The following is a 72,089-nucleotide window of genomic DNA, read 5'->3' on the forward strand; positions in this document are numbered from 1 at the left end:
TAGATTTTCTACGACTTTTAGAGGCTATTTCTTTCTTATTTATGTGTGTGTGTTGGGGGGGGGGGGGGATAATAGTTCTCTTGTTGCACGTCATCAAAATTACTAATTAAATAAAAATACATAATCCTTGGTCCGTTCAGACAGATGTTCATGATTGCATATAGATATAAAATACAGTAGACACATCTCCTGCAAATGTTCATAGAATGGATAATTAATTGACATTAAAGTTTTGTCTTTTTGTCAGCATAAATGAAAAAAAAGTACACTACTACATGTAGAATATGCAATTCTTATGCACAATTTGGCCATTCGGAGAGTTTTCTAAGTTAATTTAGCGTCCATCCTAAAATTAAAAACCTAATAATCTTTTTACCCTGGAAAAACGCTCGAACCAACAAAGAAAAAAAAAACGATAAGAACTGAAAGCATTTCCATAATTTTTGATTTGTAACAGTGAGATACCCGGTACATGTATCTGGGAAAAAAGAAAAACAGATGGCGGACCTTTTATTATACTGTGTTTTAAGGTCCGCCCTGCCATTTTAACGAGTTTTAATGAAAGATCTGTTCAAAATATTCGCCCTGTAATAGAAAGATATCTGAAAAACAGAGGGCGGACCTTTTATTATACTGCGTTCTAAGGTTCGCCCTGCCTTTTTCTCTATTTTAATGTTACGGAAATAAACCCTGTCCAAAATGTTTGCTTTCTAATAGTAAGATTTATGAAATATAGAGGGCGGACCTTTCATTATACTGCGCTTTAAGTTCCGCCCTGCCTCTTTCTCTAGTTTTTATGCTTCGAAAATAAACTTTCGTCCTGTTATAGTAAGATATCTGAAATACAGAGGGCGGATCTTTTATTATACTGCGTTTTAAGGTCCGCTCTGTCTCTTTCTCTAGTTTGTATGCTACGAAAATAAATCCTGTTCAAAATTTTCGCCTCGTAATAGTAAGATATCTGAAATATAGAGGGCGGACCTTTTATTTACTGTGTTTTAAGGTCCGCCCTGCCTCTTTCTCTAGTTTTTTATGCTACGAAAATAAACCCTGTTCAAAATTTTTGCCTTGTTATAGTAAGATATCTGAAATATAGAGGGTGGACCTTTTATTATACTGCGTTTTAAGGTCCGCCCTGCCTCTTTCTCTAGTTTTGATGCTTCGAAAATAAAACCCTGTTCAAAATTTTCGCCTCGTACGTTATAGTACGATATCTGAAATACAATGAGCGGACCTTTTATTATACTGCGTTTTAAGGTCCGCCCCGCCTCTTTCTCTAGTTTTTATGCTACGAAAATAAATCCTGTTCAAAATTTTCGCCTCGTAATAGTAAGATATCTGAAATATAGAGGGCGGACCTTTTATTATACTGCGTTTTAAGGTCCGCCTCGCCTCTTTCTCTAGTTTTTATGCTACGAAAATAAATTCTGTTCAAAATTTTCGCCTTGTAATAGTACGATATCTGAAATATAGAGGGCGGATATTTTATTAAACTGCGTTTTAAGGTCCGCCCTGCCTCTTTATCTAGTTTTTATGCTACGAAAATAAACTTTCGCCCTGTAATAGTAAGATATCTGAAATACAATGGGCGGACCTTTTATTATACTTCGTTTTAAGTTCCGCCCTGCCTCTTTCTCTAGTTTTTATGCTACGAAAATAAATCCTGTTCAAATTTTCGCCTTGTAATAGAAAGATATCTGAAATATAGAGGGCGGACCTTTTATTATACTGCGTTTTAAGGTCCGCCCTGCCATTTTTACTTGTTTTTATGTTACGGAAATAAACCCTGCCCAAAATGTTTGCTTTCTAACAGTAAGATATCTGAAATATAGAGGGCGCACCTTTCATTATTTGCGTTTTAAGGTCCGCCCTGCCCCTTTCTCTAGTTTTTATGCTACAGAAAAGAACCCTGTTTATAATATTCGCTTTGTAATAGATAGATCAAAACGGATCAAAACGGGCGAATAAGGTTTTACATAGGAATATTTAGGAAAAAGTCTTCAAAAATCTTCTTCTTAAGAACAGTAATGTCATGATTAGTCATATTAATATGGAAGCATCATCAGGTGGTGTAGATGTACGTTTGTTCAAATCATGACCCCCAGGGTAGGGTGGGGTCACAATGGGGGATCAAAGTTTTGCATAGGATATATATATCGAAAAATCTTCAAAAATCTTCTTCACAAGAACAGCAAAGCCATCTTTAGTCAGATTGATATGGAAACATCTTCAGGTATTGTAGATTCAAATTTATTCAAACCATAATAACCGGTCATATATAAATTTAATTTTCCGCCAAAATATGACTGAAATATTGCCGACTCGGCGTTAAACCCTAATCAATCAATCAAACCATGACCCCTAGGGGTAGATTGGGCCACAATGCACTAATCAGAGTTTAGCATGCGAATGTATAAGAAAAAAATTCTAAAACCTTTTTTTCATTAACAACAAAACCATGTTTAGTCACATTGATATAGAAGTATCTTGAGGTAGTGTAAATTCAAGTTTGTTTAAATCATGACCCCGAGGGGTAGGGTGGGACTAGCGCTACATCTATAAAAATCACGACACCTGGGGTAGGGTGGAGTCACAATAGGGATTAATGTTTTACATAGGAAGATACGTTAGAATAAATCTGCTGATGAAAAACAGCAGGGTTATATTGACTAATGTGAGCGTTGTGGCCTATGGGCCTCTTATTTTATATCAAGGTCTTGGAAAATCGTAGGACGATTCTTTTATAAAAGGCAGTGACGAATCTGAATGTATAATGGAAGTACGATGTATATTTATCTAGAATATATTTGCCACATACAATCAAAAGATATGAGGTCAGATTTATTATCCATATATGTCACAAAAATGTTATGTTATTAGAATGATCATTAGTTGTACTGTATCCGTAGACTTTGTTTCATATACCGGTACATGAAAAAGAGGGGTATTTGTTTCTGTATTCATACAATGTATTGGGAAAATAATCTTAAAAATAAGAAAGGGTGTCATCAACACTACGTACAAACTGTACATGTATGTGGTAAATACCTTGTGTGACAAGTAAAAAGAAATCTGTAAGACACGAAATTAGATTTATTGAAGTCGGTGTTTATTTACTATGTACTTGATACGCAAGGAGCAGATGGAAATATAAAGAAAGTGTTATTGCCACCTCCGCACCCTCTTCCTCACCTGAGATGCATTTTATTACCGGAAATTTCTCCAGCCAATACCGAAAATATTCATATAACATGCGCGGATCTAGAGGGGGGTGGGTGGGGGTCCAGACCCCCTGGAAATTGCAGAGTTATTAAAAGCATATACTGAAATAAATAATAAATGACTTTGGAACCCCTTAGAAAACGTGGACCCCACCATCACCACTCCACGTAATAGGTGTTTTTCACGTTTTGGAAATGAATTTTACGGGGGGGGGGTTGTTTTTGTTTGTTTTTTTTTTTTTTTTTTGTATTGTTTTTTTTGTTTTTTTTTTTTTTGCCTGTCAAGAAATTTTTGGGTTAGAAATTTTTTTGACTGGATGGAACCCCCCCCCCCCCCAAATAAAATTCTGGATCCGCGCCTGTATAATCATTATTCAAAATTGTATTAGCCTATTAGGTAATATCCGAAACAATGTATAGCATGTATGAAAATCGAACTTCAAAAATTCTGTCATGACTTCATAAGACAGATTGTATTATTTCTTCCATGGTTACCACGAAAAATGACTGAGAACTTCGAAAAGGATAATTTAAGGACATTGGCAAAGTTCCTGGCTTTCGTTAAGAATTTTTCAAGAACTCTTGAGCAGGTGTAGTGGTACTAAACAATACACTTTATTGATTTTCACCGCGTAGAAAATTCTACACGGGAGATCACCCTCAATCAAGCTCCAGACAGCTCAGTATTACTCCATATCATTATTCGTAGGGAAAGTAGTCCCGGAGAGTATGGAGTATGACTCTCAGTCATACTCCATACAGTGTCAATTCTCCGGGACTACTTGATATGGAGTTGTAGTGTAACGTAATACTGAGCTGTCTGGAGCTTGGACTCTCATGATCAGTCAGTTTTATAAGTGGAAAAAAACATGAATTACCTTTTTTCTCCGGATAACCGTGAGTTGCCACTTTCCATAAATGAATAAAATAAATAATCAGCGCTTTTTAAAAGAAATATATTTTTGATTTGAAATTAGACTGAAACGCTTCTAGTTGACAACACAAAAATGTACATATCATGTAGCTTGAAATGGGAAATATGACGCACGCTTGATAACGTCCCCAGAAACATTCAGTCAGTATATTTCTGGGTGCAGTTGCAGAAGGGGGGGGGGGGGTTATTGCACAAATTAATGTAGGAAATAGAAATTCCTTGATATGCCAAAAAAAGAAGAGGATCAACTGATGTTTTTGGAAAAGAAAAGTACAAACTCTATTTCATATGTAGTTCATTATGACGAGGAAGTGATATTTTTATAAGAAAGGATTAAATCCAAACCATGATTATACTTTAAATCTGATGTATATGTTTTCAACTTTGAGTTACCTGTTTTAAGCTTTAACACTACATGTATTTTGTTTCTGCAGTAAATATAGATCGAATGCAACATTAGGCTATATATTACCCTATCCACAAATAAAGGGCCAAAATATGATTATAAACTAAAAACAAATTAATTGTTGAAACTGAAGTGAAGCATATACATACTTTTATTTTTATCAGTCTTAGTATTAAACTACATGTATACACTTGGAATAAGAAATATCTTTAAATATTGTAATAAAAATAGACTATATATTATTATATAAATCACAATTTTGATGTGTACACATGCATATCATAATAGTATTATACAATTATGGACTCTTTCGGTGGTGAATATGGTTTGTTATTCACCAGAAAAATGTCAATATTGACCGAGGCGAAGCCGAGGTCAATATTGATATTTTTCTGGTGAATAACAAACCATATTCACCACCGAAAGAGTCCACAATTGTTTTATTATATAGTCAGGATTTGAATGAATAAGACATTGAAGGCTGCATGACGACTCCATTTTCATTAAGAATTTTTGTCGTAGAAAAATTAAAAAAAAAATGTCCAGATTATAACTTCTGTGTTTTCCTTTTGCTGTGTGTAAGACATCGAAATGTTTGGAAAATAATCCTACGAGAAATTTGACTACAAGTTTTCCTGCTCAGATATACAGCTGGCTGCGGCCGTTGCAACCATTGTTTTCAACGTTGTTTTAGGTATTGATTGTGACGTCACAATGCCGCTGCACGCGCACTGACCCTCCGGTGAATATGGCTTCAAATCCAGTGAATATGTAGTATTATGATCTGTTTGCGTTTGTATAGATTATATAGGGACTATTTATAGACTATATAATAATATAATTTGTTCTTTAGCATAATTTATTAAAATAGAGAATTCATATCAAATATTGATTTAAAGCAAACACATGACCATTACATTGTCATTGCTATCTGCCGCGGGCTCTACCTGCGGGTACCTGTCAGGTATACGAATACTTCACACACCCCATTGTTTTATTGCCTATACACACCGGCAGATTTCACACCTTTAATCGTCCTAATTTACACAAAGCAAATGCTGGGGGAAAACAAACACACGCCCAATAAATGGGACTTTTTTTTAAAATGATTGCTCTAAACGGCATTGCTAAAAGCACATTAAACAAGGAGAGAAATCCCTGCCCTAAGAGATATATTGTACAAAAAATAATCAAAACAGCTAGGGTAAATCCTTCTTTCTTCATATGATGTAAACAACTCTCTTTAATTTTATAATTATGTGTTTAAGTCAAAATTAAAACATTTTGCACCACCCGGACCTTTAAACTTCGGCGGACCTTATCTTATACGGGCCGGACCTTTCCTTATAAAAGGCGGACCTTAAATGTTATCGTATTAGGTCCCCCCGGACCTTTAAACGAGGCGGACCAAATATTATACGACACCGGTCGGTAGGGGATGCTTACTTATCCATGGCACCTGATCCTATCTCTGATGTTTTAGAGGTTCGTGTTTGCTCCGCTCCCGATTTATATTGTGTTAATTGTCTGAACTTGATTAATGTTCATTTTCTCCATATTTAATTCCTATCTTAACGACAGAGACAAACAAAAAACAGAGTATAAGGTCTTATTTATCATGAAGATGTAAGTTTGAAGTGAAATGTTGAAATGTCTGAGTTCTTGTTATAATAAATTAAATATTCAGCTGTTCAAATACCATGTAAATACTTTATTTCATGCCGTGAATTATCTCGAAATAAATAAATTTCATTTAATTCATTTTTCTTATTTATTTTGAGAAGGTAGCCCGATTAGTACGAGACACTTTTCTTCCCCGGATCCTTCTAAATTTCAATTAACATACCCAAAATGGTACAATTAAAGATAAAACATGTAATGATAAGTTCATTAATTAATGCATAATTAAATGTAAAATTAAATGAAATATAGGGTAAATAAAGAAGTCATTATACATAGTTCAGAAGACATAGTTTCAAATAATATGAATTAAATATACATTTCTACTAAAAATATGTAAAGACGGTGACAATTTTACATTTAAAGGTAGGTCATTCCATGAATGTACAGCTGGATATAGAATAGAGTTTGTTGATAGAATTGCTCGATGCTTTGGTGAACGAAGATTATAATTTGATTCTAAACGCAGGGAATAGTAATCATGCATGGCTATGAAAAACAAAAAGATCCTAGAGACATTCAGGGCTCATACCATAATACGTTTTGTACAGTAAACACATTTATGTAATGTAACTACGTACATGTTATTTAAACACATTCAACCATCCTTGTTTTTCAAGCAATGGTTTTGATGGTTCGTTGCGCGCTGCACCAAGAATAATTCTAACAGCCTGTTTCTGAAGTTTAAGGATTCGTTCAGTGTTAGTTTTAGATGCATTACTCAAATCCGTAAGATAATAGTTTATTGAATACAAAAGAGTTTTCTGGTACTTCATGGAAAAAATTTCTTAATTTTACAAAGCGCAAATAACTTGTATGTTAATGATTTACAAACTGTATCAACATGACAAATATACTGAAGAGTTTGATCTATCTGAACACCTGAGAGTTTTCAACTTCCACGTTTGCCAGTTTTTCGCTATAAATTTCTGTATGAAGTTCTGGAATATCTAAATTTGACCTCTTTTGTTGTCTACACATAAGCATACATTTTGATTTGTTCGTATTCAGAATCATTTTGTTCTGTAAACACCAATTATCATTTTCACATAAATTGTAATTTAAATATGTTTCAATATTATGTACATTGCTGTCAGATAAATGCAAAGAAAGTTGCATCATCAGCAAAGATTTCAAGGAAAATCATTAATGTACAATAAAATAGGACTGGACCTAGATAGATCGCTGGAACACCCCTGCTGTGATAGGTAAAATATCGGAAAAAACATGCGCCAATTTTTACACTTTGGGTCCGTCCATTTAAATAAGACTGAAACCACATATATACTTGTCAGTGAATCAAAAGTTATGGTGTCTTAATTCCTCAATTAGGATACCGTGACTGACTAAATCAAATGTTTTACCGAAATCTATGTTATGGCAATTTGATTTCCTTGGTCCATCGCATGCAACCAGCTATCAGTAAGTTTGGTTAGTGCCATTTGGCAAGAATGGAACTCCTTAAAACCAGACTGTGAACTCATAAAGAGATTAAAAGCTCTGGCGAATTCATTACTTGATGAGCAAAGTGCTTTACAAAATTTTTGGATAAAGTTGGTATGATAGATATTGGTCTGTAGTTACTTAGATCACTTTTATCGCCCTTCTTATATATAGGGGTGACGTTAGCTTGTTTCAGATGTAAAGGAGAGATGCCTTTAGTAATGCTGTTGTTACCTAGATGACCTATAGACTTAGATATTATATTTGCAGAAAGTTTTAAGAGACGGGGACCAAAGAAATTTACACTTGCTGATTTATTAGTGTCAAGTGTGCTTAGCATAGTTAGGACCTGGTCCTGGCTTATAGAAAGTAAGCTAAATACGTTTTCATCCCTAAGTTTTGATTTTGTGAATTTTTTTTTACTTCTTGATCATTTAAAGCTATTGTTTGGTAATTTAGCTAATGAAATGCCAGAAATTTTTGTGAAATGCCCATTAAAACATTCACAATGCCTTGTATATCATCAACTTCTGATCCATTGTCCTTAATAAGAGTGTGAGAAAAATATTCGGCTAAGAAGCTAAATGGAGATAGTTCCACATTTTTTTTTAGGACAAGAGCTCTTCTCAATTTCTGATTTGTAATAAGTACATTTAGCATTATTAATCAAAAGTGAAACTTTATTCCTCCGATGTCAAAAGTTTTTAAAGTCTTTGTGTTGATGACAGTAATATAGTAATTGTCTAGCATTATTAATTTCCTGTGTTAACCATTTTGGACGAAAATCAGCTTTTACTCGTTTAGTATTTTGCCTTTGTATGCACATTTAGAATAGCATTAAACAGATTGTAATGAAAAAGATGAAGATAACGAACAGTGATCGATTAAAAAAAAATCTATAACCGATACAAATCTGTAAAGAGGGCATAAAACACGGACTCCTGCAAATTTCAGAGGTGGGATCAAGTGCCTAGGAGGAGTAAGCATCCTCTGTTGACCGGTCAAGGCACCATGAGCCCTATGTATTGATCAGCTAGACGGAACATTTCGTAGTCAAATTTTGTATATTTCGTAAAAGCAAAGGCCTAAATATTTGTTTGAAACACGTCAGCCAAAATACAACCCAAAGAAAGGTTATATTTACTAATAAGGTCATTAGAGCGACCATAGAATTCACGAAATACAGAGTTTGTTGAAATCCCTGTACCATCATTTTATCTGTCAGTAGCCTGCCTCGGTTTAAAAAATTGATTGTTCTCAGAGCATACTTTTGAGTATCGAATAAGTTGGGAGATGTAAACACCATATGCAGGTGAATGCGGGATATTACTTCATAAACAAGGAAAGTTGACGATTGAAAAGTTGAAGTCATCTCGTTTGTCATACAATTTCATTGTTAGTTTGCCCTTATCGTCTAGTCAGTAAAACATCCAAATATTAAGAAGATGTAACAGACTCTGTTGTGTCTTTTATTTCAAGTTCACTTGGATATATCGTATCGACAAATGAATGAAAGTAACTATTGTTATCTGATAATACATATTCTATATATCTAAATGTCCAGTTGAAGGTCACAGCAAGTGTTTTCTTCTTCTCATGTAAAGCTTTTGAATAAAATTTAGACGTGTACTCGGCACTTTGAGCAGTGAAGGATCTTTTTTCGTGCCAGCACCTACTGCCACCTCGGTTTATACGGTCTCGTCGGTCTTGAATTTAAATACAACTTGGAATGAAATTAGAATAAAAACGCCTTTCTTTTTCCAGATACCAATCAATAGTTTTACTTTATTTTGATATCCGTGTTTTGTCAATTGCCAACACTTATATTATATCAAATGCTTTACTCTCGGGATAAATATTCTTTTAATTTACAATAAAGAGATCAGGATTCAGATTTCATCCGTTCATGACACACTAATTACATAAATATTAGTAAATATATCATATACTTTCCTGATCCAGTCACCACATCAGTATTAACATAACTAATTCTGTTACAATATTCTCTTTTTTAAGTTTGTTAAAATTTGTACTTTGCACAAAGTTTGCTTTGTGAGGATTGAAGATACCGAAATGAGATTATCATCCAGCAAACAATACTAATCATGAACAAGGCAAAACACGAACTTCTGAAAGCATCGGGTTGAATTGGGTGCCTAGGAGGAGTAAGCATCCCCTTTCGACCGTGAAGATAACCTGATATTTGAAATTTGGCTATTGGGAAAATTTTTCACAACATTGGACGCTTAACCCGACAGTACTATACACCCACCGTGAATTATATGTATTGATCATAGATAAATAAGAGGATATAAAGAATCAAGCTTTTTTATGAGTGCATTGCTGACATTTTTAACGGTCATTCTTGTTAGTACAATACATAAACAGTTACCTCCTCTATCAGAGGTTACCGAAAAGATAGAAGCTCTAGAGGTTTTATGTTTAACACTCTTTTTGTAGGAGTATTGAATTTTTTCAGTTACATTTCCGGGAAAGAAAAAATTGTTAGAAGTATTTTGTTGCTTAGAACTATCTAGTACTGTCGGGTTAAGCGTCCAATGTTGTGAAAAATTTTCCCAATAGCCAAATTTCAAGTATCAGGTTATCTTCTCAGCTAAAAACATCAATTTATCTATTACTCATTAAGTACATGGATAAAAGTAATTATATGCCGGATAAGGTTTTCATTTTGGACAAAGAGTACACTGTTTATTTGAGAGCAAGTCAAGTATCAAGTCATCAGTGCTTCATGAGTTTACTGGATTACGAACACCCATTGTTGGCCATCATATAACAACCCCCTTAAACATAAGAAGTTACTTTACGGCAAAGATGGGCCTTCTACAAGTACAGTGTTTTTTTTTTCTCTGTGTTCATGTTTGGAACATTTGGTGATTTATCTTTAATTGAAAACAAAGCTTCTGATTAAAGTGGTCAGTTACCTAGTACCGTATCGGGTAAAGCGTCTAACGTCTTACGTGACATTCTGAATCAGGAAAGCCTGGTCCGCTTCTCTATGGTACAAAAGATACAAAGTCTAGTGATGGATGCTATAGACAACAAAAAAGATGGACAAGTTATAAGGGAAAAGCTTAGTGAAGTGACAAAGGAATTACAGGATTTGGAGACTAAAAACCAAATTATGGAGGAAGAAAATATCAAACTTAAAGAGGAATTAAAGGTGATGTACGGGACACTGAATAACAATAGAAACTTTACAAAGGAAGAAATTAAATATCTTGACCAGATGATTGAAAACAAAACTTTAGCTCTTCAAAATCAGAATCATAAATTAGCCTTGAAAAATGCAGATTTTGAAAAACAGCTTGATATGTTAAATAAGACAACAAAGAAGATGGAAAGTGACTTGAGAAAAGATATACAGACATTAAAGATGAAGGACCAGAGAACAATGGAGAAAATAAAAGCACTAAATGAATCGCAAATAGTTTCCGATCCCCAAATTAAGGTTTTCAAATATCAAATGAATGAAATGAATGTAACATTACAGAAATGCAGTGTAAACAGTCTTTTTGAACGTGTTAAAAAGACAGAGTACGAGTTAGAAAACTTCCCCGTCTCTGTAAATGATACTCTACACACTGTTTGTAGGGATCTCAATGAATCCGACTGGATCTTGTCAAAAGGTATAATATGACATTCTATTTCAGTTTAAACTATTAAACAGAATTTTAAAGAGAAAGATTGGAACAAGCCTTTAAGCAGAGAGTTATTTACTTTAAAGTTAAAAATTAACGCCATTTTTTGAGACTGAACATTTAAAGATATATTGTATATAACTTTTTTTTTCCGCGAGAACTATTTTGGTGTAATTACTTGCAAATATTTACTCGGGAAAATAAAAGATTATGTTCAACAAAAAGTAAAATTAATGACAAGTGCTTTCAACGTGACAGCAAACCTGGTTTTCTTTGTGTGAACAGAACTGGTATTTCTCACATCAATAGACAATTTCTTTTCATTTGCAAGAATTATTTCCTTTTGTCGTGAAATACACATTTTTTTCACAATATCCTTTGTAATTTATCTGTAAAAATTTAAATATTCAAATGTCTTTTGACAATTTCATACCATACATTTATTCGCAAAGTATGGGACAACAGAAAAACATAATGAACATACACATAAAGATTTTTTTTATCAGATACAGCCCAATAAAGTTGGTAATGTTATAGAGAGAAAACAGTACCTTATGCAGATTGACCTTAGATTGACCCAAAAGGGAAATAACTTTTGTAAATGTGAACATCGTCTATATAAATACTTTCTATTCTGAACAAATGTAGGAGTTGACATGCAAACAAAATCAATGTACCCTATTAGGATAGTTTGTATAGATATGACTATGTTCAAAAAATGGAATTTTCCCCATAAATGATCAAAATTCAAAATCTAAGTATTAAGCACACTCTGATATATGTACAATTGATCTGAAAAATAAAGACAAATCTTGAAAACTGTAGAAGAAGTTATCTTGACAAATGATGTACTCTATATGCATTATTTTGCAAAAAAAAAACAAAAAAAAAAAAAACAATGATTAAGTTCAACAGCTGGTATTTTTCTCATAAATTATCAAATTCAAGTAATTTGCACATCTCTGATATAATTACAATTTATCCGCAAATGCAAATGGTAGGAATAGTAATCGGGACAAATCATGTGCCCTTTTGGCAGCCGCCCGCCCGCAATTTTCACCGTTTCAATAACCGGATTTTTCTCTTATTGAAAACTACGCGAAACTAACCCATCAAAAAATGTCGGATATATAGATTGCATATGTGTCGGATTAGATAATTGGTTAATTTTATGATCCTCTATTTTTATGCTTCTAAATTCTTTGTTTTGTTGAGATTTTATTACGATATAAAACCAAGTACGAACAATTTCTTAAACGAGGCAAGCTATTGACAAACAAATTGATGAAACAAGGATATCAACAGTCTTGATTAATTTTGTAAGGTCAATGGTCGATACAATGACTTTGTTTGCAAATACGATCTATCATTAAGTCGAATGCTGACTGACGTTTTCTCATAGTAATTGTTATGCCATTATTTACACATGGAACTGTTTACGGATTTTTCCTTTGCCCGACAATGACAAGGAGCACACGGTGAGTGTGACCGGTGGAAAGGGAATGCTTACTCTTCCTTGGCATCTGATCCCACCTCTGATGTTTTTTAGAGGTCCATGTTTGCTCTGCTCCTGATTTGTGTCGTTACAATGGACTTTTGAACTTGATTACCGTTCGGTATCTCCATATTTCATTGAAAAGGTCATTTTATCGACCATAGAATTTACAAAATGTAGACTTTAAACGAGACTGTTGATATCTTTGTTTCATTATCTTATTTGTCAATAGCTTTCCTTGATTCAGAAATTCTTCATACATAGAGCATGCTCTTTAGTATCCAATCAAATGGGAAGCATTTACTCCATATGCAGGTGATAATATTTTTGAGCAACTATATTGCAATATGAACATTTTCGGATCAATCGGGAGAGAACTTTTCTTTTTTATAGATATTATGGACATTTTACAGGATGAGTTTTCCATGTGAATCATTTTTTTCAGTACGTAATATATCGAAACAATTCAAGCGAAATTAAATTCATTCTCAATGTTCGATGTACAATCCCATTTGGAGGCGAGCTAAAAGTAAGCCATATGACGTAAATTGGAATTAGTTTTATAAGAATCGATTTTGGTTCCATAAATTAAGATAAAAAAGCAATATTTTCATTTCCAACTGTTTTCTCTGTAATAACTCTGAGAAAGTAGAGTTTGTTTTTTTTTTTCTCGATAATTACCACTGATTGTAAATTTCGCCATGTGAAAAGTGGAGTGCTTAAAATACATGACAATCAGTGAGAATCCATCCTTCTTCCATAATGTAAACATGGACGCAGAAATCGAAATCGTCCAAAGCACACCGCCTTCATCATCTAATAAACGTGGAAATACGACCGATGTTGTAAACAAAAAATACATCAAACGGTTTTCTCAAAAATTCTCGCCCCATAATCACTTTACAGTTCGAAATACCGAATAATTAGATACTTTGAAAACTGCATTAAAAATGCACAGTTTGCCCAAATAATGGTAGATACTATTAATGCTTATATGAGGCTGCATTCATCATAAATTATGTAAAGCATACCATACACTGTATCTCATTTTCGAACCATATACGATTATATTCGGTTTTCATTATGTCTGTCGTTAGAGGGAGGACACTACGGAAATTAACATGGAATGCCTTGTGTGTTTTATTTCTATCAGAAAGCATTTGCTTTATATTTGCATTTTTATTTCATGAATAGATGTAAAGTTAGCAAAACCTATAGTTTGTAGAAAAAAAATATTGATAATCATGAAGATGGCTTGTGTTAATGTTGAATGCTTAAAATATTTGCTCTGATTAAGCGTGTTTGAGTTAGCTTGCGGTGTTCCGTTGCTAGCAACCCTACGAAATGAATATACGCCGTTAGTTTCTATTTGAATATTTTCGATGATGATGCTGAACAGTTCTGTAATATCATATGAGTTTTATTAATTATAAAATATGGCGAAATAAAACAGTAGCCCAAGCAGTCACACGCAAAAGAAAAGGCGAGTAAAATTTTCTATGTTGAAAAGGAGGTCTCAGCATTAAATTGCCTATCCATTTCTTCAACGTGAAAATTACACTTGAAATTCTTTTTTTTAATTATTTATTTTTTTTTAACTATAAAAATTACATCAATAAACCAATGTATAAAGGTTTTTTTTCTTTGCCTTCACAATTGATACCAGTATGTTTATATGTACATGCTTTGAGAAGGTATTTTGAGAAGTGAATCACTTATCCGGACGATTTATTCATCCGGACGATTTCATTCCGGACGAAGATGTCTGGATTGAAAAGGCGCTACTGTATATGCATTACATGCGAAGCAAATTTTCCCACGTGTCCAACTGTCGTTAATGACCCGGCATACCCAACAAGCTACACTGTAATTCCTTAAGTAATATTAACCAGATCAAAAAAATTCCATTTTGTCAATTCTTGTTCAATCGTATCCAGTTGCGTACAGTGGCTTAAGTGGACAGAATGTGGACTCTATGAGAGTTTGGTTTTCACAATACTTATTTCCGAAACGGAAAGGGATAGGATAGCAGACGAAAATTCCTATTTACGTCTTCTCCCTATAATGACAGTCAAACCATAATTACTTGAGTATATTCTGATGAACACTGAAGTGTACAAGTGTCCTAAACATTTATGTGTCAATTTATTGATCTTTTATACAGTGCTTTCGAAGGACTGTTGGGACATTTTACAGAAATACCCAAGTTTAATGGGAAGGAACGGAGTATATAGAATATCCATAGCCTCTGAGGTCAAGGCTGTTTACTGCGACATGAGTACTGATGGCGGAGGCTGGACGGTGAGTATAAAGTGAAGAAAATAATCTACTCCGTGTTTTTTAAGAAATTAAAAGAAAACATTGATCTTAAAAGAATTTTTCTTTTACAAAATACAGAATCTGTATGTGTTTGTCAAGATCTTTTGAATGAGCACTGAACAAGTCTTGAATTACTCGTTTTTTATTAATTTAAAACGAATTAAAAATCAATTGATGTGTTAAAGGCAATACAAAGACGGAAGGACAATTCTACAGATTTTTACCGAACTTGGCGAGATTACAAACAAGGATTTGGTGATCCATCTAAGAACTACTGGATTGGTAACATTGACTTCTTTCTGTGTAACAAATAACCTAATTTTCTACATGTTAACTGAGTATATTATTTACTTTAGCATCATTTTCTTTATATCCAGAGGCTTTTCTGGGTATTAAAATATCATCTATCTTAGAAAGCAAACAAAAAAGATGCTCAATATGCACCCATTTTTTATTTCTTGTTACTTCCTATTATACACAGGTCAGAATAAAGCAATCTCGCTTGAATTTTAGATAAACTATCACTTCGTTCTTGAAAAGTGTACAAGACAAAACCATTTGAAAGAAATATTTAAAACATTTTTGCTTCTAAATAACTGAATAGGTTGCATAAATACTCAACTAATTTGGTGTCCACTTGCAAACATTCGCTTCATAAGATACATGTAATCTTGAAGTTTGCACGAGATTTTAGATCAATCATTTCGTAGATCCAGTTTTTGCTTACTTCGACCGAGGGCTCATGTAAATATTTCTGGTACATTTTCTTGTGTTATACAATTTTAATCTCAGGAAAATAAATAAAATAATATTATTTACAACAGATATAAAAAAAAAAATAAAGAAATACAGGAAACAGAAAACAATCGAACCTAGAACTCTTTTCAGAATTTCTTAAATGGCATTTATATTTTTTTTTACCAACCTTGGCAAAAAATCTTTAAAATGTTTATCAATAACAAATAGCAGAATAGATCAAACAATAGTATAATCCATGGATAATAATCATAAAAATAATTTTATTTTTTAGTAAACTATAGTTAACTATCGTATTTTTGTTAGGGTTAGTTCACAGTAGTTGCACAAAGAAATAGTTTTAAAACCTCTTTAAAAATGTCCAAACAGCTCTATTTTTCGGGAATCGTGTCCTATAAAAATTGCAATATGAGAAAATGTCACACATGAATATATTTTCTTTGAAATACTTCTCCTTAAAAAACAAGATATGTTTTTGAAACACCGATACCTCTGTATGGCAGTTCATGGCAAAGGTGAAAGATTTTCAAAAGTAAGTTAATCGGTAAGGTCATCTTGTTATGCACATGTAATGTATGAAAGTCCTAGCACTGACTGTTCAATGTTATAACCAAAGTTAATGTTAAAGTTTTTTAAGTAGTTAAAACACAAAGGTCAGGGCCATAAAGGTAAAAAGCATATGCATATCAATAGAAAGGTCTAGTCAAAAGGAATATACATGTGAAAGATGAAAACTTTTGCTCCAACCGAAGTTATGACCAAGGTTAAAGTTAAAGTTATTTCGGACTAACAGACAGACGAACAAGCAACAAACTGTTTACCCCCAAATCTCCCATTACATCAATAATTACACAACAAAGCTATTTTCTTAAAAGCTTTAACATTCTTTTTTTTTCTGATCGTATGTTGATTTATTAAAGCTCAATGCTTCTGCAAGAAACATATTTGTTAATAATGCTGCATTGAAAGACAGTTTAATTTTCAGCATAATGGTTTTAATATTTGAATTCTTTATATTTCTGACTCTTTTGTACTTACATGAATTCTAAATGTGTTTTCGAAATAATCAAAACAAAAATTCTCGATGGCGATTTTTTGATCAAATAAATATTTATCTATTAAAATACGAATTTTATTGATAGCTTTCTAATTGTAATGTCAGCAATGCTAATCATTTGCTAATAATGCTAGTTATGCTTGTATCAGTAAAAGGTCCCTTTCCTGTAGTGATCTTTCATGAATCTTGAACTTCACTCGTATTTCTTAATTGTGCATCATGTGAGGAATCTTGTATTATTCAACTGTTCTTGTTAACACCCGACAACTCCATTTTAATCACATTTTGGCCAACAAAGTGTGTTATGTATTACATTGATAAAATAAGTATTCGAAAGATTATTTACCATCAAGTAAAATGCTTGTTTTACCTTTTTCAAGGAAATGACGCCATCTATGAGTTGACAAAGAACAAGGACCAGGAACTCCGGGTTGAGCTACAAAGTTTTGATGGCGCTGAAGCATACGCTCATTATTCCACATTTTATGTCGGAGATAAGTACAATAAATACGTACTCACTGTATCGGGGTATTCAGGAACCGCAGGTAGGTCGACTCATAACACTGATACATAGTGTTCAGTCATCACAACGGATTTGAATATCTGTTATTTAATTTTGCTTATAAAACCCATTGACTGGATAGAAAAAAAAAGTTTATTTAGTGCAACGTGTGTTGCTTACGTCACAATTTGACTTACATCAAAACGTTTGTATGATGTCACATTTTTTTTTTAATTTAGATTGTCCATTGTATATATACATAGATATAAATGTTGTCACATTTTAATTTTGCATTTTATGAAGACATTTTTAAAAAGATATTGACTTAAAATGTACACTTTCAAATGATAGAAAAATTATACTCTAAGGAATAAATAAAATAGCTACGCAAGTTATGTTAGGTCTTGTAAAATCTGGATTGCAACTTTTTTTTTTTTTTTTTTTTTTTTTTTTTTTTTTTTTTGGCTTTTTGAAAAAAATGTCTTTAAAGCGTAAACTGTCCCAACCAAGGTTATACAGTATAACTTCAATAGATATTTAATTCATCCCTAAAATTTTCGTGTTGCAAAACTTATAACCCAATCATCATCATGGACTTATTATCATTAATTTTAGAAACATAAAGCAAAAAGACAATTTAAAAGGAAATAAGGATGTGGGATGTGTGATAATGTCCAGAATTAACTTATATACATAGAAATTTATGCCATTTAGGCACAGGTACTTGTGGACAGGACCCCCCCCCCCCCTGAAAATACCCCCCGGGTCAAAAAATATTTTTATGTCTTTTTTTCATAAATTATTCTTCTAGTACATATTTACAATGTATTCCATAAGAAAAATCCAAAAAATAACGCAGAATTAACGTTTTACTAAAAAATCATACCCTTGGATTTTTCTTATGGAATACATTGTAAATATGTACTAGAAGAATAATTTATGAAAAAAAGACATAAAAATATTTTTTGACCCGGGGGGGGGGGGGGTCCTGTCCACAAGTACCTGTGCATTTAGGTACATAGACAGTGCATATTATATTTCAAATTGCTTTGATACAAGCTTTGTCTTAGGATGCATTTTGAAAATGTATGTTGTAAAAATAATCTATTACACATTTATTTGTTATTAATACATTAATCATATACACCGTTTTCTTAAGTCACGGTGGCGGTTACGATGTAATGATTATTGTTTCATTGAATTATAGATTATAATATTATCAATTCTCTGTCCTAGGGGATAGTTTGGCTTATCACAGTGGATATAAATTCAGCACCACGGATCAGGACAATGACGGGAGTAGTCGTCACTGTGCTGCATCATATCACGGAGCCTGGTGGTACAAATCCTGTCACGACTCAAACCTTAACGGACAGTACACACAGTCTGCTCTGACTGGTGGCAAATACCCGGTATGGCAAGGCTGGAAAGGACGTGAAGCGCTACAAACGACTTTGCTGATGATCAGACACCAAAACTAAAGAGTTTTAAAATACATATTCAGTCCTGACAAGAATGATGATTAATAAATTAAATACTGTTCTCTTATCAAATAAATAGTATAAACAACTTTATGCCGTATACTCATTACAGTACTGTCAGTACTCAAATCTTAATGGACAGCATACACAGTCTGCTTTAATTTGTCTGTTGAACAATACCCGGTATGATATCACTGGAACGAAAGCAAGAAGCGTAACAAAAGACACTAAAACTAGAGATCATTTATTATCAGACCTGACATGTTATTAAAAATTTGATATTTAATTTTTGTCAAATAGCAACTTTATGTTGTTTAGTTATTTCAGTTGTCTCCCGTAAATCACATACAATATACGGCATTTGCTTCTTAACCACAGTTATCTGGTGCCGTCTTCAAACTCTCTCTCTCTCTCTCTCTCTCTCTCTCGATGCAGTTGTGACTTCATTGTTCAAAGTATTAAAACTCTCTGAGAAAAATCATAAATAACACTGTTATTAAAAAAAGAGAACGGTTTTATATTGATTTTAACTAAAGACTGTTTTTATTACGTTCCATAAATTCTTAAATTTCATTTCAAGAGCTGAAATCGTTCTTGACATAAATACACTTTACAGAAATTTTGCTTTGTCTGAAGATAAAACACTCTTGCTTGAGGTGTTATCGTTCTTTGTAACTATATGCATAAAAATGACCAGGTAAAATAAAAATAAAGCAGTTCTATTTAATTTGTAGAAAATTAAATTATACAATTAGATACATTGACCGAAATCGATTTAAAAACAAATAAATAAATACACTTAATCAGCAATTTCAATCATAAGGAAACTCTTTTTTTCCCCGGATGAATTCATTAAAAACTTCAATTTATTCTTTTTGCACTACATTTCATAAATATATACTTCTGAACGCAAATAAATATGGAGAAGCTTGTTCTGTGCGAGTGTGAAAAACGAACTGCACTAATAGCAGATCCTGTTGCGTTTATTGCGATATGAACGCAGCTGGTGAGTGCAGGTTCATAATGGGAGAAAACAGAGAATATTATATCATGACATGGTGTATAAGTCAAAGGTCATTTGGTTACAATAATTATTAATAGTGGTCATTGAACTTAAGACTGCTCCAATCAAATGGAAACTTCATTTCATCATGTTCAAACCTCCAAAGTTATGCAAGTAATATAGAAGGAATGATATTTTTTGTTTCATAAAATCACAGCTAGGTTTTATTTATTTATATTCTTTTTTTTTTGTTTTTTTTTTTTTTTTTGTTTTTTGTTTTTTTTTTTTGTTTTTTGTTTTTTGTTAATTTATCCAACTTTTTTATATACAACGTCATATATGACACAGCTAATTGTGCCACGTACGTGTAACGTATGGTAGCACATACCATATGTTACACATATGTGAAACATACGTAACACATACGTGTATTCCAACCGCACGTTACACGTACGTGGTACAACGTATGGATAACATGCGTTTGACAACATATGTTTCACATAACATACGTGAAACGTGCGGTTGGAATACACGTATTTGTTACGTACATGTAACATATGGTATGTGCTACCACACGTTACACGTACGTTTATAAACGCACGGTTTACATGTGTATTGTAAACCACACGTTAAACATACGTTGATGAACGCGTGGTTTACATATGTATTGTCAACCATACGTTCCACATACGTTAATAAACGCATGCTTTATATGTGTATTATAAACCATACATTACACATATTTCACACACATGGTTTACATTTATTATCAACCACACATTACACATACTTTAATATATGCATGGTTTACATGTATATAAACCACACATTACATGTATGTTAATGACAAGTATGCGTATTATCAGCTACCTTACAGGTATGTTAATAAAAATTGTTTTACATGTGAGTGAAAAGCTAGCCATTTTTGAGAAGGCTGTATATTTTCTATATTAATGGTACTTTTACATACATGTATAATAAATGTAAGTCAACTATAATTAAATTTAATCCTTTTCATTTTTTTAATTTCAATTTCGTTTAATTAATTAGTAGAACAATTATTTCATTTTAGTCAATAAGTGAAAAAAATCCCTAAAAGTTTTATTGTAGCAGGGACTATAAATAGTTTTCATATGACATATTTTCTCTCCAAGTTATTTCCCTTGGCCCCCATTTTGGTGGTCAACCTGGTAATTTTTCCTCTTTGTCTTACCAAATTCAAGAGGTTGTACCAGAAATATTTGGGGGGAAATCTTTATGGAATAAAAATTATGAAATGAAAGAGGCTTTAAGAAATGTATATTTTTCAGAAAACCAATGTTTCCTACGCCACAATGGCCAGTATAAAAAATTAAAATAATGAAGGAATATGAGCATGTTGACCCCAATATGGTGGCCAACGGGATATAACTCTTAATAATTTGGGCCTACTGAAAACTATCTATAATATATTCTTAAATTGGTGACATTTTCAAATACAGGAACTTTTAGTACAAAAGTACTCAGACCAAATACTTTTTTTTACTTAAAAGTTCAAAGTGAATTTGGAGAACTAATCAAGATAATGTTTAACAATCAATAACCTGTAAATGTGTAATTCATGAAACAGAATATTCCGACCAACTTGGTCTAAGTATAAAATCCCTCTTAAAAACGGGACTCTAGATCGTAAGTTGCATGGGTTTTAATCATTATACTGTAATATGTTTTAAAGATTCAACTTTTTTTTTCAAAAATAATATCATATCATGATCTATGATTAAAACCCAATCACCTCTGAAAGTTCACAGGTGTGTGCGTTGTTGACTTGTTGAGCGTGTTTTGCGTCTTTAATGTTCCAATTTATTTCACGTTGTTTACCTTACGTCCACTTGCATGTCTGACATGGAGTAATCAGTTCGCATTGGTGTATAGTTTACTCTCAGAGCAGTAAAACATAGTCTACAGTACACCAATCTCGTAATGTGTATATCGGATATCGGTAGAGGAACATAAAATTCAACTTGATCATAATCAGGATAGATATAATCATTCCGAATTCAGGAGCAAAAGGTGAATTAAAAAAAAAAGAAAAGAAAATCACGATAATTTCACAACAAAATTCAAATGGAATTCACCTAAATAGATATTAGATAATTATAAAGTAGGTAGTGTCCGTATAACACTAAAATATGTAAAATATACGTTCCGGAATTTTTACCTCCAATTATTATTTACGTTACGGGTGAAGTCACTGTGCGAATTTTTACATGAATGTTTTGAATTGCGTTCTAAAAATAGAGCACAATAATATATATTTAATGCATTAATTAGTTTATCTCTGTCCATATTATACTGTTTATACTATTTGCATAATGATTATGTATAACTTCAAGTTGTAAAAGTAGTTGACTTCACTGATTTGTACACTTGCATGTATGTATGTACTTTAGTATATGTTTTAGTAATCTGAAAACACACTGTATTTTTCATTTTGTTTGTAACATGGTTGTATGCCAACATGTTTGGTGAATCAATAAATTGAATTGAATTGAATTGAATTGGTAAGAAGTCTGACGTCTGCAAGACAGTGTCTGGAGTTAGGCTAGGATGACGGTGAGGAATACATAACATCAACAGTTATTTAATTACTTTATATTTCAGACTGTGTTGCATGTAAACTAACGGGTGTGTTTCTTTATTTTAGTGTATAACGTAATGTAAACTAAGTAAGAAAATATTGACGCAGTCAGCTGTCTTGGTCAGCACCCCAGCCCAGGTGTGAATCAACACTGGCACATTATATCAAAATTCAGGTGAGGTTTAAAACATACTGTTATAAAAAATATTTATTGTAATTGATTTTTTTTTTTTAGCCTACCAATAAGATGCAAATAAAACCCTTGATGGAAAAAGTTCCACCCACCCAATGACCCAATGTATTTCTCTACAAAACATGTAGAGGAAATATAAATTACCTTTTAGGGCAATTAGGGTGTAACACTTATTTTTCAGATGTCTTTTTCATACAGTCCTTACGAATATAATTAATGTATTTTAATGAGATTGTGATTTTTTTTTTTTTTTTGTGATTTTAAATGTACACTCCAGGATGATAGCTGAAGCTCTGACATCTCCTATGTAAACACCTAAATGCCAAGTCTGGACTTCAAAAACAGATTCTGAAAGTTTAATCAGCAATATGGTAATACTCTTTAAAAAAAATCAGATTTTCTGATCCCATTGCTTTTAGACTTGCAATTACATATATCATGTAATGATGTGCATTACATTTCAATCACAAAAGGAGAAAATGTTAAATGTTATCAGTAAAATAATTAATTTTTTATCTTGTTTGTTTTGCTTTACAAGTCTGAAATGCAATTTTTTTTACCTCAAGGACAAAAAGTATAGACTTTGAACAGACACAAAAACATATAGGTCCATGGCAAGCTATGAAAGATTTATGCTGAGGGTAAGTTCTGTTATTAGATCTATTATATAGAATTTAATTGTCAGACATATGGTTATGTCTAAAATTTTACTGTTGTATTTATATCTGTGATAAGCAATATTTGCTCAAGTGAGCTTTTCTGATCACATTTTGTCTGTAGTCTGTCTGTCTAGCTGTCCGTCTGTCTGTAAACTTTTCACATTTTTGACCTCTTCTCCAGAACCAGTGGCCTTATTTCAACCAAACTTGCCACAAACCATCTTTGGGTAAAAGGGATTAAAGTTTGTTCAATTAAAGGGCCACACCCTCATTAAAGGGGAGATAATTAAGAAATAGTGAAAATTTATTGGGATGTTTTAAAAATCTTCTTCTCAAGAACCACTTGGCCAAGAAAAGTTGAAATTTATAGGAAACTTTGTATGTCAAAGTGTAAATTCAAATTTGTTTAAATCACGGGGGGGGGGGGGGGGTAGGTTGGGGCCACATTAGGGGATCAAAGTTTTACATAGGAATATATAAGAAAAAATCTTTAAAAATCTTCTTCTCAAGAACAGCAAAGCCTTGACCCCCAGGGGTAGGGAGGGGCCACAATGGGGTATCAATATTTTACATATGAATACATAGGGAAAAACTTTAAAAATTCTTCTTCTCAAGAATAGCAAAGCCATGAATAATCATTTTGAAATGGAAGCATCCTCAGGTTTTGTAGATTCAAGTTTGTTGAAATCATGATCCCCTTGGGATAGGGTTGGACAATAATGGGGGATCAAAGATTTACATAATATATAGGAAAAAATCTTCTCAAGAACAGAAAAGTCCTGGTTAGTCATGTTTATATGAAAGCATCATCAGGTAGTGTAGATTCAATTTTGTTCAAATCATGAACACCGGGGTAGGGAGGGGCCACAATTGGGGATCGAGTTTTTATCGCATAAATTAATAAAGCATCTGTGGTTGAATGGAACCAAAAATAGTGAATTTTATGGTCCCTGCTCCCCCTGGGGCCTAAGGAATGGAGCTAAAACTATCAAAATTCATGCAAAATTAAAGCAATTTCTTTAAACCTGGACATCAAGCAAACTGTTAGCATGATTGTAATGAGCATTGAGTCTTCTATTAAAATTATGAAATTCATTGCCCCAGGGTAGTTTAAGTGATTCAGGTGTTAGGACGGGGCTTCATTGATCATATAGTATTATTATGTATCGAATCATTGAAAATCTATATAATGCTCCTCCTGAGCTTAAAGCAAACAAACAAAGTTCATAACTATGATGAACAAGTTTTATTTTCTGAGTTCACTCACAATACTTCAATTTTAAATTTGTCAAGTAGAGATCGAATTATAAGGTAGATACTTGAGGATTGTGAAAAGTCTAGTTTAAACGACCAAGGTTATTAATACTAAAAAAAACGGTAGTTATTCAATTCTATATTTTAGTTCTATAGGGAATCAAACAGGAGTTATGTGTGGAAAATAATATTGATCAAAAAATAGTGTTTTTCCTTATGCAAATTCATTTAATATTTTCTTTTTCTTTACAGATAAAAGAATTGCAGAAGAATAGATTAATGTTTAAAAAATTCAACATTAAATTTGGCTTAGATTTGAATATGTCTTTTGTTGTGATTGCCTTAAGAGCAATAAGGATCAGGAAATTTGAGGTGAAGGATATCCAGATATGTACCTTCAAAATGTGGATCATTCAACAGATGAAAAGAAAATAAGCCTTTGAAGAAAATTATGTTAAATGCATGAATTGAATCATTTTTGTTTCACCTTTGTTAACAGTATGTGACAAAAAATGTTCAATGCATGGTACTTATACATTTATCATATGAGCAGTTCATTTAACAAACGTGTTAAACGCATGTTTCTCAAAACATGCATTACACACATGTTGCACGTACGTTATTCATACGTGAACCGTATGAATAACGTACGTGTGCAACGTGTGTGTAACGTATGGTAGTCAATACGTATGTTTAACGTACGTGTCACGCATGATATTCATACCTGTGAAAACGGACGTTTAACGTACGTGGTGCTTTTTTCATGTAATACGTACGTGAAGTCACGTACGTATCACATACGTTTAACGTACGTGATACGTACGTGGCACATTTTGCTGTGTAATATCGTCTGGCTTTAGAAAGAGGAGGCGAAAAGTTAAATTTTTAAACAACACATGCATAAAAATACAGTAGAAGAATCTTTTTTTCACAACAAGCTTATAGGTCTCTATTCTTGTTGTGCTATAACTAGTACATTGTCCTAATGGTTAATTTTCGGCGTCTTTTCATTATATAAAGTGCTAAAATTCCTTATTTTTATACTTTTTTGCATTGTATCCAGGAGTTTGTGCATAATTTAAAACGCCTTCTTTTACTTAATTGATTTGCTATAAATTACATCATATGAAGCAGAATTTGTCCAAAATCTTGTACGTGAAAAGAAGAAAAAACACTTGCTTTGGCGTTCAACTCGACATTTAGATATATCGACGGCGTATTGTCAATTAACAATGGCTATTTTCATTCTTATGTCGATACGATATATCCTGGTGAACTTGAGATAAAAGATACCACAGAGTCTGACACATCTGTTTCATATTTGGATATTTTACTTGAAAAAGACGTTAATGGTAATCTAACAACCAAGCTTTATGATAAACGTGATGACTTTAACTTTTCAATCGTCAACTTCCCTTACTTATGCAGCAATATACCTTCATCACCTGCATACGGGGTATATATCTCTCAGTTGATTCGATACGCAAGAGCATGCTCTACGTATGTACAATTTCTAAAACGAGGTAAATTATTGACAAACAAGTTGATGAAACAAGAATATCAGCTGTCTCGTTTAAAGTCATCATTTCTTAAGTTCTATGGTCGATATAATGACCTTGTCAGCAAATACAATTTATCATTGAGTCAAATGCTGACTGACGTTTTTCATACTAATTGTTAGGCCATTATTTACACACTGAATTGTCGACGGATTTTTTCCGTTATTTCCCGGTCATGACAAGGAGCACACGGCGGGTGTGACCGGTCGGCAGGGGATGCTCACTCCTCCATGGCACCTGATCCCACCTCTGATGTTTGGAGGTCCGTGTTTGCTCTGCTCCTGTTTTGTATTGTATAATGGACTTTTGAGCTTGAATACTGTTCGTTATCTCCATATATTTCATCGATTTAAAAAAATATTGATTTGAAAAAAAAATTGATCTTAGCATGAAATTTAAATGTATAGATGCAGCCATCTTGACCTTCAACAATAAAAATGCATGCATAGTACTTATATTGATATAAATATCCGAGTTGTTCTGGTGAAAAGGTGGGAAAACATTGGTCTCGAACTAACTGGCTATGTAAACTCTGGTAAATGTTGAATGTTTTGTCACCATGTGATAAACATATGATCCGCCAAATAGTGGTAGTGAGGACAGGTACCCCCTATGATTACGCCTATAATCTAACTACTGATGTTTCCCCATCCTCCGTCTTCAAAACATTTCTAATCTAGTGGTGGTGGGGACAAGTACCCCCTATGACTATACCTATGATCTAACTACTGATGTCTCCCCATCCTCCTTCTTCAAAACATTTCTAATCTAGTGGTGGTGGGGACAAGTACCCCCTATGACTATATCTATGATCTAACTACTGATGTCTCCCCATCCTCCTACTTCAAAACATTTCTGAATCTAGGGGTGGTGGGGACAAGTACCCCCTATGACTATACCTATTATCTGACTGCTGATGTCTCCTCATCCTCCACTTCAAAACATTTCTGAATCTCAAAAATAATATACGCAACACATATAATTACACGTGCTATCTCTGAATCCCGAAAAAAATGACGTTTAATTAGAATTCCCGTTCTCATTTAATTCAGTAACAATGTTTGCTTAATTTTTCCGGATATATAGAAATAACTATATATTTATTGTTACATATCGAATTTACTATATCGATAAAATGTATTGAGATAACGAACAGTATAAAAGCTCAAGAATCCATTAAACGATACAAATTTTGGAGCATGGCAAACACGGACCTCTATAAACAGCAGAGGTGGGATCATGTGCCATGGGGGAGTGATATGATTAAATCTCTTGCTTTGATAAATATTACAAATCATTATTTTTTTTTTTTAAAAGTCTATATAATTTATAGCAATAAAATCAATCAAATGAAAGAAAGTGCTTTAAATTATGTTCAAACTAGAAACAATCTAAATTACGTCTACAAATATCGAGTTATAACACTTTTAATATTGATAAGTCAATAACAAATTACAAAATGTACAAGTTATAACACAACAAGTGACCTATAAGCTTCCGTAGTCCTGTACCAATCATTATTTGTCATGAAATTTTTAAAGTCCAATTAAAAATCCTGATTTTAAATCAACTCAGCGATTTTTTGATATTGTCTTTATTTACCTGAATATACTATAAAGCAATATACCTGTTTTACACTTTCTAAGGAAATACTGTAGACCAACTTTTATTCGCATGCGAGAAAAATCGGCGAGTTTCGCGACCTACTTTAACTCGTAAATATTAATCGCCAGGAATTATTTATTTTGCTTTGTATTTGTAGAGAATGTTTCCTCAAACGCGAAAATTAATCGTCTCGGATTGATTTTAAACGGATCAATCGCGAATAAAGGATGACGCCAATAATAGTTGGTTTACAGTAAAGTAATTTTTTAGCTGATAAAGAACAAGGATAAAGAGCTCTGGGTTGAGCTACAAAGTTCTGATGGTGCTGAAGCATACGCTCAGTATTCCACATTTTATGTCGGAGATAAATATAATAAATACGTACTCACTGTATCGGGGTATTCAGGAACCGCAGGTAGGTCTACCCAGTAATCATGGTACATAATGTTCAGTAATCACAAGGGATTGGAAAATCAGATTGTAATTTAAATCTGAGTTGCCTGTAGCTACACCACAATTTGACTTTCTTAAAAAATGTTTCAATTTTCTTGAAGTCAAGTTTTTAATTTGCATATTTTGAAGGGATGTTGCCTTAATTTTTAAACTTAATGGGGGGATAAATCAAATGTTAAGGAAATTAATAGCTAAGCAAGTTATACTTTTAAAAATTGGATTGGTACATTTAAAAAATTGAAAAACATTTTCTAAAAAAATCGCTTTTAAAGCGTAAACTGGCCCAACCAAGGTTATACGCTACATGTATAACTTGGGAAACTATCAACTTCATTCCTCCAAATATTCAATATTACAATGCTAATAAACCAATTATCTACACGGACTAATTTTTGTATGATTACTTTTATTAGCATATATTTTACAATCAAAAAAAGCAGAATGTCAAAATAAAAAAAAAATATAACTACTTGTGATATCATCAATACTCAATTTATATACAGAGAAATACATGCATTCACAGACATACAAAGTGCGAATTATATTTCAGAATGTTTTGATGCAAGATTTATCTTAGAATATATGATAAGTTGTAAAAATAATATATTTAACATTTGTATGAAATGGAGCTGTGTCTGGTGGTAAATATCACTGGAAACGAATAGAAGAAGCGTTACAAAAGGCACTGATGATGATCAGGCACAAAAACTGGAGATAATTTAAAATCAGACCTGACATGTTATTACAAAGTTTGATATTTTACTTTTTCAAATATTATCAACTTTATGTTGTTTACTTATTCCTGTACATATTTATTTTCTTGTTCTAGTTATAGACGATTATATTATTTCCCTTCTTATTCAATATTTCTAACAACGAATTGAATTTTAAACTCTCATGTTTTCGTCATTTGAAGACATTAATGTTGTTCTCAATGAATGCTGCAATTAAAAGAATTACATAAAGGAGACTCAAAGCAGAGAGAGTGTATGCAAGCTTATTACATTTTCAAAAGTGAAATAATGAAATTCTCTCACAGTGTGAAAGGATATCAAAGTAAGTAAAAAATAATTTCTGGCCTGTCATAAGATAGAGATAGTCACTAACCATCTTGTCATCTCAAATATGTTGCTAAAATCCATGCTATGTAATGTTTTCAATCTCACAACTGGTAAGCTATGACATCTCAACCGCTCAACTTTGACGTCAAGCCTATGACACTGTGTTAAGAAAAGGCAGAGGCAAAGGGAAAATTAAAAAAAATGTAATAAACAGAAAATTCAATGTTTTGTAGATGAATATGGAATTTATTTCACTCGTGAGACAGGATTTCGCACTCGTAAAAATATTATAAAATCGTGTCCCACTCGCGAAATAAATTCCATATTCGTCTACAAAACATTGAGTATCCTCTATTTATTCTATTCACATCAAATTTGCATATAAAATACATTAAAAAGTAATTTACTTAGTTTATAAGTGCAACATAATATTTTAATGGATTATGAAAATTAAATAAACAACTTTACAAACGTACCTGCTGAATTTAGAGTTCTAATTAACTTGTGAAGGCAGTTAAAATAATAGTAGGAAGCAGAGAAAGACGGAGAGGATCCTTATCACTAGATGCCGTCTTGTCATTAGGCGTATTGAGTTTTGATGCACTTAGACATGTGCAGATCCAAAACTTTTTTTCCGAGATGGAGAGTGGGACATAACCACTTCAAAAAATTACCTCTTTGCCTCTGTCTGTGACGTTTATCTCTGTTTGACAATGTTATCCTATTTCAAAGGTGATTTTGAAGGTAGAGATTACGACGTTTATGTAGCGTATTTCATTTTAAAATAGGTTGTGTTTATTGCCGCAATTTGTGCAACCATCCCTAAGTTGAACTCAAGTATTTTTAACGGTGATTTTACGCTGTTTATTATGCCCAGTCATGAATATGGTCGGGGCATATAGTATTTATCATATCTTTCTTATACTTTAGCCATAAAGTGCTCGTGGGTAAAGGATGTGATACGTCTCTCTTTGGAATCCACCCTTGGTTTTATCTGGCTCATGCTTTACAAAACGAGTGCCCCTGGGTAATCATATGTATAACATTTAGTTTTTTGTTTTTTGTTTTTTTTTTTTTTTTTAATTTCCTGATTTCATTGTGGCGAAAAAAAATCCCAATGATATTTATATATCTCTTCTCAGTTCTTCCCTTCAACAGTTCTACAAGATACAAGATGAGTTTGATGATACGCGTACGACATTTAGCTTCATCCCTCCCGTAAGAAATTGAACATAGACATTTTAAATTACAAGAAATATCTATCCCTTTTTTCGGCCCCGTAAAGAAGGTGAAAAACGTTAATAATCATGCAATGATGCAATGGAAATGTATAAAAGAAATTAAAATAGTATTACCTAATGCGGCATATTGTTTTTTTTTTCTTTGCCATTTTGTAGGTATATTCATCCCTCAGAACCATTTTAATATATTTAATGCAATTAAATGGACCACCTATCAAACGAGTTAAGCATGAACGTGCACCAAGCTGAACGTTTTATAACTCTTGCATACCATTTCATGATTCGTTTTCTTAAGCTGTGTTGCGGATCTTTTTTTCTTTCAACATTCATCAACAGAATATGAACGTTCAGTTAAACAGTGTCATCTATTTCCCATAAAAAATGTACATTTGACCAATTGTTTAGTTCAAAAACGTATACTTATAAATCGAATGAAAAATCATGAAATTAAAAACAGGAAAAAGATATATTTATAAAAATGAGAAATTATTGATTAAATATGTATGCTTTAAACAAATCAATGCTATCCTGGGTTTTTTATTAACCGCAATTATTAACATGCTTCAAAAGGTAAACACAAAGGTAATGAGATTTTTTATCTAAAATTAGAAAGAACTTAATAAATTTAATATAGATTTCTTATAAGAAGGAGGCTCTGCTAACTTATAAAAATTCAAATACGACCATGTGTGAACTCAAAGGCTTTACTTTCTTCCAGTTACATTACATTATATTTTATATCCTTTTCTTGTCAATTGCCAAACATTATGTTATATCAAATACTTTATTCCCGGAGAAATTATTCTTTTAATTAACAAGAAAGAGTTCAGAATGTAGACTTCATGCGTTCATAACACACTAAGTACATAAATATTAGCAAATATCATAAACATTCCTAATTCAGTCAGTACATAAGTATTAGCAATTAAGATTGTGGTAAAAGGTTCACTTTTTCAAGTTTCTTAAAATGTGTACCATGCACAAATCTTGCCTAGTGTAAAGTTTGAAGATAACGAACAGTGATCAATTTCATAAATCCAGTGAAGAATGCAAACCATGAACAGGGCAAAAACACAGAACCTTTGAAACATAAGAATGGGGATCGGGTGCCTAGGAGGAATAAACATCCCCTATCGACACGTTGTGAGCCGTAAGTATCGCTCAAAATTCATTTGAAAGCATATCAAGAATCAAGTGGGGTTTTTTTCTAAGTATATTGCCGACATTACTAACAGTCATTCGTGTACGTACAACACATAAACAGTTTTCTCCATCAGAGATAACAGCTTTAGAATGGTAATTATTAAACCTCTACTTATACACGTATGGAAACTTGTCGGTTACATTTTTGCCTGGAAAGAAAGATTTTGATGGAAATATAAAGATAACAAACAGTAATCAATCTCAAAAGTCCACTGAAAAAATGCAAAATTCGAGCAGAGAAAACACGGACCTCTAAAAACATAAGAGGTGGGATCAGGTGCTATGGAGCTTAAGCATCCCCGTCGACCGCCCACACCCGCCAAGTGTTCCCTGTCACGATCGAGAAAACAGAAAAATCCTTACACAATTCAGAGTGAAAATAATGGCCTACCAATTTATGTGAAAAACGTCAGTCAACATTCGACTTAATGACAGATTGTATTCGATGACAAGATTATTATTTCGGCCACAGAATTTGCGAAATAGTGATTTTTATCGAGATTTTTGAAATTCTTGTTTAATCAACTCATTTGTCCATAGATTGCCTTGTTTCAGAAATTGGTCGTACGCAGAGCATGCTCTTGCGTATCGAATCAACTGGGAGACATAAACCCCATATGATGCAGGTGAAAAGGCATATATTGCTACATAAGTAAGGGAAGTTGACGACAGAAAAGTCACGTTTTTCATTAAATTTTATTGTTGGGTTACCATTAAACACCTCTTTTTATAAAAAAAAAATATTTTAAAATGTGACAGATGTATCAGATTCTGTGGTATCTTTTATTTGGAGTTTAAAGGGAAATATCGAATAAACGTAGGAATGAAAATGAATGTTGTTAATTAATAAAACGTCGTCGATATATCTAAATATTGAATTGAAAGCCACAGCAAGAGACTTCTTTTCAAGTAGAAGTTTTTGAATAGATTTTCTTCATATGAATACAAAAATAGTTCTTCTAATAAGGGGGTGCAATTAGTACCATCACAGATTTGGGGATGACTTCGTCTCCAAAAACTAAATAAAAATTGTCAATCAGAAGCTCAAGCATTTTTTATTATCAACTTCTGAGTACTTGTGTGTATCATCAGAATGTTTTTAACAGAAAGCTTTGCAAAAGACCAGTGACAATGTAAGTAAATTTACAAGGTCCATTTTTATTGACAAAACTGCTGCCAATAATGTCAAAAACCTGGACTTCAATTTATTGTGGGAAACTGTATAACATGTTGAAAAATTGTTCGTTTTGATGATATTGATTTTGGTAAAATTTTGTGATTTCAAATTTTCTAAAGTTTCCTTGGAGTTTAATGTATGAACATCTTATTTGCACCACTTCTCAAACATATTGTTGCATAGTACTCCTGAGGTTTCTCTTCACTACTGTTAATATCGTACTGAGGAGTAAAGAAAAAGGCTTGGTAGAACATTTTCAGGAACCCGCTATGTATCCCTGTTTGTAAGGATTTTTATGTAGTTTATGAATCCAGTTTAAGTATGGTAATTCAAATTCAATTTGATTGTTGGAAATATTAAAAATACATAAAACTGATATATGATTTTGAAGCATTTATAAATTCCTCCTTAGAAAGGGAACTATGAGTATAAGTTTGATTGCCACTTACAGAATTAAATCTAAACTCCTCTAAAATACAATTAAAATGATAAATAAAAATAGAAATGATTCCTTGTCTAGTACCATATCCGATAAAGTGTCAATGAAAACTTTCCTCAATTGCTAAATCTCAAGTATCAGGTTATCTTCTCAGCAATAATCACGTATTTGATCTATTCTCATCAAGTATATAATTTTTATTAATAAGTAATTAAATTCCAGTTAATGGTTTCACTTTGACAACGATTACATTGTTTTTTGTTTTTTGTTTTATGTTTTTTTGTTTTTGTGTGTGTGTGTGTGTTTTTTTTTTCTTTTGTTTGTTTCTTTTTTTGTAAGCATATCAAGTATCAAATAATTTTTTCCAGCGAAATAACACTTATTTCATATTTTACTCATTAAGTACATGGTTTTAAGTAATTATTATCCGAATAACGTTTCACTTAAAACAAAGATGACATTGGTTATTTTACAGTCATCAAGTATCAGGTCATCTTTTCAGCGAAAAACACTTATTCATTAGTGCTCCATGATTTTCTTATTAGATCACTAAAACCAATTGTTGCACATGATATAAACGACCCTCTTCAACATCAAAAGTTACTGCAAAGATGGGTGTTCCACAAGCACAATGCTTATTTCTCTGTATATGCATGTATGGAACATTTGGTGATTCATTTTACTTGAAAACGAAGCATCTGATAAAAATGGTCTGCTATCTAGTACCGTATCCGGTAAAGCGTCTAATGTCCTACGAGACATTCTGAATCAGGAAAATCTGGTCCGCTTCTCTATGGTACAAAAAATACAAAGTCTACTTATGGATGCTATAGACAGCAAAAACGATCGACAAGTTATGAAGGCAAAACTTAGTGAGATGACAAAGGACTTGCAGAAATTGGAGACGAAAAACCAAATGTTGGAGGAAGAAAATATTAAACTTAAAGAGAAATCCAAGGTAGTGTACGGGACAGTGAATGATAATAGAAACTTTACAAAGGAAGAAATTAAATATCTTGATCAGATGATTGAAAGCAAAACTTTAGTTCTTCAAGATTTTGAAAAACAGCTTGATTTGTTAAAGAAGACAACAAAGAAGATGGAAAGTGACTTGAGAAAAGATATACAGACATTGAGGATGGAGGACCAGAGCACAATTGAGAAGATTAAGATACTAAATGAATCGCAAAAAGTTTCCGCTAAAAGCCCCCAAACTGAGGTACTCAAATATCAAATATATGAAATGAATGCAACATTACAGAAATACAGTGTGAACAGTCTTTTTGAATATGTGAAAGAGACAGAAGACGCTTTAAATAGGTACTCAAGTTCTGTAAACGACACTATACACACTGTTTATGGGGATCTGAATGAATCCAGCTGGATCTTGTCAAAAGGTATATAATAAAATATACAAATATGTATGTTATTGAGAATGAATATATATTGGGAAAACATACAATATGTAATTAAGAGGGCTAGGTGGTTGTGGCCATTTTCAGACTATATTGATCTCCTTTAAAAGAAGACTTTGGTTTACACGATATTTATTTCCAAAAAGAAAGTGATGGGATAGTAGAAAAAAATTCCTAGTACGGTTTTCCCCCTACAATGTCAGTCAGCCCACAATTACTTAAGTATTGTCTGATTAACATTGAAGAGTAGTCCTTAAAATTTAATGATCTTTTACACAGTGCTTCCGAAGGATTGTTGGGACATTTTATAGAAATTCCCTAGTTTAAAGGGAAGAGATGGAGTATACAGAATATCTGTAGGCTCTGAAGTAAAGTCTGTTTACTGTGACATGAGTACTGACGGCGGAGGTTGGACGGTAAGTTTTCTTTACTTTAACATCATTTTCTTATATCCGTAGAGGCTTTTCTGGGTATTAAAATATCATCTTTTATAGAAAGCAAACAAGAACGATACTCAATATGCACCCATGCATTATATTATTTCCTGTTACTTCTAATCTGACCAATCTTTCTAAGAACATCATTTTGAATATAAAAATTAAAGCATAGATTTCAGTCTCTGAAGGAGATTTCTCTCAGACAATTTCTCATTTTGTAATCTACAAATCGCGCGTTACTCAATTTGTTTGCACACACGCAGTTATGCAGTTATGAGTCTATATCAGATTCAATGCTTATATTTACATTTTTTAACTCTTTGCCCTGATTGCGAATGCAGATTATATTTCAAAATCCCTGTATCATCTTTCGGGTAAGTTACAATTAATGGAAGAGCCGTTGCAACAGTTTCTGTTCAATGTGAGCGTGAATTTTGATTTTCGCTTATGACGTTGCATTTCCACGGCGCTCAACGTTTGTGACGTAAAAATAAAATGCATATTTTAACCTTTTGACCCCCTATCTGTTTATGGTGTATTTAATGCCGTAGCTTTCCTCACACTTCCTCATACTTAATAAGCAAAGCACATGTGAAATGTAAATATTTCATGCTATACTTATACCTAGTAAAGCTAATAAAAGCTAACAAATTATTAAAAAGCAAAGTTTTTTTTTTCATTATTTTCATTATAAAATCCAAGTACAATTAATTTCCAAGTAATATCAAATTTTAGAAAAAGGCTAACATTTTCCCATATGGGTTTAATAATTTTACAATCTAACAGGAGATGTTTTGTATCATCTTAAATTTCACAAAGGAGAAATTTCTTTTTCACACTTGCTTACAGAAACATTGTTGTTCAAAATACCATGTAGTAATTTATAATTAAATTCTAATATTCTCTTCTCGTACATATTCAAAATCTTGTTTTTATAAATATTTTTCCATATACAGCCATCCACATTAAATATTTTTCCATCTGTTTTTAAACAAGGGTGTTTTTTAAATTTCATATCAATAAAAAATTGAGTAATAAAAATTGCTTCTTATCTCTCGTATTGATTTTACAACATTATTTTTAAATAAAAATGTAATTTGGTTTAATTACTTTCACATATTTAGCATAGGCACATATTATATGCTTAAAAAGGCTGTTAAAGATTATAAACAAAATGTTGACTGTTCTTATGCTATATACGTGAAAGTAAAACCAAATGTACAATAATACATAATAACTAGAGCAGAGCTCGTTGCAAAGCAACGAGTAGGTCTTCCGTTGGAGCTGCGAACAGGAAGAAGTGACCTTGAGTCAAGGTCATGCCACATTCTAAGGTTATAAGCAATCTTGTAAGGGGTATCAACTTGCAATGTCTCACCAGTAGAAAGACAGTTAAGGAATGTTGTTTCTCCGTTGATGACCTTGAACTCGTTCAAATGACCTTGCATCAAACCATGACACACTCTGGTTATAAGAAAACCCAATCTATGTGTTACCGACTCGACAAGTTAACACATGTTCTTTCAGACCATTCATCCAGTCAAAACATTCTTTCCTTAGTGACCCTAAATTTAATCAACATGGCCGTAGGAACCGAGGGGGGCGTGCCCCCAATAATTTTGCCGATATATAGATTACTATAGTAGACATAGATAATATAGCTTGTGCCACCTCAATAAAAACGTCTGATAACCTTCTTTTTTTTTGCTTGTCAAGGAATTTTTGGTAGTTGGTGACCTTTTTTTTTTTGCTTGTCAGGAAATTTATGGTAGTAGTGCCCCCTCAACTGTCAACTGAAAATGTATGGCTGTGCCCCCCCCCCCCCCCAAAAAAAAAAAAACTGAATTTGCTTCCTATGGGTTTGATCAAGGCAATGATACACTCTGTATGATATCAGCGATACCCTTTTGTGTGTTTCGGACTTGACAAGTTCACAGTTTGCATTTATTGCATGATAGTGAGGGAGGCATGAAGATTTCTTCGCCCATAAAAAATCATATTCCGCGAGGGCAACATGAAGATTTCTTCGCCCATGAAAAATCATACTCCCCGAAGGCAACGCCCGAGGGAAATATGATTTTTCATTTGCGAAGAAATCTTTATGTCTCTATTATGCAATAAATTGTTTATAATACCGAATTAACCAAAATGCAGGAATTACAAAGGAGATCCAATGAATAAAGCAAACATGCATTTGATGAGAACGATATGAAAGAGATGTAAGTTACAGGTACACCAATAGCCTCGTTTCATTAAAAAAAAATTCCTACGTGACAAGTTTGTGTGATCACACCAGTAACATTCAAATACCATTACATTTTTACACATTTAGATCGACACAATCAATCAATCAACGATAATATGTTGACGGTGCGACCGTTGGGCGAGTGCATTGTTCACTTAATTTTAAGATCCGCCTCTTCAAACAGCACGAGACATTTGGAACGTCTAGACTGTGACGTCTCATGACGTATGTTAGCTGTACTTCCATAAACGAATTTTGAAAAGTGCAAACATTTTAACAAAGAATGTTTAATCTACTATCTGTATGCAATTCCATTAATTAAGGTGATTTTTTTGGGGTGAATTTTTAGTTGTTGTTACCGCGCGAACGAAGTTAGCAGCGTCGCTATAAACAATCTAACTCCTCACTCGTTTAATTGTGACGTCACAATCGTGAAACACGACGTTTTGTTGCAGGGCAAACATGATGGACACATGACTTTCTAGGCCAATCAAATTCTATTTTACTAGTGATTTTTCACTTGTAATCTAGTTTTCACAGAGGTATAATAAACGTTTTTTTTAGACCATACATCGAAATAAATTATCATAATTTCTATAGTCGTAATTTATTAGGTTCAACTCACTGCTTTAAAGGATCATTGTAAATGTTTTATGCCCGATTTGGATACTGAACAACGTGTGATTTTTGAAACACTGATGCCCCCATATGGCATCTTATGGCAAAAGTTAAAGTTTCTCAAATGCAAGTCAAACTCCAAGGTCAAGATCAAAAGATAAAAAAAAATGTTATTACCCAAATAAAGGTCTTGAACAAAGAATATACTGTGAAATATATACTAGTATGAAAGCCACAGCAGCAACAGTTTAAAAGTTATTGCCAAGGTTAATTTCTTTAAAAGGTCAAACTCCAAGGTCAAGGGATCATAATTGTTTGTACTTGAGGGAAGGTCTTAATTGTTACAAGGAATACACATATGGTTTTAAAAAAGCCTTAGCACCAACTGTTCAAAAGTTAAAACCAAGGTTAAAGTTTTTCAAAAGTAGGACATACTCAAAGGTCAAGGTAAAATGGTCAAAATTAAAGGTATACAATGAAAGGCCTTGTCACAAGAAAATTACCTATGTAATATAAAAGCCCTAGTACTAGTCATTCAAAAGTTATTGTCAAGGCTAAAGTTGTTTAAAAGTTGGTCAAACTCCACGATCAAGGTCAAATGGTCAAACATATTTATACCCAAGGAGGAGACTTATCACAAGGGATACAGATGTGAAGTTTAAAAGCCATAGCACCAACTGTTCAAAAGTTTTGGCCAAGGTTATAGTTTGGTAAAATTTTACGAAAGAGGATCAAACTCCAAGTTCAAGGTCAAGAGGTCAAATATGTTGGTACCTGAAGGAAGTCCTTGTTACTAGGAATACACATAAGAAATATGAAAGCAGTAGTTCCAACCAATCAAATTTTATGGGCATAGTTTTTTGCGGACAAAGAGGCTAACACAGTCTAACAGACAAATAGACAGGTGGACAGGACAAAAACTGTATGCCCCCCGGATCTTCGATTACAGTAGCATAAAAAAAATGTCGGCGTCTTTGGGTTTTCGCATTGGCCTTAAATCTGAAAATCCAAAGGATTACAAGGTGCATTACGATACGCTTTCACATCATGTTCTATAACCCAGAGCATATTGTCTGCAAAGATAAATATTTAATTCCGTATTTAATTAGCTATGCATAATTATCTATGTTGTTTTAAAAAGAAAATATAAAAAAAATATTTGTTTTATATTTTTCGATGTAGAGATATGCAGAAAATGTTTTCCTAATTTAATTCCTATCGCAATACATATTTAAAAGTGTGTGTTGGAGGGGGGGGGGTCATTACATTTTTGCTGGGATTCGCCTATGTATGACCGTAGAGAAACAAAGAGTGGAGAGGGTGCAAGCAGCAACTAAATCAAAATTTACATATTAAAACTACAGCAAAAGACTATTTTCAGAAGGTCTGCCCCCCCCCCCCCCGGTACAATCCGTACAACGGACCTGTGAAAAAAAATACTGATCCTACATTCAGAGTCCCAGGGCACCAGGAAAGAGTGGCAAAAAGAGAATATCGGTTTATTTCAGTCTATAAGTCGAATCAAAATATCTTTTCCTAAAGAGTCTTCTTTCTTTGAGTTCATCCCAGTGATCGTGTGATTTATTTCATTTATTTTACGTTCTGTACTGGACTTGGAAAATGAGGACATCTTTAGGTTCCTGAGCTGGCCTTGAAGCCCGCAGAACAGATTTTCTGCTTTATGATAAATTCAAGTGATATGTAATCCGGTATTAATTTTGTGTTGCTTTTTTTAATGTTAATTTCATCAAGAAATATGAAAAATTAATGTTTTAACTATACACAGTGAGGCATTTTTGTGTGGAACGATTATCAAATTAAATTAAATGGGGTTTTCACGATTTTTTCATATGGTACACATGATGAGTAAGTGCAATAAATATAATTTGTGGAAAAAATGTCCAACAAGCCCCGGGGTTGAATATCGGGGGGGGGGGGGGGGGGTCTGTCCACAAGTACCTTTTGTCAAGCCCGTAGAAAGCAATTTCAGTTTTTTTGGAGGGAGGGGGGCAAATAGAAATTTCCACAGGTACTTGTACTCGATTTTTTCCTATGGTACACATGATGAATAAGTGAAATAAATATAATTTGTGGAAAAAAATGTCCAACAAACATCGGGGTTGAATTGGGGGGGGGGGGGTCCTGTCCACAAGTACCTGTGGAAATTTCTTGATACATAAACAGAATTTAAAAGCATGTATAAGACATCAATTGAAGGGGAGAGGGCACGGCCGTAATTAAAAGTTATATAGAGACTAGGAAGGAATGAACTGTCATTAAATTTTGGTTAAGAACTATTACCTAAACTCTTCACTTTCACATTTTCAATTACAGATTCTTGTTTTTAAAAAGCTACACATGTACATTGATATGTATCTATTAGATGCATAAATTATGTTATTAATCATTTTATCTTAAAGGAAAAGTAAAAATCTCAATCAAACTTGTTCCGCATATTATGCTCTCTGATTCATTACTCAACAGATGCTTCATATACATAGACTGCAGACTGCAGGTGTGATAAATTCACAGCATGCAGCTCCAGCCTTAATTCTAACTTTGTTCCAAAATATTATTATTCAACGCGAAAAATTAGAATTAGCCGATAGAATATTTTGAATCACTTCGGAAATGCTGCCGTAACACCAGACTGAGTTCACAATATCGAGTGATTTTGATTGACAGGTGTAGCGCCGTTGTGCATGGATTTCGTGTAACTGCAGATTGTGGTTGAAAATAATAAACAAACAGATCTAAAGAAAAGATATTGTATACTGTACATATATTTGTTAAGAACCAGTTCATTCATGAAACGAATTTAGTCGTATTATGTGGGCCCATGTTAGATCATTTAGGGTATTCCGAATCACCCCGCATATCGCGACTCTCGGTAATTTACCTTACCGCTGTACCTCGCACAACACATGCACAGGTGTGACAACCAAACAGTCATTATTAGTAAGGTCTATACTTATTGCATAAACAAATAAAGAGGTAAACATAATGCGTTAACTAAAAGAATTAATTATTTTAATTCATTAACTTCCTACCCTTTTCGAAGAAAATGCCCGTGTAGAAACGTTGCATGGTATTTCTCATCGATGTCGTGGCGTTGTTGGTGGATGAAACATGGCATATAAGGTACCGATAGAACGGCAATTTTATAAGCTTTTGTGAGTATTATTTGTTTTTTATAACACCTCAAAAATATACTAGTTATGGCCGCATTTGTAGCCCCCTATAGTTTCGAACCACGTGTGTACATGCCCCTAGCCAAATAAATTGCACACGCTACATGTATACTTGTTATATGTCAGATTATTATTTTTTTTTATAACATTGTTTTTCTTAAATGCAAGGGGTATGAAAGTAATGATTTGACAAAGCAAGAGCTATAATGAGACTATCCCGGGTCCCGGTATACACTTGATCAGTGTTGATCAATGTTGATATGTACGAGTACACGTATGCAGTGATATACGTCATTCTTGATAATCATGAAATCTAAACATTTTGGTAAACAATACCAACTAATTCATTAATTATAATGTTGTTATCTGACTGTTTTTAGCCATTTACCTGGTGATTCGAAATACCCGGAAGTGACCTGCAATACACTAAAAAGGTGATGTAAATATAACCCCTGTCAAGGCCGCTGTATCGTAGATAGACTCGCCGTGTAATGTAGATTTGATTTTTCATTGAATTGGCTTTCCTTTAATACCAACCAACCATTTATAAACTTGTTAATAAAATCGTTTACCGTCAAAATGTAAAAAGTGATTCGGAATACTCTAAATGTACTCGTTATAAAAACAATTCATTATCAACTCAGTGGACCGATAATTTACTTCAAAATAAGCTATAGATCAATAAAATTGATTTCAGATTAACCAATATTTTGTTGCAAAGATAATGTAAAACAGAGACAGGGGATTTTGTATTTCTCTGTATTTTAAACACTCGATATGCGTACATTTGGGGCGCTCTTGCATATACATGTACACTTGTACATTCGAATTCATGATCGTGCTTATAACAAGAATAGATATGGGTTACCCCATAACCAAGATATTCGACTTTTAATTTATTCGAATTTTTATTGTGCTCAGATGGTTTCTAATAAAAAACAAGTATTTACTGACAAAACATCAGAGATACCCAAGCTGTAGAAAGTCAACTATAAAAGTGCCATAAATATCCTAAAATGACATATATAATATTTAGGCTACTGAGTTTCAACATCTTTTGTTGAATAAAATATGCATGTACTAGGAAACAAAATGCATATACACATATATATCGTTACATGCATGTAGTGACTTTATCACAAAGTTGCACATGCCTAAAATAGTTTTAATTTAACATAGAACATAGACTAAATATAATTAATCGTATAATTTTAAAAATGTATTTAACACCTCACTCATTTTCAGGAATATTTAATCCAAATGGTATGTTTCAGGCCTATAGCAACGTTTTCAAAGTGAAGGGGGGGGGGAGGGGGGGGGGCTCCGAAAAAATCCCGCGTACTATGGGCCTGTGCTACATGTGTACCATCTAACTTTCCAATGATAGAATCTTCTGTAAAAAAAAAAAAATAAATAAAAACAAATCCAAGCCGCTATGGATTATCAAAGATAGCCCAATTTTTTTAAATAGCAAATTTAAACTATAGATCTATCAAGGATAGATTTTAATTTATTTTTTTAATTTTGTGCTATTAAAGTACTATCACTCAAAGTATAGGCAGATGTTTAAGATGGGTCAACCTGTCACCTTTTAGAGTAATCAATGAACTCGTCCAGAAATGCATTGACGGCCGTTGTTAAACGCAAAGGAAATCGGGAGATCGGTTGCGGCTGTGGAGCAATACTGAATATAGTCCTTCGTCATAGAATTGAATCGGCCGACATTTAACACTTAATATATATTTTGAATATACAGACCTTTTGAAAACTTCATTTTTGTTTCGAGAAATGTTTTTCTTTTCAAAAATAGTACATTTTCGTGTTTTTAAAACTGAGTGGATCGATGACCTAGCATCGTTTTTGATAAATCAGCCCCTCTAGCCAAGTCTAGGGCTTGAGTAAAAAACCTGCACTTGTTATGAAACTGGTGTATAGTTCTAAATTTCTTCATGTCCGTAGCAAATACTGATACCCAGTCTACATGATCTAAGCGTCACTAGGGAACGGTGCTGTGCACACACCTGTGCTTGCAAGACCAAATAGCCTAGGTCTACACACGTGCGAAGATCCTATCCGACGAGCTCGGAAATCACGTTGCTTTGCCGAGATGTTACGATTGCAGGTGTTATTTTAAAAAAGAGGGAAAAAAACCCACACAGTTAATGATTAACATTGTAACTTAAAAGAAAATATACGACAATTAACAACAATAATCATGACAATGATATAATTGGTGAAAAGATTTATCATTACCAGTCGAAGTATGACCTATATATTTCGTGAAAAAGACTGAGGAGGCAACGAGCGTAGGAATACGAAAACTTTTTATTTGCTTCTCTGGGTAATAAGTGATTTTCTTAAAATCTTTTTACGTTAATTTTGTTTTAACGTATTAAATATACATCATTATTCTTAATATTTGTTGTAATGTTGTATCTACTGATCATGAATGGTACTATTTTTTATGGAGCAATTGTGTGAAGAGTACCTGACTTTAGTAATTAATGCACTGATCGAATATATTAAAAAGAGCATGTTCTGTACTTGCATGCATGTATGTATGTATGCATGTATCCGTAAAACTTTTCGATTTTCCCGAGAATTCATCCTCACAATGTCAATTAAGGTTCCGAAATCACATGTGAGGATGCCGAAAATTGAAAAAGTCACCTCCACTTACAATTATCATGCATGTGTACATGCAGTTTAAAACACGAGACAGAAAAATAAATTGTTGCAAACTTAATGGTTAAGTCGGCAATTAAAATGCGTAAAACTTGAAATGAATAAATGCACGGGCGGTAAGGATTGATAAAAATAAGCGTGAGATAGAGTAAAATAAAATAATATGTAAGATTCGAAATGATTTCAAACCCAATTTTCCATTAATCGCTATGAGTACACATTGTATTTTAATACCGATATGACCCCGGCTCTCTGCGGCCACGTGTGCACGAAGACTGGGTTACAAAGCGACAGAGCAGAATGTAAACTGTGCTGTAAGAAGGCGTGAATTATTGTATGTTTAAAAGTATTATGTGATGTATATAGTTTAATATTTAATGAAAAATTAAATGAAGAAACAATTAACCGACTGATAGTAAAAATTATACTTTACACAAGTATTAACACTTAATACTTCCACCACTAATTGCAATTATTTGCCTTAGCACCTTTTCAATTACAATTGAAATAGAATACAATTACACGGGACAGAGAAATAAATTGTTTGTTTGTTTGTTTTTTTAAATCGTATTTCTGTGTCGACAGTGAACAGGCCGGTAAAAGCGATTAAAATTCGAAATGATTTTATGCACTAGTGTTTGAAATTAAGACTAAGTCAAAGATGCAATTACACGGGACAGAGAAATAAATTGTTTTTTTTTTTTGTTTTTTTTTTTGTTTTTTTTTTTTTTTTTGTGCTTTTTTTTTTTTTTTAAATCGTATTGCTGTGTCGACGGTGAACAGGCCGGTAAAAGCGATTAAAATTCGAAATGATTTTATGCACTAGTGTTTGAAATTAAGATTAAATCAAAGATGAGATTAAGTTATCTTAAAGATTCAATATAAATTTAAAAAAACACAATGTTTCATTAGTTGTTGTTTCTACACGATGGATTTAAAACGTGATCACAGTCTTCACAGATATTTGTTTTGTTTACATGGTTTATGACCGCAGGTGGCTGGTCGATGGTGACCTCGGCAACGTGGGATCGCGGGTTGTGTTACATAACTAAAAACATTTAGGTGAACATGGAGAAATGCGTACTGTTAATGATCATTAATTATTCGATGCTTAAAGTTTAATATTACTTATATAGTTATATAGATACATTTAATTCCTTCCTTTATTTGAAGACGTGTTCCCTTTAAATCTAAATTAAAAAAGAAAAGAAAGTTGTAAAGAATAATTTATGAGTGAACCACAGAACACGTTTAAAACCTTATTTAGAAGAAAATTAGCATTAAATACAGTAGGGTATATAATTTATTGCAAGTTTGTTAAAGTTATACACATGAAGAGTTCCGATTTACTTGCCGAATGAAAACGCTTACCTGTTTACGGGACCTGCTTTTTACCTACATATTGCGACATATTACGCAATACTCGAACAAAACAACATTTGTATGAGATCAATAAGGTGTTAAAGAACAACTTTAATTCCGAAAGCCATATCGAAATATTTACCGTTTTTGAGTTATAAAGCGAAAACTTTCAAAGGCTCTAGATCCCTAATTTTAGGGGCCAGCCCCTTTTAAATGATAGCAAATGAAAGCTCTTGCTGTTATGCACAACTTTTATTCTACATGTTTTAACAAAATATTTTTAGTTTTAAAGATATAAAGGAAAATATGTCAAAATTTTTGCTCTTTTCCGCGTTCTAACTTTTGACCCCTCTTTTAGCGCCATTTTTAATGCAAAAATCAAAAAACAAAAACCGATGTGCACAACTTCAATGCTTCTTCTTTTCAATTTCAAAGGGTTTTATGCTCCAATTATTACAGTCTCAGAGCCTTTGTCTGGAAACCAGAGGCAGAAAAATTTCAATCAAAGGGGAATAACTCGTGAACAGAAGGTAATTTCCGAATTGTATTACAGTATTCTGAGAGTGTTTTGTAAAGTCTAAAAGCTCTGAAAATTTGAACAAAATCCGTTCAGAAATGAGGAAGATATGAAGCTTCAAAGTTGGCGTCTAGGAAAAAAAAAAAAAGAATAATAAGAATAATCTTAACCATCAGAATCAGTAGAAGGTCTTCCGTTGGAAACGGAAGACCTTAATAATGTCTATATATCAGTCCTGTGCTAAACATTCAAGTTTCAACAAGTTTCATTAAATAAAACAATATCATATCAGAACCCTGCAATCAATCAATATGTAAGTAACAATTACAAAAATTTGATGAAACAGGCAGTGGTATTTTAAACTTATCAATTGTAAAGCAGTAATGTTTATGTCACTTCAATATTGTCTGCATAAGAAAGATGAAAGGCATTTAATGTACAACACGTGTTATAATATCAGAACAAATAAGTAAATATAGCAGATAATGATGAATAACTGACACAATACATTTCAGCCCTACTGTCCCTTCTTACTGTTTGTTCATCAATATATATTTACATTTCCAAATATTTTTCCTTAAGATTTTTTGCAAATAAGAAAAAGTTCATGTTCTCATGAACTACCGTTGGATGAGTAAAAATATTTCCATGTGTAAAGTTTCATTCCATTTGATTAAATATGGAACGCATGTTAGTCAATTTTAAAAGCAACATGATTTGTCATCATGGAGCACGCTTAACAACATTGTAACGTCAAAACAACGTCGAGAAAGTTTCTCAAAATTTCTTTGCCTTTTCATTTCACACACGGTTTGTAGCGTCTTATCCATTCATAAAAACACATCCATAACACTTGAAACCTATTTTGCTAACAGTTGTTCGAGTAGCTGAAGTAAGAATTTCATTGTTTTTAAATTCTTTATCGCGTAACTCCGCTTTCACAAGTTCCGCAATAATAAAGTGCACATCACGTTTCATGACGTTACAAACTCTTTTGACAAGATTTTTAACTATAATCTGTTTCTTTGCAGACCGTCCATCGTCCGAATCAAACTCTCTTCCACTCAGAAACTGTCTTTTCCATGTACATACAAACGCACGGTTCATGTTGTTGTATTTCCCGGTTCCTCCAGCATTTTCAGGGAGTTTGTTTTATAAGGTTTCCCGAATGCAAAGCAAAGTTTTATTGCTACTCGCTCCTCCTTGACGTCCTTCGACGTCATCGCTTTATGCTTAAGTTTTTAAATCAAGTATATCTGTCTTTATGAATTGATATCTTTTGATCAAAGCTATCACATTACATTTTAGCATCCGAATATATAGACCAAAACTAAATTTAAACAACTAAATTTTATTTCGTTTAAGCGCCATTTATAAGAGGTATGACTATATACATTAAAAGTGTATAATTAGTAAACAACTCAATTTTGACCGTGCTCTGTGACCCCATTTTCGCTGTCATAAATCTTTGATAATTATGATAAATATCAAGATATATTCCACTTTTTTGAATCGAATTAAACTATATTTGTTGTTAAAATATGACTACCAAATTTGGTTATATTATGCCGTAAAATAAAAAAAAAACGTTATGACAAGTCTACGAATTTTTTGAATGACCCAGGTACAGTATAACTTTGGTATATATAAAATTATCTACACTATCATTAATATCATTATTATCATTAATCTTACAAACATAAAGCAAAAAGACAATTTAAAAAGAAATAAAGACGTTTGGTGTTATCCATTATTCACTAATATACCTAGGAAAACAAGCCTTTAGGCACACACAAACAGTACTTATTATATTCCAAAATGCTTTGATACAAGCTTTGTCTTAGAATGTAGTATATGATGTAAAATTAATTTCTTTCATATTTGTTTGATATTAAAGCATTAATCATTTACAGTGTTTTTCTTAAGTCCATGATAATGGTGATTACGGTGGAGGTTACGATGTTGTTTCATTGAATTATAGATTATAACAATTCTCAATACTCTGATTTAGGTGACAGTTTGGCTTATCACAATGGTAAGAAATTTAGTACAAAGGATCAGGATAATGACAGGGATAAACGTAACTGTGCTGCAACATATCACGGAGCCTGGTGGTACAAGGAATGTCACTACTCACACCTTAACGGACAGTACGCCCAGTCTGCTGTGACTGGTGATAAATACCCTGTATGGTATTACTGGAAAAATAAATCTGAAGTACTACAAAAGACACTGATGATGATAAGACATAAAAACTAGAGATAATTTATGATCAGATCTGAAATGTTATTACAAATTTTGATATTTTATTTTTTTTAAAGCAACTTGTTGTTGTTTACTTAGTTCCCTACAGATGTATTTTCTTTTTCTTTCAATAAACAGTTACATTGTTTGCCTTCTTATTAATTTTTTAATATTGAATTCAATTTAAAACACTCATGTTTTCTTCATATGAACATATAAATGTTTTGCTCAATAAAGACTGCAATTATATCATTATAACAAGAGCAAAGCTCGTTGCAAAGCAAGGAATCTTCCGTTGAAGCTGCGAACAGGAAAAAGTGACCTTGAATCAAGGTTATGCCACATTCTAAGCTTAGAGGCAATCTTTTAAGGGGTATCAACTTGCAATGTTTAACCAGTAGAAAGACAGAAAAGGAATTACAGTTCCCCTGATAGTGACCTTCAACTTCTCCAAATGACCTTGCATCAGCCATGACACAGTCTGTAGCTGGTTATGAATAAACCCCATCTATGTGTTAACGGCTTGACAAGTTCATACATATTCTTTCAGATTATTCATCCAAAACATCTTATCCTTACTGGCCTTGAACTTGATTCAAGGCCATTAATATCTGCAATACCCCTATGCGTGTTTTCGACATGTCAAGTTCACATTTTATTTTCAGACCATACATCGAATCAAAATATCTTACACTCTATAATCGTAATGTATTAGATTTAACTCACTGCCTTAAAGTTTCTTTGTAAATGTCTTATATCCAATTTGGACATTGAAAAATGTCGGCGGCTTTGGATTTCATGATATTGATGAAATGATTATCAAATTAAAAACAGAAAAAAGATATAAAACATTCTGATTGTACACAAAAGTACTCTGAAGTTGATGTTAAAAAGATGCTTGACTTTCTGATTGACAATATCTTTGTGGTTTTTGGAGACCAGGTCTTCCAACAAACTATAGGAATTCCCATAATGTTTGTTACTTCAATATTGCCTACGTAAGAAAGGTGACTGACATTTAATGTATAACACGTGTTATAACAAAAAAAAAAAGAAAAACAAACAAACAAATAACTAATTTACCATCGTAAGTTGGAGATAATGATTAAAAACTTGCACATTTCAGCTTGACTGTCCAATCTTACTCTCTGTTCAACAATCAATACACCATAAGACCGTCTAGTAATACAATATTAGTCTACATGAAAATGTCAACAAGGCACATTATACATTAAATCGATAAAACTAGATGTACTGCTAGCACTGAGCTCACTAAATGATACCCCCGCCTCCTATATGATTATAATAGCAAAGTCCATGTCTTGCTCTGGAAGACCCAACATAAGTGCCAGATCAGAAAGTAAAATAGGAGGTGCACAATGGCAATATGTAATAAAGAATCTGTTAAAGTATCATTAAATTTTATTCAGTGGTATAGGAGGAGTTGGGGATAGGAGATGGGTACCCCTCAATATTATAGAAAGAATGGCAGTGTCCATGTTTTGCTCTGGGAAACCCAAAATATGTTTCCTATCAAAAAGTAAAATAAGAGGTGCACAATGACATTATGTAACAAAGATTCTGTGAAAGTCTCATTAAATTTCATTCTGTGGTATAAGAGGAGTTGTGGATAAGAGATGGGGACCCCAAAGCGTAACAGACGGACGGACAGACAGCTAGACGTACAGATGGACGGACATTCCGATCACTATGTACCCTCCCACTTTTCAAGCGGGGGGTATAATAAGAAATTATTATGATTATTTTTATTGAAATAGAGTTAGAGGAGGTAAAAAAGTTTTTTTTTTAATAACACATACATATAAAAGGCAGAAGATTCTTTTTTTTTTCTTTTTTACAAACAACAGTCTTGTACCCATTAATTATTTGTCATGAAATCTTTTAAAGTCCTTTGAAACACTGCAGTTTTGTTATATTGACTTCTTTTAACCTTAACTTACCATAAAGTTATATATTTCTGTTTTATTTTTTCAAGGAAATGATGCAGTCTACGAGATGACAAAGAACAAGGACCAGGTTGAGCTACAAAGTTTTGATGGCGCTGAAGCATACGCTCAGTATTCCACATTTTATATCGGAGATAAATACAATAAATACGTACTCACTGTATCGGGGTATTCAGGAACTGCAGGTAGGTCTACCCATAACACTAACAGTCCACCGGCAGAGGCCTCGACCCAGGGGTCATAATGTAAATCATATACAGTACCAATTTTGATGCACCAGATGCGCATTTCGACAAATTATGTCTCTTCAGTGATGCTCAAGCCGAAACGTTGGAAATCCAAAATATTTAAATAAAAAAAGACTTGGAGGAGCTGAAAAGATGCCAAAAACTGGAGCCAAATACACAGGTAAAATTGCAACATATGTTCAACATATGTTTTGAGTAACATATGTTGAACATACGTTGTACATATGTTGATCATATGAATTTTCGACAGTATGTTGAACATATGTTTAAAACATATGTTGAACATAAGTTTAAGATATATGTTGAACATACAGCAGACTCAAAACATATGTTGAACATATGTTTGTGGTAACTATATGTTTAACATATGTTGAACATATATTAAACATATGGTTGTTTCAAACATATGTTCAACATATGTTTTGAGTTTCACATAAAATTCATGCTGAACATTATATTATAACCAATAGCCTTTTTCACATTTATTTCATTTAAAATTAAATTAATGTTATCGTTAGTTGATCTAATTTTATTTTAATTTAATGAGATAAAAAATATGTTAATTAATTTAATGTTAATCGGTGAACCAGCAATAATTTAATATTAAGCCTAATATGAAAAACAGTTATATGTTATATTTTAACACATGGGGGGTGGGGGGGAGGGTGCTGAAAATTTTGAAAGGGGGGTTTCCAGGTCGGTGCCCCCAGCACTCATGCATAGAATCGCACCAAAGGCACTTTAAGCCCATAGCAACGGTTTTCGAAGGGGGCAACCTCCGAACAGAGATGACAAGCAACCCCCCTCCCCCACCCTCCTTTTGGATTTGCCAATGCAAGTAGACTGCATGTTACGGAAAAAACTGATTTCAATAACATTTATCAAGATCAATTTGAATACTTATTTATTCAAAAGAATGAACATTTCTTGTAGAAGCTTACATAAAAAAGGGGAATGAGTTAACTAAGTCTGTTACCTTGTGCCCCCTCCTCCACTCGTTTCTCCAAATTCAGCCCCCCCCCCCTCCTTTCTTCAAATCAAAAATTGTCTTCTTGAACATTGTATTCCCCAAATTAAATTTATCAAGAATTAATAAATTTGTATTTTACCACGTTTTGTTTGGATTTATTATATGAGTGAAAAAAAAAATCATTCCACATTTTATTTCCGGACCGGTTTTGGTTTTTATCGGATGAAAGTGTACGTACGTCATTTTTGACGTCACTGTTGCAGCAGAAGTGTTGGGTGTTGGAAACAAGTAAGTGCTCTCAGATATGTTTTTAGAATGTAGTTCATGGTGTTAAGAGAATTTCTTTAGGGTGACAGATTCATACGAACTTCTTGTACACTCGTGCATAACATCCAACTGTAGTTGTAATTAATGAAGTTCGTAAAAAGACGATACACCTAGTGATCTTGTCTACGTTACTTTGGATTTTTTTTCGACCAATGTAAAAACCATTTAGCATTACTAATTTTTCAGAGTTGTTTTCCTTTTGTCAATAGTTACGTTTGCATATTTATGTACGATCTCGACATGAAAGTGAAAGTAGAAATGTTGCATAGCAGTTTTTATGTAGCCTATTTTAAGTTGGTTATCCATTCGGTTCTTTTATCAAATTATTAATGGAAAATGTTTGTTTTTATTATGTATTAAGCAACTGGAGTTTAGTGCTACAGTGCCGTTTTTATTGAAAGAACCAAAGCTGTTAAGACTGACGATTCAACCCAAAGCTGATTTGACTGAAGATTGCACAATCACAATACAGGTGAAAATAAATACATATAATAATCACAGTAATTACAGGGTGACTCTATAATAACAAAATATTTCTTGAGAAATTTCTTTTTGCTTCTTAATTCTACACTGATTTACTTTATGAAAAATTATAAGTTTTGATTGGAATTTGAATAGAAAATATTTACTGTATGAATATCTATTTTACAATTTTTATAGGCTCCCCTCCCTGCTATGAATAATATGGAAGAACACCACGACCCTAGACTTGCTCCAGAATAAGTAAGTACACGCTGTATTACAAGCTTTATTATTTTCTTCCAAACAAAGTTTTGGGATAGACATGTACTGGAAACAAAATGTCTATTTCTCTGCCTGTATTTTTTTTTATAGCCAAATATACATTTGTATTTCATTATCCATTTAATATTAATAAATTATACTATTTCAACATTCCAAATTCATTTGTAAACAATTAGGAAAACTAATTGCTTTTTATGATTTTATTATTAAGCATATCTTCCAAGAGTGAAATTGTCTTGGACATAACATTATATGGTGTTATACAACACCATATAATGTTTTATGAAATTACTTTTAACTCATATCATAACAGATAACTGTTTAGGAGAACAGAGTATGCATTTATTTTCACATGACAAATATCTTCAGTGTATGAACTTAAATTACATGTAGAATTTAATTTGTATTTCAGAGAACCTGTATTAGTCAACAGAACCTTGAAATTGGAGTCTCCACTGTAGTGCCACCCAGTACCTTAACATGTGACAATTTCAAATCCTATGATGAGGTTCCAAGGGGTTGTAAAATGGAAGAAAACAAAGAGCAGGTCAAGAAAAAAATTGTAAATGCTCAAAGTAATGACTCTTTGTGCTATCTAATGCCGGTATATATTTATTAATTATACAGTCATGTAATTGACTTCTTAATTTTTATTATATTTTTCTTTATCATTTCAGAAGCAATGCAGTCACTGTCAGGGAAATAAAGCCAGAATTATGTAAAATTTGAAAAAATAAACTCAAGATTATTGCTTGAGATTGTGTTCTTTGATTTCTTCTTATTAAGTGATTAAAGGATAAGAGTACTATTTAGTTTACTTTGCAATCTAAAGAAATACAAAATAATTGAATAATAAATGTAAGTAAGAAATAAACTCAACATATGTTTAACATATGAAAAACATATGAACATAAATATATGTTAATCATATGTTCAAACAAAACATATAAGCAACATATGTTAAACATATGATCAACATATGTTCATAAACATATGTTAAACATATGTTGCTCGTTTTTTATGGCGAACATATGTTTCAGAACATATGTTCAACGTATGTTCAACATATGTTGAACATACGTTGCAATTTTACCTGTGTACCTCGAAGGGTCAGAGCTATGCATGAGGGAGATACTCCTTATTTTTGAAATAAATTTCTAAATATTACCACAGGATTTAAATATATGTCCGTATTTTTAATCTAGTACCAAAATACTAAGTTACTGGGCTGTAGAGACCCTCGGGGACTAACAGTCCACCATCAGAAGCCTCGACCCAGGGGTCACAATGTAAATCATATAAAGTACCAGTTTTGATGCACCAGATGCGCATTTCGACAAATTATGTTTCTTCAGTGATACTCAAGCCAAAACGTTGGAAATCCAAAATATTTAAATAAAAAAGTCTTGGAAGAGCTGAAAAAGATGCCAAAAACTGGAGCTAAATACCTCGAAGGATCAGAGCTTCAGAGATTCTGACAAAGAGATGTTATAAGCAGAATTAAATTAAAAAAAATTATCCGAAACCCTTGTGATGACTTAACATTATGTATCAGTGTTATGAGAAGACCTACCTGCGGCTCCTGAATACCCCGATACAGTGAGTACGTATTTATTGTATTAAAAGGACTATATTAATGATCAGACCTAGGAACAGAATGAGATTCACCTTTAACGATTGTTATTATGACTTTGTACTACTAACACAAATTAATACATGTTTCAACAGCGTACAGTTTGTACTTTTACTACATATTATTGTTTTATTACAAACTAACGAATGTGCGGAAAGGTATGTACAGTCTGCTGCTCTGCTTGCAAAGGAGATGAAGCATTAAAACAGACTATGATAATGATAATATATATACCAAAAACAGAGTTGATTATGATCAGAACTGACTTGTTATTACAGATTGACATTTTAATTTTGGCAAACAAATAGCAACTTTATGTTATTTACTTATTTTAATACAGATTCATTTTTTTTCCTTGCAATAGAATGTTACATTATGTTCCTTCTCATTCAATATTTCTAACATTGAATTGAATTTTAAGCAATCATGTTTTCTCTTTATATGAACACATAAAATGCTGTTCTTAATAAATGCTGCAATAAGCTTTACATTAAGAAAACCTAAAGCAGAGAGTTTGCATGCAAGGTATGTAAGCTAAATGTTTCTATGATATTTGCATATAAAATACAATTAACAGTAATTTACGTAGTGGATAAATTAAAATAAATCCTCAGTGGATGATGAAAGTGAAATGATACATAAATATGCTTAGAGGATGATCCAAGGTCATCTTTTCCATACTTTACTTTGCAAATCTTAAAAGTTAAAAAAATCCTAAATGGTTCTGGACCTCCTTATCCCCCTCTCGCAGATCCGTGCGTGACATACATCCCGGTGGATGAGGATTGGGGTTACAATTACTAAGTACATTTTATCTCATCCTGCTACTTGGTGATAATTAAAGACATGATGTGTTTCAGAAAATAAATCATTAAAGTGTAATATACTTTACGTTAGACATCTTACAAATGCAGGGTCGGATCGAGAATCAAACGTCAATTTCTTTTTCGCTTTCAGAGCCACACAACAAACACTTCAATAAAGATTGTAATATTTTATTATGCATTTTATAATTTCAAAATCCATTTCCTTAACTTTCATCATACAAGATTTTACTAAAATCAACAGCTTAAAAACTTACCACTTTTCAACTTTATACACAACCATTCCCCACGATAAATTAAAGTCCAGGCTTTTTGATATCATTGACAGCTGCTTTTTCAATAAAAATGGAACTCGTAAATACACTTACCTTGTCATTGGTCATTTGTTTTGATTCAGAAAACCCTTCTCGTTTGTCTGTATTCTGTTGCCCTGCTTGAATGCTTCAAAAACTCAACTATACCATCCGTTCAGAATATGTATTTTGGATAGTTTACTTGAACGTATCAATTATGCTATCTATGAGGAATATTCCTCTGGGAATTTCAGAACTGAACTGACGTGTCCTATTTCTGTGTTAATGACCCTGTAAAATTATTCAGTAATAACTTAAGTAAAATTATGGTAGGAAGAATTTAGATATTATTCCTTGAACATTTTCATAGGAAAAGCTTCAATTTTATCCTTATTTATCTTTTAATTAATAATTAGTCAAAATAAATATAATATTAGTGCCTGATTAAAATATGTTTTAAGGATTTTTAAGCGACGTTCGGCAATAGGTAAAATCTTACTTTTGTTCAAGCATTTTAATTTTTTGTTATCTATGCAGCCTGTAAAGTAATAGAAGTTTATGAGACTAGTTTCTCAAGTGTTACTTTTATTAATTTAATAATATACCGAGAAGATGAACATGTAAAAGAAGACCTTGACACTTTGTCAGAATGGATTAAATGTATCAGATGTTCGTTAAAATCTCGCATTAAGCGATTGAGGGGCAATATGAGAACCATCTATCCTTCTGTATTCAATAATCCAGAAGTGAAAAAAATTAGATAGGTTACATGATCAGTACGTACTGGTCCCTAGTGACAAAGCAGGTAACAACATTGTCTTTGTTTGTAAGGCTCATTATATTAAATGTATATTAGAGGAATTTGGATTTAATTCTACAAGTGGTAATACAACTTATACTCATAGTTCTCTTTCTAAGGAAGAAATTCTTCAAACTCATATGTCAGTTTTGAATATTTTTAATATTCCAAACAACCAAAATGAATTTGAATTACCATATTTATATTGGATTCCGAAACTTCATAAAAATCCTTACAAACAAAGATACATAGCGGGTTCCAATAAATGTTCAACCAAGCCTCTTTCTTTACTCCTCACTAAGATATTAACAGTGGTGAAGGAGAAACTTCAAGAGTACTGTGCAACAATATATTCGAGAAGTGGTGTAAATCAGATGTGGATACTTAAAAATTCCAAGGAACTTTTGGAAAATTTGAAATCACAAGATCTTACCAAAATCAACAGCTTAAAAACTTACAACTTTTCTACTTTATACACAACCATTCCCCACGATAAATAAAGTCCAGGCTTTTTGATATTATTAACAGCTGCTTTTTCAATAAAAATGGAACTCGTAAATATACTTACCTTGTCATTGATCATTTGCAAAATTATTTTGTTAAAATTCTGATTGTACACACAAGTACTCTGAAGTTGACATTAAAAAGATGCTTGAGTTTCTGATTGACAATATCTATGTGGTTTTTGGAGACCAGGTCTTCCAACAATCTATTGGAATTTCTATGGGTACCAATTGCGCCCCGTTATTAGCAGACCTTTGTTGTATTCATATGAAGCAGAATTTGTCCAAAATCTTATATGTGAAAAGAAGAAAACATTTGCTGTGGTCTTCAACTCGACATTTAGATATATCGACGACGCATTGTCAATAAACAATGGCTATTTCCATTCTTATGTCGATACGATATATCCAGGTGAGTTTGAGATAAAGGATACTACAGAGTCTGACACATCTGTTTCATATTTGGATATTTTACTTGAAAAAGACTTTAATGGTAATTAACGACCAAGGTTTATGATAAACGTGATGACTTTAACTTTTCAATCGTCAACTTCCCTTACTTCTGCAGCAATATACCTTCATCACCTGCATACGGGGTATATATCTCTCAGTTGATTCGATACGCAAGAGCATGCTCTACGTATGTACAATTTCTAAAACGAGGTAAATTATTGACAAATAAGTTGATGAAACAAGAATATCAGCTGTCTCGTTTAAAGTCATCATTTCGTAAGTTCTATGATCGATACAATGACCTTGTCAGCAAATACAATTTATCATTGAGTCAAATGCTGACTGACGTTTTTCATACTAATTGTTAGGCCATTATTTACATACTGAATTGTCGACGGATTTTTCCGTTATTTCCCGATCATGACAAGGAGCACACAGCGGGTGTGACCCGTCGGCAGGGGATGCTCACTCCTCCATGGCACCTGATCCCACCTCTGATGTTTGGAGGACCGTGTTTGCTCTGCTCCTATTTTGTATTGTTTAATGGACTTTTGAGATTGAATACTGTTTGTTATCTCCATATATTTCATAAAAAAATGAAAGTCACATACAAAACTGATATAACAGAATGGTGAGACAGTACCTACTATTCTCAAATATACCGATGAGTATTGGTGCATTATCAAATACTACAGAAAAGAAGAAAGTGAGTTATATTAAAAGAGTACGATAATGAAAGTGAACCACGATAAATATAATCAGGATTAATAATGTCCTGTACCTATGGCCAAAAAAAAAAATCAATAGTTTCTCAGGCACCGCCGCATCAGGTCAAACACTGCCGCATTAATCAATTTTATTGACATATTGAAAAGGGAATTAACTCAATTTTCTATTTTTCTAAGTTGTGAAAAAATTGAGTTATTCCCCTTTTAATAAATGCTAATAGATAGATGTTTTTTATTAGATATACAATACATTTCTTGTTAATACAGAATTTTATGAATTAATTTTGTTTAGAATAACATTATTTAAAGTTGAATACATATTATAATTAATGAGAGAACCAAAAAAGTAAGAATCCGTTGATATCCTCATTTTGTTGAACGACTGACATGAAAAAAAAGTATAACATCTACTTCAAAAAAAAAAGAACCTGCCTGTCACATTGAATTTTGAAATGTTTTGCCAGAAGAACTATTAAATAATTTTTCATGGCCTAATGAAAAAAAAATTATATTAGAATACTGGATAATATATGATACCATAATCCAGTTATTAAGAATTGGAAAGGTTTATTCCGATACAAAAAAAATAAAAATGTTGAATAATGATATAATTATGTAAATTACCTTTAAACAAAAAAGGATACTTTGAAACATACATTTGAATCCATTACTGTGTAGGCATTAAACATTTAATTAAAAACTGGTGCGTTTGAGAAAATTTGACAATTTAAACTTAATCCAAATTTTATAAAAGAAAAATGTTCTGGTATTGAGAATATTGAGGACAATATTGACGAAAATATAAAGAATGAATTTATGTATGCTGGGTCTGCTAAAGAGAAATTATACCAGACTGAAATCTAAATTATACCAGAGTGAAATCTATAATACCTTTACTGGGAAAATTTGAGAAAAATGAAAATTTTAAAGAAAAAATTAAAAAATATATATTTATCTGGGTCTTTTAAAGAGGTGCACACCTGAAAGCATTCTGCAATGTCATTTTTTATGAGTAAAACTCTAATATCTACTTTGATAAAGAATAAAAATACTAAATAGAAATAAGGCTGACACATGCCTTTTCTCTTTGTGAAAGCCAAGGAAAGTGGAAAGCTTTATACTTTTTTTTAAATTGATTTAAACTATATCTGTTTAAAAAATGATTACAAACATGGTATTACGTTTTATGTGAATCAATGGTCAAGGATAGTTTTATAAGTTTTCGTAAAAGACAAAACATCTTTTAAGTCTAAAATATAACCTGTCATTGTGTCGTATGCTGGCTGACGTGTTTCATACCAAATGCTAGGCCCTTTGTTGTTATACTAAATTTGACTACAGAATGTTTCTTCTACCTGATCTGTACACAGGGCTCACGGCGGGTGTGACCGGTCAACAGGGGAGACTAACTCCTCTTAGGCACCTGATCCCACCTCTGTAATTTCCAGGGGTCCTCGATTTATGCCCTCTTCTCATATTATGTATTGTTTACAGATTTTTTTGAGATCGATCTCTGTTCGTTATCGTCACCTTTTGCATATGACTTGAGACCTTTTGTGCACTTAAAGATAAGATATTTAACATGACAAATATAAATATCTCAGTGAAGGAGTAATGTCGTTTTGAAATTCTTAGCCTAAAATTCATTACTTTATCTTGTATTTTGTGTTGAAAAGAAATAAGTAACTTTTTATTATACATCAAATTTTTAAGAAAAAGTGACTTTATGTTTCAAGAGGTTTTGTGAATGTAAGCATTATATATTTTAACAAACATTGGAAGGTTCATATTTAAATGCCATAAATTAGATTTATGCCTCCACTCTTTGATTCTCTGATGTCTGAAAAAAAGGTTTTGCATAACATTTTTGGAGATATTTAAAAATCATTATTAAATTAAGATATGCAAGTTGTTTGAACGTTCCTAAAAAAGCACTTGGCTTTTTGTCTATTAATAACAATACTTACTTGCATTTGGGTACACTTTAGAGGGAAAATAACAGCTCTCGTGCATGCAGCAGATAATTAAATTCGCTTTAAGTTTCATTAATTGATAAGGATTGCATATCATAAATTCTAATAAATCATGAAATTCATTCATTCCTTAGTTCTTTACCTAAGGTTCATCTACCTTAATTAAGTGAATGATCCATCTGTTACTGCACGACCCAGACTTACCTATGTAAACGATAAAGCAGATGTTCTGGAATATGCTTATGAATTTAAAATGACTTTTTTAAAGATGTTCCCACTTAATCATATTTTTATTATCCATACAGATATAAATTTGAACAATAAAATGTCTTTGTTTGTTTATATAGGATTGACGGTTAATATTGCAACGATCGCAGAAATAAACTTTACTTGATTGTGTTCAGTCAGTATTTCCTTTTTTGTGCTTATTTCTCTGATCTCTCAGTTAATTAGTTCAAATAGAACTGTTGTTATTTGAATGTTGACCATTATTTTCATGATAAACTGACAACAGAATTGTCCATTCACCCGAGAAAAAAGAAGATTTTTGCGGGTGTAACCTGTCGACAAGTGATTTTTACTCCTCCATGGCACCTAATTCTACCTCTGTTTTCAGGGTCCATGATTCCTATGCTCTCAATTCAAATTGAGTATTCGGACTTTTGAGCATGATAACTGGTCGTTTCTTGTATATTTCATGTAAACAATTTCGTCAATATTTATTTTGTCTTTTTGTACAATGGTTGTTCCGAAACTGTACACAGCGTCTTGCAGTGTTTCGATAGGTAGATAAGCTAACAGCATTGCATCATTTTAATTTAATATAGGGAAAGTATGAGAGAGAGAGAGAGAGAGAGAGAGAGAGAGAGAGAGAGAGATAAGCCCAATCAATTTTTAAGAGACAGTGTCACGAATCATCAAGCTTACTCAGTGTAATTGATGGAAACTATAAAATTGAAAAATTTTGGGATTTTTGCATTAATAAACTTCTTTAACAGTTTTACCATTTCTGGTAAAATTTTATATTGATTGACCAAATCGTTTCCATGGTAACCATATATATTAAAGTAAGTAAAATACACACTTTAGAAAAATTCAGATTCACTCGATTTGCAGTATTTTTCATAGTTCAACAAATAAAGAATAAATAAATATTAATAAAACTGATTAAAACAATTTTTAAAAAAACTAATATTTTATATTTTGTCTGTACGTGAACAAAATGTTTTTGATTTCTATTAGTTTTTCTACATGCACTTAGCCTATTTTTGATCCTGTTTTGGTGACTGAATTCTCAAATCTGCAACAAGAAAATAAATATCTGATGCTATTCTCAAAAAGGTGAACATCATTACTGTTCATATCAAAAGTAAAATTGAGGAGCATTCTTAAGTGGGCTTAAATTGAAAGGATTTTTTCTCACGATTATGGGTACATTTCCCATTTTTTATTGCCATGAATTACATCCCTTGGAAGCTCTTCTGTGATAGAAATAAAAAATGTTGGCAACCTTTGGAGTGTTCTGGAGCTTCGACTCAAGAAAAATTCATGTTGTTTCAAGAAGGAAAAAGATTCATAAGCTTAGAATCTTTTCATAGTTCAACAAATAAAGAATCAATAAATATTAATAATAGATGCCAAACCTGAAAATTTTGACATGCAAGAAAAATTTAGTTTCCTTTGTTTTTTACCTATTCTCTATTGAGAAGTTGATGGCTCGTTTTTGAGGGGGAGTATTAAAAGTAGCCATCAACTTCTCAATAGAGAATATATATTACCAAAAAATCGCCACTTTAAGTTATAAATATTTTTTTCCTTTTTGCAGAAGTATGCATAGACTATAGGAATTATACTGATGCAAATAAATTAATAACACGAATAATGCAGTGGCAATCGATTACGACTGGACATCAATCGAACTGGTAGAGTATTTTCTCTATATTCATATGGTATTAAAATGCCTAATATATCTATGTTCATGTCATTTTCATAGATCGTTTAATCATTATTTAATTTTATTTAACAGTTTAAACGTTCTTAAAGTGAAACAATAATTTGTAAATACATTTATGAAATTCAGATCCGGATCAAAGATTTTTTTTCCCGCAGGCCAGGGGATGGGTGGTGATGGACGGGATGGGGGTGGGGTGTTTCACATTAACTTAAACAGATGCCAAACCTGAAAATTTTGACATGCAAGAAAATTTTTTTAAAAAATCCTTGAAAACCTTTTTGATTTCGGGATTATGGGGGAGGGGGTGTATGAAAAATTAAGATACTTTCTTAAGACAATTCCTTCTGATATATGGCTCTGATTGCCAATATAAGAGGGAACCTTGTTTCCTCAGCAAAGGTCATTTTACTGTTACTCTTACTCTAAAAATCCGAGCCGGGGGGGGGGGGGGGGGGAGGCTGGGCCCTACCACTACCCACTGTAGATCAGATTTGCACATGGATATTGCAATACATTAATTAACTTCACAAGGTTACAGTGTCAAGCTGATTAGATAGTGCATTAATGTCTTATAAGTGTACTGTATTTCTTTATTTCTTTTCTTTTTTTAACTCTATAAGTCAAGAAAACTTGTCAGTTACAGATCTACTTGTAAATAATACAGGATAGCTCTACAGATGCTCTACAGATTCAACAGAATTATATGCAGCTAAGCATCTAGCAAATAGATATTTTAGCCCTTTGCAGTTATTCACTTGTATTAGCAGTTATTATTTTTAAATAGAAAGACTTATTAAATCAGAACAGAGATATAATTATTTATTTATTTGTTGTTTACATGTATGTTTCTGATGAGAAGAAAAGAAATACTGTAAATACTGTAAAACATATATTTTTGATGGGTTAAATTTTCGAGCCTTGAGAAAAAATATTGTTTTAAGGGATTTTAATTTGATGGTTGAAGAAATGTGGCTTTGTTAAAATTTAACCTCCATAAAAATTAGTGATTCCACTGTACAGTAACCTCCATAAAAATTAGTGATTCCACTGTGCAGTACTGCATCATTATATACATGCCGTGCATGTAAAACCTTCCAATAGTGATCACAGCATTATATTTACATTCCCAATGTCTTTGTCCGAGATAAAATTACAAATAGTAAAAATACTTTATTTCTACACATATCTACTGGTTCATCGATAGGCGCGGTTAAAAAAAATCACGTGCGGGGCGGGACAAATAGAGACAGAAGCGGGGCTATTAGCACGGGAATTTACAGAATCAGGAGCATGTAAATATAAGGAATAACTGTCAGATTTTTTGGATTCATAACGATGATCAATCGATTGGCTTGAGTGATAATTTTATGCATAAACGCCTTCGGCGTTTATGCAAATTATCACGCAAGCCACTCGATTGATCACATCATGAAATTTAGACAGTTATTCCTTAATTAATTCCCTCTGTCCATTAAAAAAACATGTTGCTTATAAATGCATTTTATTTCCTCCAACATTTCTCAGTTTTCAAGTTAAATGGATGTGTGTCATAACACTTTGACATTTACGGAAAAGTCAGTATAATAGCAGGCATATTTTCAAGGTCAAGCCTAATTCTAAATTCCTTATATACATTTATCATGTTTATAGAGAGAAAGAAGAAATTATCCATTGAAAACAATATCAGTAAAGAAAGGAAGAAGGATCCTAAGATAATACCTCCTTATAGGTCTTTGGCTCCAGTCTGTGGCACCTTTTTCAGCTCTTCCAAGTCTTTTCTATTTAATATTTTGGATTTCCGACGTTTAAGCATCACTGAAGAGACATAATTTGTCGAAATGCGCATCTGGTGCATCAAAATTGGTACCGTATATGATTTACATCTTAAGATATTGTTAGTAATTATCATGCACTGTATAATAATTATTGTTTTTAATTTGCAGCTTTTCGCTAATCTGAGCTGAAAGCTGAAGTGTTCACATTTGTTCAGTTTCATATATCTGCCCATTTGTAAACTTTTGGACTTCCTTTCCAGTTTCATATATCTGCCCATTTGTAAACTTTTGGACTTCCTTTCCAGAACCACTAGGCCAATTTCAACCAAACGTGTTACATAGCATCCCTAGGTAAAGGAAATCCAAGTTTTTTCAAAGAAGGGCCACTCCATCTTTTGAGGGGGAGGGGGGGGAGACTTAGTAAAAATTTAGTGACAACTTTAAAAAATCAGAACCACTTGGGCAGATTAGTTGAGATTTCATGAAATTAATTGTGTGAAGCATCCTAGTTCATGTCCTCACGAATTCTCAAAACTTGAATTCATTTCTTAAATGAACTCATTGTATCGTAGTGTGACAATTACAAGCAAATTAATGGTGTGCAATATATTTCATGGGAAAATCAAAATTCCTAAGTCTTAGTTATAGATACAAGCTGGTTTAAGAGTGGGGTTAAAATATGGAAGCAAATTTTACATTAAGGCTGCATACGTCCAATTGCATATGCCCTGTACATTTGTTGTGAGTGGATTCAAGTATGCAAAGTCATGGCCTCTTGGGCTTAGGGTACAGCCCTTGTATAAACTTAAATGTTTCATGGGAAATATAGATGGGACTTCTAAAATAATTATAGCAGTGCATAGGTGGCTCAGGTGAGCAGTGTGGCCTATGGAACTCTTTTTTTTCTCTTTTAATTCATAAATTGCCAAATTGAACCCAAGGTAATATTTTAACTTTTCTCAGATCGAAGAAAAAAACTATCTTTTGAGATTGTCATTTTTTCTCCATTTAAGAAAAATGTAGTTTGAGCAACTTTGTTAAATATTGTTTTAATTTTTTTAAATTTTTTCACAGCAGTCATAAATTGCCAAATTGAACCCAAGGTAATATTTTAACTTTTCTCAGATCGAAGAAAAAAACTATCTTTTGAGATTGTCATTTTTTCTCCATTTAAGAAAAATGTAGTTTGAGCAACTTTGTTAAATATTGTTTTAATTTTTTTTAATTTTTTCACAGCAGTCAGATTCTCATTAGAGTCTGTGGTTGCCAGAGAGTCAGGACACATACATAACTGCGCCAAGTGAGATGACAGAAGCCACAAGCTGTATGGGTCTCTCTGATTGTGTTCTGAAAAGTAGTTTGAGATGATTTCTTTGAATGCTGTGACATGGGAATAACCCTATCAAAAAACAGATGGAAACTAAATGGATTGAATCTTTCATAAAATGAGGAATGACTATTCAATTAAAAGAAGATAAATACTGAATTTAAGACAAATTATGTAAAGGACAAACATAAAAAAGAAACCAATTCTCATAAATAAATTGATGATGCTTTTGTTTGAAATCTCATAGATAGTTCATTAGAGTGTTAGCAACAGCTTTTGATAATTAAAGGATAACAAATAAAATAAATAATAATAATAAAATGCTTGTTCAGCTCTGTTGCTATGGACATCAGCTGGTTGCTAGACACTAATTACATAAGGGATGCAGAAAATTAAATATGATTTTAGAATTCATGTGAGATGAAGCTTTCATTTCTTTTTTTTTATTTGATATAAATACATGTTTTCCTTTATTCTTTGTCTTTGAAATATGTTGGTTACTCTGCAGTAAAATTGGTTGCTAAGGGCACGTTACATAATTATTTCACCATTGTATCACTTCCTTTATTTATGATGCAAGAGAATATTAACAAATATACATGAAATAGTATCAATATGGAAGGAATTGAAGGTTTTTTCCAACAAAATTGATGTGTGTTTTTAACCATTATTTGGTGTAAAAGCCTAAAATTTAACCTTTTTTCACTCTAAAAACGATAAAAATGCTTCTCTATTCTATATGTAATTATTGAAAATCAGCCTGTGTTTTGAATGATTCAATTTCAGTTAAATGCTCAACTTGTTGCAGATTTTATCGATATAGATTATTTCTTTGAATTCTCATAACTGTCCGTTGGAGTGTCCCCAATAGTTTTGAACAAAATGTCTGTTCAGCTCTGTTACTATGGAAATCATTTGGTTGCTATGCACAGAATATGATAAATGCAGAAATTTAAGTATATTTTTATTGTTCATTATTCTTAAGTGAAATAAAGCTTGTTTATCTAATTTCTTTTACATAAATACTCCTTTATTTTTTGACATGATGTTTTGAAAATATTTTGGTTGCTTTGCAGTAAAATTGGTCGCTATGGGCACATTACAGGATTTTTACCTCATAATATTACTATATATATTGATTATGCAAGAGCATAACAGCAAATGAATGTGAAATAGTATCAATTTGGAAGTAATTTAAAGTTTTCCTAAAAATGTTATGTGATTTTTAACATTTTTTAAGAGTAAAAACATAAAATTTAACCGTTTTCCCCACACAAAAAAAAAAACAGTAAAAATGCCTCTCAACTTTATATGTCATTTTTGAAGAGCAGCTTGTATTATGAATGAATTAAGTTCATTTTAATGCTCAGCTTGTTGTAGATTTAAACTATATAAGTTTAAACTTGAGGGGTAATTCTTAAATTTTCAAACATGTAAAACTGTACAATATTTGTGTTGCCATGGCAACAAATGTCTAGGAATTTAGATTGTTTTTAAACTTTTTTGTATACTACATATCTTTAATAATAGGTGATATCAGTATTCTTTTTGTAGAAATATTCTTCAAAAAAAGTTAAAATTAAAGCTTTTTTTCCTTCTCTTACAGTGGTTTCCATGGCAACACATAATAAAGGGAAAAAATATAGGTTTGTTGGTCAAACATCATTTTCATATATTTAAAAGTTCTGTACTATGAACAATTTTACAACCATTAAAAGAAAACAGGAGGTTAAAATTTGAAGTTTTCATCTGAAGCTTGATGATTCGTGACATTCTCTCTTAATAATTTATCTCGATTGCCAAAAACTATGTTTCATTTTAAATGCATACTTCTTTCTTTTTTGAGTAAGTGTCCATGTTTCAAACTTCATCATTTTTTATTAATACTTGGTAAGGACATGTGTTTAATATTACATGAAGAATCGTGATAATAATGTCACTTCGAAAAAGTTTACGTTGCCGTTATGAAAGCATGTAATTGCCTCTCCATTACAATTAACTTAATCGCCAGCTATTACATCATGAACAAAGTACTGAACCTCTCCCAAAAAAAAATCTTGCTCGCCAGTTTCTTCATTATGATATAATCTTTGGTAAGTATATATGCACTTTTAACAGAACAAACCAAGATTTCTTCTTTTACCTTTTAAAGTGGATACATTTTTCTAAGTGTTACCAATATTGCTTAAATTGCCAACGCCCTGTACTGCACAATCTAAGCAATTCTCTTCTCCATTTGATGATTGCTGTAACTGGTAGCCGAAAAAATATTTATTTGGCGACCGACAAATATTTTTATATGGTGGTCACGACATAAATAAAAGGCTGCTGTAATATATTACTGTAGCGACGAAAAATATGATTCTCACCTTGCAACTGTCGGATTCCGTAGACCTAAGATCATGAACAATACTACACAAGATTATATACATGTATGTAAATTAAGAATTGTATAAAACAGTAGCTATAAAGGATTAGCATAGCTTTTGTGACATTACAGAGGTTTAGCAGACGCACTTGTACGCGTACTTGTACGTGTAAACTACAAGTTAGAATTACACGTACACGTTTACATTTCTTTTCTTGTTTAGCAATGTATAACGTGTACGTGTATGTGTACGTGTAGGTGTAATTGTTTTAGATGTAAAAGTCTTATCGTAAAAAAAAAAATCAGAAATAAGATAAAATTGATTATTTATAGCTCTGTTTCAAATAAATAAAGCATATATTTATAAGAAATAATTTGAAAGCTCTAAAAAATTTAATCCTTTAAAGTATGCTTTTAAAATCCAGATGTATTGTATTTAACACTCTGTAAAATAATATTTTCAGATAAAGACATTTAGTTCTTTATATCAGAATTTGTATCCAATCTTCAGGTTTTAGAAAAACACACAGTTCTTTTTTCAACTTAACAGCAAAAAAAGGAAATATAACCTACAAGTTCTGACCTACGTGTACTCGACCATCTACACACAATATCAAAACTGATTCCGTTATACACAGATTTCCGGGGGTATCGCCCTGCTACATGTACACGTACAAGTAGGTTTGCTAAAAATCTCTATTTAACGGAGATTCCCGAGTTTAAAGGAGAGAGACGAAGTATATATATATTTTTTTTACAGTAGACACAAAATCAAAAGACGTAAAGGAATGTTTTGTTTTTCACATCAAATTGTTAAATCTACTGTACATGTACCTTTCAGTATCCAATAATTTGAAATAAAAAGATGGATATTTTTTCTCAAACCGCGTATTTTTTCAACTCGGCCTCGGTATAAGTATATATTAATTAAATTAAGTACGAGGACAATTATCTCAAAAAAGTAGAAAATAATTTCAATTGGCGACAGAACTTTATTTCTTTAATGAATTCTGTCGAAGACTATGCCAGACGGTGCGCTGAATACGAAAGGAAGATCTGAACACCTTGTCAGAATGGATTAAGAGTTTTAGAAATATATATAAAATAAATTGTATAATAAATTTGAAAGGCAATATACGAACCATCTATCCATCCGTTTTCACTAAATCGGACGTGAAAAAGGAATTAAAAAGACTACATGAACAATATGTAATGGTTCCACCCGACAAGGCTTATATCGTCTTTGTTTGTAAGGCTCATTATTGTAACTGTATTTTAGAACTTGATTTTAATTCCACGTCTGGAAATCCAACTGTCCAACTTATAATCGCAGTTCACTTTCTTATTCCAGTCAACCAAGGTGAGTTCGATCTACCTTACCTATACTGGATTACTAAACTTCATAAAAATCTTTACAAACAAAGATATATTGCCGGATCCAGCAAATGCTCTACCAAGCCCCAATCTTTATTCCATACAAAAATATTAACTACTGTGAGGGAGAATCTTCAGACGTTCTGTGCTACAGTATATTCTAGAAGTGGTGTAAATCAGAATCAGTTGCGGATTCACAAAAACTGCTAAGAACTTCAGTAACACCAAGGCGTATGCTTTTTCTACACTTTTTACAGTCATTCTTCATGATCAATAAATATCTTGTGATTGGTCATCTACAAACATAATTTGTTAAAAATCACTCTGATTCTGCAAATAAGTACCCTGAAGTTGATAATAAAGGATGCGGGAATTCCTCATTTACAACATTTATGTAGTCTTCGGTGACCAGGTCTTCCAACTAACCGTGGGAATACGGATGGGCATTAATTGTACTCCTTTATTAGCCAAGCTTCTTTAGCTCACGTGAACTGAAAGCTCAAGTGAGCATTTCTGATCACCTTTTGTCCGCCGTCCGTCTGTCTGTCTGTCCGTCCGTCTGTAAACTTTTCACATTTTCATCTTCTTCTCAAGAACCACTGGGCCAATTTTAACCAACGCTGGTACAAAGCATCCTTGGGTAAAGGGAAATTTAAATTGTTAAAATGAAGGGCCAAGCCCCTTCCAAGGGGAGATAATCAAGAAAAGACAAAAATAGTGTGGGGTCAAATCTTCTTCTCAAGGACTACTGGACCAGAAAAGCTGAAACATATGTTGAAGTATCCTGGGGTAGTGTAGATTTTAAATTGTTCAAATCATGACCCCTGGGGGTAGGATGGAGCCACAATAGGGAATCCAAGTTTTACATGAAAATATATAGGAACAATCTTTAAAAACTTCATCTCAAGAACCACTTGGCCAGAAAAGCTAAAACTTATATTTAAGCAATATATTGTAGTGTAGATTCTAAATTGTTCAAATTATGGCCCCCGTGGGTAGGATGGGGCCACAATAGAGAAACAAAGTTTTACCTTGAAACATACCAAATCATCCTTAAAAATCTTCTTCTCAAGAACCTCTGGGTCAGAAAAACTGAAACTTCCTGGGGTAGTGTAGATTCTAAATTGTTCAAATCATGGCTCCCTGTGGTAGAGTGGGGCAACAATGAGTATTACAAGGGGAAATGTGGTGAAGAACAGGGCCAAAGTTACTCAGGTGAGCGTTGTGTCCCATGGGCCTCTTGTTTAATTTCTATTAAACTGAATTTTATTCAAAATCTTGTATATGAGAAGAAAAAAATTACACTTGCTGTGACCTTTATTTCGACGTTCAGATATTCGAGGACGTTTTATCAATTAACAATATTTACTTATATTCATATGACAACTCGATATAGCCCTTTGAACTTGAAATAAAAGATATCACAGAGCCCTGAGATTGGTCAGTTTTTAAACAGAGGCAGGTAACTGACAGACAAGATGATGTTACAGGGATTTCCGCCATGTCCTTTACACTGAGAATTTTGTAAATTCTATGGTCATTATTATGAAGTTGTTAGCACAAGCTATCATTGGGTTGTATTTTAACAAAAGTGTTTCATTCCAGTTATAAGGCCTTTATTTTCATACTAAATTTGATTACGAAATTAATTTTCCGTCTACATGATCAACACATAGGGCTCAGAGTGGGATGCTTACCCCTCCTAGGCACCTGATCCCACCTCTAGAATTTTTAATGGATTTTGATCAAGGTTTTTATGGTCTTCTCTAAAGGAACTGCGCTCGCTTATTCTCGAGTCCGACCTACACGCATTTAAAATTAATATTAAAGGCAGTGAGGTCATTTAAACTCTTTTGAATGCAAACAAGAGTTCAAAGGTAATTGATTAGTAATTTTTTTGCTAATGTTAATTGATTATTTCCTCATAATTACAACTCTTTTTAGAAGGGGGCATGTTTTCGTTGGAAATCAGGCGTTATATCAATACCAGATTTTAGAATACTCACGGATATGGAAAAATAACTCTCAATTTCTCCCGTTTGTTTAATTCATGTAAAATAAGACATATAAGATTAATACAGTACAAATTTTAGCCGTAATCTCTTTGATATAAAACAATTCATAAAAAGTATAAAAAGGGGGTAAAGATGCCTATTAAATATTTTCTGTTTCCATTGATTTCTAGAGGGAAAAACACAGGGGTTATTTCGAAAATTATATTGTTATATTGGTAGTCGACAGAACAATATTACCGTTTGCAGTTCTTTGTATTGTTTGTAGATATTTTGAGATGGATCACACCATTCGTTATCTTTACCTTGTCATTATATAAAATGCTTTATTCTCGGTATAAGTATTCTTTTGATTTACAGTAAAAAATTCTGGATTTAGACTTCATCAATTGCGTTCATGACACATTAGGCACATAAATGTTAGTAAATATCATAAACATTCCTGATTCAGTCAGTATTTAAGTATAAGCAATTAGTGATGTCTTCAAATGTTCATTCCTCATTTTGATTTTGTTTAAATTTGTATTCCGCACAAAGCTTGCATGATGTAAAGGCTTGAGATAATGAAGAGTGATCATTCTTACAAATCCCCAAAACAAGGGAAACAGGAGCCTAGGAGAAGTAAGTATTATACTGGTCACACCCTCCACAAGTCCTATCTATTGATCAAAATTAATTTGAAAGCATATCTAGAATCAAGATATCAAACGGTCATTTTTGTTTGTAAAATACTTAAATATCAAAGGTTACTGACAGATAGCAGCTTTAGAAGTATTATTTCAAAAACACTCGTTTTACATGTATCGAACCTTGGTCATTCACATTTAGCGGAAAGATTTTTATAAAAACAGTTTGTTGCCAAGTACTATGTCAGATTTAGCGTCCAATGTCGTGAACAATTTTCTCAGTTGCCAAATTTCAAGTATCAATGTTTTCTTTTCAACGAAAAACACTAAGTTATCTTTTATTCATGAAGTACGTTATTTTAGAAATTCATAATCCGGAGAGCGTTTTCACTTTTGACAAAGATTACATTGTTTATGTGTAAGCCAGTCATGTATCAAGTCATTTTTTTTTGGCAAAAACACTTATTTTAGTAATTATACACTGGATCTGGTTTTCACTTAGGACAAAGATTACATTGTTTATTTGGAAGCCTGTCAAGTATCAAGCCATTCTTTTCAGCGAAAAACAAGTATTATTTGAGTGATTCATAAGTTGATTAGATTACTAACGCCCATTGTTGCACATCATATAAAGCCACCCTCCCCCCCCCCCCCCTACCCATAAGAAGTTACTTTGCTGCAAAGATGAGTGTTCTACAAGTACAATGTTTTATTCTTTCTATGTACATGTACGGAAGCCTTGGGGATGTTTCTTTACTTGAAAACAAGGCATCTGGTAAAAACGGTTTATTACTAAGTACCGTACCAGGTAAAGCGTCTAGTGTCCTACGTGACATTCTGAATCAGGAGAGTCTTGTACGTTTCTCTATGGTACAAAGAATCCAGAGCTTGTTTATGGATGCCATAGACAATAAAAAGAATAGACAGGTTATAAAGACAAAGTTAAGTGCCGTGGCAAAAGAATTAAAGGATTTGGAGATTACAAGTCAAATAATGCAGGAAGAAAATGTTAAACTTAAAAAGAAACTAGAGACACTGTACGGATCAGTCAATTACA

At 32.6% G+C, this 72,089-nt stretch overlaps 1 protein-coding gene and 1 long non-coding RNA gene across 3 annotated transcripts; both read left to right on the plus strand.

Annotated features, from left to right (window-relative positions):
- The first annotated feature begins 10,500 nt into the window (after window positions 1-10,500).
- On the plus strand, window positions 10,501-48,164 carry LOC133185187 (fibrinogen-like protein 1). Of its 2 annotated transcripts, none has more exons than XM_061320277.1 (5): window positions 10,501-11,331; window positions 15,003-15,139; window positions 15,343-15,439; window positions 17,351-17,515; window positions 47,902-48,164. In XM_061320277.1, exons 1-5 carry the CDS (start codon window positions 10,701-10,703, stop codon window positions 48,147-48,149), a joined length of 1,278 nt encoding a protein of 425 aa, XP_061176261.1. In that variant the 5' UTR covers window positions 10,501-10,700; the 3' UTR covers window positions 48,150-48,164. The 2 variants fall into 2 exon arrangements, with proteins under 2 accessions (XP_061176261.1, XP_061176262.1); XM_061320278.1 differs by lacking the exon at window positions 47,902-48,164 and adding an exon at window positions 18,709-19,042.
- LOC133185793 (uncharacterized) lies at window positions 22,501-24,951 on the plus strand. Its single transcript, XR_009720950.1, has 5 exons — window positions 22,501-22,551; window positions 22,643-22,751; window positions 23,047-23,140; window positions 23,336-23,410; window positions 24,935-24,951. It is a non-coding gene; the product is annotated as an uncharacterized LOC133185793 (long non-coding RNA).
- Window positions 48,165-72,089: the final 23,925 nt, after the last annotated feature.

This window comes from Saccostrea echinata, unplaced genomic scaffold, assembly GCF_033153115.1.
Source record: "Saccostrea echinata isolate AGI-Se365-2 ecotype Australia unplaced genomic scaffold, CSIRO_AGI_Sech_v1 ptg000012l, whole genome shotgun sequence".
Lineage (NCBI taxonomy): Eukaryota > Metazoa > Mollusca > Bivalvia > Ostreida > Ostreidae > Saccostrea > Saccostrea echinata.

Bases quoted from the DNA above. Each gene is read 5' to 3' on its own strand.
- LOC133185187 (XM_061320277.1), top strand. From the start codon at position 10,701: ATGGTACAAAAGATACAAAGTCTAGTGATGGATGCTATAGACAACAAA. The intron at 15,140-15,342 runs GTGAGTATAAAG...GATGTGTTAAAG, and splicing joins CTGATGGCGGAGGCTGGACG to GCAATACAAAGACGGAAGGA. The intron at 15,440-17,350 runs GTAACATTGACT...ACCTTTTTCAAG, and splicing joins ATCTAAGAACTACTGGATTG to GAAATGACGCCATCTATGAG.